The sequence below is a fragment of the Henckelia pumila genome, chromosome 4, assembly GCF_033568475.1.
Source record: "Henckelia pumila isolate YLH828 chromosome 4, ASM3356847v2, whole genome shotgun sequence".
NCBI lineage: Eukaryota > Viridiplantae > Streptophyta > Magnoliopsida > Lamiales > Gesneriaceae > Henckelia > Henckelia pumila.
Genome location: NC_133123.1, coordinates 224,249,268 through 224,321,356, shown reverse-complemented (window position 1 = coordinate 224,321,356; position 72,089 = coordinate 224,249,268). Strand labels below are relative to the sequence as shown.

Below are 72,089 nucleotides of genomic sequence, written 5' to 3'. Positions count from 1 at the left end.
AAACTAGTAAAACTGACGAACCTAAACAACACAAACAACAGCGGTTGTATTTAGCCTAGTCAAGAATTGACCCTACGATTTAATAAGTTCAACAACATAAAATATCAAATGTAGTTGCTTCGCAAATTAGTTAATTCAAACAATTACGGATTTGAATTCTAATTTAGCTATAGTTTGTATAGCAAAATCCTAAGATGGACAATCCTAAAATTTCGGACACAAACATGAAATAAAACAGATCAAATATTGATACTTAATAAGAATTAAACACTGCAAATCGAATCTCATGAATAAATTATATCAAGGTTTCGTATCCCTCAACCAAGTATAAAATTTTAGCTACTACGATTCATCAAAAATTCAATAAAAATTCAAAAGAAGAGAAGAAAACTTGAGAGAGAGATAAAAAATAAAACCTAGCAGCCAAGAGAGAATGTCAAAGTCTGATAACAATCTTCCCAAAACGGAATTAAAAGCCTAATAAACCCTAGAGTATAAAATAACAAAGTTTCCAAAATTATAAAATTATTCCCGAATAATCGCTCGATAGGTAAACATTGGCCGATCGAGCGAGCCAAAATTACAAATCTATTGTCTTGCAAAATACGTGTGCCGCTCGATCGGTAAGATGTTGCGGATCGAGCGGCCACAAATCCAGCATTTCCATGACTCCAAAATTCCGTCCAAGTCCGCCAAAATATATGACCTAACCACAAAAATCGGAGAACAAATCATGCAAACACAGAAAATAAAATACGAACCAAATGCATAAATAAAACACGTAAACTATTGCAAAACAACAACAAAATGACACTAACAAATGCAATAAAAACATAACTATCAAACTCTCTCACACTTACTCCTTACTCGCCCTCGAGTAAGTCATGCAAAACAAAATGAAACAAAGCAAATACATAAGTGACCGGCTAAATCGGTGTGAATAAATTCTACTGGAAAGCGTACCAGGTCAAGTAATAGTAAAGTGGACTGAAAGTCCAAGTATCGATCCCACAGGGACTGTAGTCAATTCTCAAGAATTAATTATTTAGCTTAATCTAGACAAAATCATAAAAGCAATTTGATTTAAATAAAATAAGAAAATAAAATAAAAACTGCTTAAGAAATAAGAATAAAAATAGCTAAATATGAAAATAATTAAAACAAAGACAACCAAGACACACGTAGGTACCGAACAAATCATGTAACATGTAGTCGATTCAGGACTCAGATTTAATCTTAATTCACGGGAATTCTTCTAATTTGTTCAAAGGACTATTTTTAGAACAATCAAACCTATTCAAATATTGACGGATTAATCTTTCGTAATTCTAATCAAATTTGAATGCATTAAATATTTGTGAAAATTTAGTTTACACCCAAACCGCACACTGAAACCAAATTCTATTTCTAGTCGGTTTTACAATATGTTGATTATCAAAGTGATCAAAATCGAAACCTCCTCTGTCGACTTGGAATCAATTAACATGCAAGCAAACAGTTGATCAGACTATTCACAAGACAAATATAAATCTGACAATCAATAAAATAAAATCAACTCTGAAAAATCCCAAAAAAACATCCAAATTTTATACATGAATTTGTTCGGCCCAATCACGTTGTCTTGGTTGAAAATAAACTACTCAATAATTAAAACTAGAATTAAACAAAAATTAAAAGAAAAAGAAAAGAGAAAGTGCAGAAATCTCTTCTCTTCTCCAGCGGCCTTGCTCTGGTTGTGCGTCCAAAAATCCCTGATGAATCCCCCGTTGTGTGGCTTTTATCTCCTATTTATATGTTCTAAAAAGCCCAAGAAAAAAAGCCCGAATAATAAGAGATTTTAATTCTGAAAATTATAATTTTTTTGTGATCTCGACGTGAGCGAGAGACTCTCTGTTCCGAAGATTTCTGCTCCCGTATTTCTCGCTCGAGTGAGCACAATCTCTCGCTCGAGCGAGCATGTTTCTGCCCAAAAAACTAATCACACACAGACTTGATCATCGCATCCTTGCGCTAACATTTAGCGCTAATCTCTTCTCTTCCATGCGCATTTGCGCAACTCCTAGCGCGGTTCCCATCTTGTTTGTGCAGCACCTTGCTTGTTTGCACAACATTGTTGCGCGTTTGCGCAACATGTAGTGCAAACAAATTCGTTTGCACTGCAAACGCGCTTCAATTTCTTCTTTTTCTTTTTTTTTTCTTTTTTCTTTTCTTTTCTCTTTTCCTCTCTTCTCTTTTTTTAAATTTCTTTTTTCCTACAAATAGAACCCGGAGAATGAAATGCACACAAATACAATAAAACACATAATAACACACAAAATAATATGAATGCACACAAAAAAAACATAAAAATATCACGAACTAATGCATACAAAATGCACTTATCAATAAGCAAGAATGAGCATACACAACATAGCCTCAGAGAAAACCACTGTCATCTAAAACAAGTTCATAGCTATTCTCAATCATCAATGATACACCTTCAGTCGAATGTGAACGTGTGTGTGTGTCATGTTATCCCAATTACATGCAACTTCAAAAGACAAAGCTTCAAGACTGTTCACCGACCTAAAACAATTCAGTGTAAGCCTCACAATCCAGAACCCTCCTCTCAACAATCCTTCAAAACAACACAACTTTCTTGAGAATAATTACACACCGTCGGATTTTGCACCCGACATTTTTAAAAGTCCCAATAATTACCCGCATACTTAGCTATAACTAGATAGGATTCGAATTTCAATCCTCTCATCTATAGCCCGGATGGAACTACAATCCCATTAAGTCCGCAAACTTAGCTATGAAATAATGAATAGAATTTCATTCACATTTCAAGTCCGGATGGAATTAAAAGTTATTTATTTTTTCTCAAAAGATTAACCCCATGTAATCCGCATACTTAGCCACAAACAAGATGAATAGAATTTCAAACATCTTGCTCGCAACCCGGATGGAGTTAATTGGTTTCCAAAAATTGATTTTCCTTCTTAAAACAAAAATATTTTAGGTGCGCCCAAGAAAGTATATGCCACAGCAAAGAAATCATCAAAATTCAAGAAATATCATGTTCCACAAACACCTATTGTTGTGCAATGGTCCAACAGATATTCACAATATCTAATACATCGTTACACTTCACCGGTTAAACATGCGTGCTTAAGAATATTCAACAAACAACCTACGGTTCCTCAAATAAGATCAAGAGTGAAAATTTTTCAAAAATTGTGCATTTTTTTTTCAAAGACCTCATCATAGGCTAAAATCTCATCCCCAACTCATGCATTCGAACAACACAAACGACAACAACAATAATCAATAACAAAACAAGATAATGCAGTACAACGAAATGAAACAATATGCATGCAACTCCCCCACACTTAAACAAAGCATTGTCCCCAATGCATCACAACCCAAAACACAACCAAACAACTAAAAAAATGCTATGCAAACAAAAGAAAAACAAAACTTTCCTGATCTAGTGGTCGGTGTTGTCCTCCTCTTCAGCCATCGGAGGAACGACAGGAGCGGTATACTGGAACGGGTAAGGCGGTGGATACGGCAGAGCAGCAGGAATGGTGGAGATATCGACACCCCAGTGCAAAGAAAGACCCCTCATGAGAGAGTCAAGAGCTAGAGTGTTATGAGCCACCGCAGTATTAAATGCATACTGATGATGAGAAAAGGCGGTTAACTCGCGAATAGATTCAGCCTGGGATCAACGATGAGGTGGAGGTGGCCTTGGCTGTGCTGGCGGTAATTGAAAGTGACCGTCCCTTATGAAATGCTTAACACGATATGCCCTCTTGGTTTTTATAAAGGCTGCGTCGATTTGTCGCATAGGTGGCAGCCAGTCTTCATCGCTACGAACGGTTACTCCGGCGCGAATGCACAAAAAAGTGATGATCATGGGAAAGTAGAGACCCACGGTGACATTAGTGATCGACCGATGAATCTCGCTATGAACGACGCACCCCACATTGACTGGCCACCCCATATCAAGTGCGTAAAGAAGGAGAGCGCGCTCAAGATTGACCTCGCTAGAGTGTAAGATCGACATCAGACGCCTAGTCACAAAAGCGTACCAAGAAGCAGGAAGCACAAGTAAAAAACGCTCTTTGAAATTCAAAGAAGAAACTGGGTCACTCCACGCAGCTCCAGGATATGTCAATTGAAGGAGTTACTCATCCAAATCCGGGTCAATTTTAAGGCTTTGATAGAGAGAATCATCAACCTCCGGTATTTCAAACAAAGAATTCAACTCATGGGGCAGAAAAGAAATTAGTTTTACCCTAACAACCGCTTTGCTATCCGTCCTTTCCGCTGCATTGGCATAAAATTCACGGACAATCAAAACTACAACGGGAGGAGGTTGAGCGCAAAATCTTGTCCAACCACGCGCTTGAATAATGCCAAAAATATCACTATCACCAAATTCTAACTCAAAGCCGCGCTCGTGAATGGGGGAATGATTTACCTTGGCGTGATCGTAGCGATCACGTGCCGCTTGATTCACAAAGTGCTCGGCGGTGTTGGATGAAGAATGAGTCGAGCCTTGGCTAGAAGATTCGTCTGTAACTCGAATGTGTTTAGGCCCCATGGAAAGTATGAAGATGACACCGAGAGTAGAAGAGACAATAAGTCGAACACTTGGTGTGCGAACAAAATCCGGTGACTCCTTGAAGAAGCGTGAGATCAACAACCGAAGATGAAGTCCAGTAGAGGTGACTGATAAGATGGATATCCCGAGGAGAATGATCGGCGATGGGAAAATCAGTGAGATGAAAGAATTGGCGGCGTGAGCAAATTCCCGAAGAGAGAGAAGACCGGAAAAGATGATCGGAGATGAAGGTGCCCTGAGATTCGTGGTGTTGCTTCCGATAAATTCCCTGTGAATTAAGAAGAAGTAGATGAGAGAAAATATGGAGGAAGGATTTTGGTGTTTTAGGGATTTAAGAAAATAGAAGAGGGAATGAAAGAAAGAAGGAGAAGTCTGCGATTTTAAACAAGAAAAACGCCTCTCGCTCGATCGGTAGGATGTGACCGATCGAGCGAGACAAAAAAACAACTTACTGTCCGGTGTGAAAAGACGCCCGCTCGATCAGTAAGATGTGACCGATCGAGCGGGACAAAAATGATCATCCTACTACCTGTGCAAAACAGCACTCGCTCGATCGGTAGGATGTGACCGATCGAGCGAGCCAAAAAAAACTTTTCAATTTTTTTTTGGATTTTTCAACTTTCCGAAAAAAAACAAAACAACCAAAATCAAAACAAACCAAAAAATTAAAATCAAACAAAACGAAAGTGAAAGAAACACTGGGTTGCCTCCCAGTCAGCGCTAAATTTGCAGTCAATCTATAGCTCGACTGCATGTCGCGATTTAGTCGAAATTTGGCGGAGCATCTAGAGTGATATCATGCTCGTCCCCTCCGATGTTCTCTTGGACTCCTTCATAGTAGAGTTTAAGTCAGTGACCATTCACCTTGAATGTCTTGGATGTGTCCAAACTTTGAATTTCGACTGCACCATGGGGAAAGACATTAGTAACAATAAACGGATCATTCCAACGTGAATGTAACTTACCTGGAAATAACCGAAGTCGTGAATGATAGAGCAAAACTTTCTGACCGACTTCGAATTCCCGTCTAGAGATCATCTTGTCGTGGAAGGCCTTTATTTTGTCCTTGTAAATCTTGGAGCTGACATAAGCATAATTGCGGATCTCTTCCAATTCTTGCAACTGCAGCTTCCGATGCTCGCCACTCTCATCCATCTGCATGTTGAAATTTTTTTATAGCCAATTAGGCTCGATGCTCCAATTCCACGGGCAGATGACATGGTTTTCCAAAAATCAGTCGATATGGAGACATTCCAATCGGCGTCTTGAACATGGTTCTATACGCCCAAAATGCATCATCCAAATGCAAGCTCCAATCCTTTCTTGTTGGATTCACTATCTTTTCTAGGATGGACTTGATTTCTCTGTTTGATACTTCAGCTTGACCGTTGGATTGTGGATGGTATTCAGTAGAGATCATGTGCATCACATGGTACTTTTTAAGCAAACTAGCCACAGTTCGGTTGCTGAAGTGTGTTTTTCTATCACTGATGATGGCTCTTGGAATCCCAAACCTAGAGAAAATGTTATGCTTGATAAACTCTACAACAACTTTAGAATCGTCAGTACGGGTGGCCTTTGCTTCCACTCATTTCGAGACATAGTCCATAGCAAGTAATATATAAATAAATCCATATGAACTAGGAAAAGGCCCCATGAAGTCGATGCCCCAAACATCAAAGATTTCACAAACTAAAATAGGTTGCTGGGGCATCTCCTTACGTTGGGAGATATTACCTGTCTTTTGGCATTGAGTGCACGACTTACAGAACATGTAAGCGTCTCGAAATAAGGATGGCCAGAAAAATCCGCAATCTAACACTTTTCTTGATGTCCTTTTCGCTCCAAAATCCACATGCATAAGAATGACAAAACGTGAGGATAGGGATTACCTCGCTTGCGGGTACACATCGACGTATAACTTGATCAGCGCAGTGTTTCCACAAGTATGGATCATCCCATACATAATATTTTGCATCGCTCTGTACTTTGTCCCTTTGCACCTTCGAAAATTCAGAAGGAAACCCTTTAGTCACTAAATAATTAACAATATTTGCATGCCAGGGTAATTCGGCGCTTGCTGAAAATAATTGCTCATCGGGAAATTCTTCTCGCAAATTCAGCTCCTCATCAACATGAACTAGGCGACTCAAATGGTTAGAAACTCGATTCTCGGTCCCTCTTTTGTCCTTGATTTCCACATCAAATTCACTCAAAAGTAGTATCCATCTTATCAGCCTTGGTTTTGCCTCCTTCTTCTCCATCAGAAAGCGAAGAGCTGCATGATCAGAATAAACAATGACTTTAACACCAAGTAAATAAAAGCGAAATTTTTCTAATGCAAAAACTACAGCTAAAAGCTCCTTTTCAGTGGTGGAGTAGTTTCGTTGGGCATCGTTCAGGATACGCGAAGCTTAGTATATAGCATGCGATGCTTTCCCAACTTTTTGGCCTAAAACAGCGCCAACTGCATAGACACTGGCATCACACATGATCTTGAATGGCTTGCTCCAATCCGGTGGTTGGATTATTGGTGCAGATGTCAATGATTCTTTGAGTTTGTCAAAAGATGTTTTGCATGGTTCATCAAACTCAAACGGGACATCTTTTTGCAACAGCTTGCACATGGGGGATGCGATCTTGGCGAAGTTCTGAATGTACCTCCTGTAGAAACCTGCATGGCCAAGAAAAGAACGCACTTCCCGCACACATGTGGGATAAGGGAGAGACTGAATAATATCAATTTTAGCCTTATCTACCTATATTCCCTTAGATGAAACGACATGCCCCAATACAACACCTTGCCCAACCATAAAGTGACATTTTTTAGAATTTAAGACCAAGTTGGTTTCGACACACCTCTTAAGGACAAGCGCAAGGTTAGACAGACAGTTTTCGAATGAATCACCATAAACAGTAAAATCATCCATAAAAACTTCTAAGATATGCTCAATGAAATCTGAAAAAATACTAACAATACACCGTTGGAAAGTGGTCGGTTCATTGCAAAGTCCAAAAGGCATCCGTCGATATGCAAAGGTACCAAACGGGCATGTGAATGTTGTCTTTTCCTGATCCTCTGGCGCAATAGCAATCTGAAAATAACCAGAATATCCATCAAGAAAACAATAGTAAGGGTGAAACGCTAACCTTTCAATCATTTGATCAATAAAGGGTAAAGGAAAGTGATCCTTTCGGGTTCCGGCATTCAGCTTCCTATAATCAATACAAACCCTCCACCCATTTTGAATATGGGTGGGAACTATCTCGTCATCCTTATTCTTCACCACAGTAATTCCGGTTTTCTTGGGGACCACTTGGACCGGACTGACCCACTGACTGTCAGAAATTGGGTAGATGACCCCAACTTCAAGTAGTTTCAGAATTTCAGCCTTTACCACCTCCATCATCGGTGGATTCAATTTTCTTTGCGGCTGACATGAGGGATTTGCTCCTTCCTCCATCAAAATTCGGTGCATGTATGTGGAAGGACTAATTCCCTTGATGTCTGCTATAGTCCACCCAATAGCAGTCTTGTGCTCTTGCAGTACTTTGACTAGCTGTTCTTCTTGGTCGGCTTCCAAACTATTGGAGATGATGACTGGTAATGTTTCTCCTTCTCCAAGGAAAACATACTTAAGATGTTTTGGAAGTGTCTTTAGTTTGACCACTGGTGCCTGCAAAACAGATGGAAGGCGCTGAGTATTAGAGATTGGTAAAGATATGTAAGAAACATTACCTGACTGAGGTAGCTCGGGTGAACTATTCAGAATTCCCTCAATCTCCCTCACTTCTTCGCTGAATCCAATTCCATCATCCTGCTGAATGGGTACAACGAGAGCCACCTCTAGATCATCCTTTCCTGCATACTCACAATAATCTTGTGCCAAGTAATCCACAATATCAACAAAAAATACACAATCATCACTGTCAGGAAATTTCATGGCATCATAAATATTAAATTTCACAACCTCGCCATCAAATTCCATAGTGAGTGTGCCACTGTGAACATCAATTTTAGTAATGGAAGTTTTCAAGAATGGTCTGCCTAACAAAATAGGACTATTATGATCACCATTTTCCATGTTTAGTGCATAAAAATCTGCAGAAAATACCAAATCATTCACTTGCACTAACACATCCTCCACTATCCCCCTAGGGTATGCATTAGACCTATCAGCTAATTGAATAACAATTTCAGTTTTGTTCAATGGACCAAGGTTCAAGGATGCATAGATAGAATATGGCATAACATTGATTGATGCTCCTAGATCTAACATGACCTTCTCAAGTCTAACATTCCTTATGGTGCATGGGATAGAAAACATACCTAAATCCTTTCATTTTGTGGGCAATTTTTGTTGGATCACAGCAGATACGTTCTCACCAAGTTCCACTTTTTGACAACCCTTCAGTGTCTGCTTCCTCTTTGCTGTGCACAATTCCATCAAGAACTTCGCGTATCGAGGTACCTGCTTAATAGCGTCTAACAACGGAATATTCACCTCACATCTACGAAAAGTCTCATACAGATCCTTTATCCCTTCATCTTTTCTAGACTCCTTAAGTGCTAAGGGAAAAGGGGCAACATGCTTATATTCAGAAAGTAGAGGAAACTTACCTCTTGCCGCCTCTTCCTTGGATGCTTCTCCATCAGTCGCCTTTGGTTCTTCTTGTGGCTTCTCCTTGGGTGAAGCCTCCACTTCTTTCTCCTTGATCTTCAACTCCTTCCCATTCCTTAGAGTGATTGCACTTGCGTTTTCTCTTGGGTTCAGAATTGTTTGAGATGTTAAAGCATTGGAATATTGTGCTTCTAACTTATTGATGGCGGTGGCGAGCTGTCCCATCTGGGTATTCAAGTTTTGAATACTTGCTCTGGTTTCCTGTTGGAAAGTTACAGTATTAGTGGCAAGCTCCTTAACAATATTTTCAAGAAACTCACCCGGATTAGGAATCTGAGGACGCTGCTGCTGTTGTTGATACGGTGGCCTAAAAGCTTGATTGTGTGGTGGTGCTTGAGGCCCCAATTGATTTGCTTGAGGGTTCCCATATCTCATATTTGGATGATCCTTCCAACCAGGATTGTATGTATTGGATAGGGATCATATTTCCGCTGTGGTGGTCCAGAAAATCCTCCAGTAGCATTGACCTGTTCAATCGATTCTTCTTGAAGTGTGAGACACATATCAGTAGCATGTCCCACTGCAGCACAAATCCCACACGTCTTTGATGTCTGCCCATTCCCTACAGCCATCTGACGCACAAGAGACGTCAATTCAATTAATTGTTGCTCAAGGAAAGAGACATTTACCTCGGTCTTTTTCTTTGGTACATGCTCATTCCTGATGGTGCCAAATTGTTGAGAATTGGCCTTCATACTCTCTATCAAATTCCTCGCTTGTACCGGAGTCTTGCCACAAAAACTCCTCCATTGGCCGCGTCTAGCATACTTCTGTCATGATGTAACAAACCTTCATAGCAAAATTGTATTAATTGATTTTCACTTATCTGGTGTTGCGGACAGCTAGCACAAAGCTTCTTGAACCGCTCCCAATATTCATGCAGTGATTCCCCGGAGTATTGCTTGATTCCATAGATTTCCTTCCGGATGTTCGCAGCTCTAGATGCTGGGAAGTATTTCTCTAGAAAGATCCTTTTCATCTCCATCCACGTTGTGATAGAACCAGATGGCAAGTAATATAGCCAATCCTTAGCAGCACTCTTCAAAGACAAAGGAAAGGCACTCAGCTGAATCTGCTCCTCTGTCACTCCATGGGGCTTCATACTCGTGCAAACCACATGGAATTCCATCAAGTGTTTATTCCTCACCTGCAAGACCATGAAAGAAGGGTAATAAGTGAATTAATCCAGATTTAAGATCAAAAGTAGCATTATTTTCTAGTGTAGGAAAAGTAATGCATAAAGGTTGTTGATTGGGGTCAGGGGTGCCCAATTGTCTAAGATTCAGGTTCGCATTAGCGGCCATCTCTTCTTCTGGAAAAACAGCTCGAGCAGCTGCTTCTTGTTGTTGTCTACGAAGCTCTCTCCTTCGCCTGTGCAAAGTTCTTTCAATCTTCGGGTCGTAGAGAAAGTCTTCTTCAGCAAAATCACCTGAAAGCATGAACAAGAGAGAAGTAGAAACAAAGAAAAGAGAAGAGAGTGAGATTAAACAAAGCAAAACAAAAAGAAATAGAACACAATAAATTAAACACCATCCCCGGCAACGGCGCCAAAATTTGGTAGCGCTTAGTCGTGTCGCGCCCAAATTAACCCAACTCAGATTAAACAATTAAACATGTAGTAGCGAGAGTAGGGATCGTTCTCACGAGGAAAGTGAAATTTATTTGTGTTCTTAAAAATACTGAAAATAAATAAAAAGGGATTTTTGAGATTTGAGATTAACTACTGAAAATTTTAAGCAATTAAAATTAAAATTATCACTATCATGCAAGAATGAAAATTCAACTAGAGAAATCAATAAGAGACGAGACTTGGTATCAGTCGACTACACCCTTGATATTTACTCACTCAATCATCGATTCCCTAAAAATAATTAATCCTATCAAATATTCATCATTGGAAATCAAATTCCTGTTCACCTTAATTTTAGCTAATTAGAAAACATCATTCTAAATTAACCCTTACCAATAAATTAACCCGGATTCCAGCGATCTAGATTTAAATTTACGATAGCATTCAAACTAGTAAAACTGACGAACCTAGACAACACAAACACCAGCGGTTTTATTTAGCCTAGTCAAGAATTGACCCTACGATTTAATAAGTTCAACAGCAGAAAATATCAAATGTAGTTGCTTCGGAAATTAGTTAATTCAAACAATTACGGATTTGAATTCTAATTTAGCTATAGTTTGTATGGCAAAATCCTAAGATGGCCAATCCTAAAATCTCGGACACAAACATGAAATAAAACAGATCAAATATTGATACTTAATAAGAATTAAACACTGCAAATCAAATCTCATGAATAAATTATATCAAGGTTTCATCTCCCTCAACCAAGTATAAAAGTTTAGCTACAACGATTCATCAAAAATTCAATAAAAATTCAAAAGAATAGAAGAAAACTTGAGAGAGAGATGGAAAATAAAACCTAGCCACCAAGAGAGAATGTCAAAGTCTGATAATAATCTCCCCAAAACGGAATTAAAAGCCTAATAAAGCCTAGAATCTAAAATAACAAAGTTTCCAAAATTATAAAATTATTCCCGAAAAACTACGCTCCCTCGATCGGTAAACATTGGCTGATCGAGCGAGCCAAAATTACAAACCTATTGTCTTGAAAAATACGTGTGCCGCTCGATTGGTAAGATGTTGCGGATCGAGTGACCACAAATCCAAAAGCTACTATCTTCAAAATAGAGGCGCCCGCTCGATCGGTAGAATGTTGCAGATCCAGCGGCGCCAAATTCTTCAGAAATTTTCAGCATTTCCATGACTCCAAAATTCCGTCCAAGTCCGCCAAAATATACGACCTGACCACAAAAACCGGAGAACAAATCTTGCAAACACATAAAATGAAATACGAACCAAATGCATAAATAAAACACGTAAACTAATGCAAAACAACAACAAAATGACACTAAAAAATGCAATAAAAACATAACTATCAAGAATTATCAGATTTCTCAGCCACATTCAGTAGGAAAACCAAGAGCAAAGGAAAGAGAAGGGTTTAAGCCATTTTTGACCTTTTAAGCTTCCATATCTTTCGATCCACCCAGTAGAATTTCCGATTGATCGTATATTTGCAATCACAGCTCCGAGTACTACGTTTTGACGTAAGTTTTATGAATTTCTACCATTTTTGAAATTTAAGATGTTGTTACGGATCAAGAAAAGATCGTCGTTTGAACATGTTTTTGATTTTTGAAAGATTTTTCATAATTTTGAATGTTTGGGGGCTGTGTTGAACGTGTATAGATGCTGAAGTGGTGATGATATAATGTTTAAATGATTGTATGAATGATGTTTGCGCTTTCGGAATTACCGACTTTGAACCGTTACGCCGCCGGTTTGCATTTTACTCCGATTTCAGCTATAGACTGAACGTAGCAATGAATATCAGATTGATAATGATATTGAGCATGGTTTACACTTCATTTTAGTTGGGAATGGAAGTTATCAAAGTCTAATTGACGAGTTTGAGTCATTTGAACAATCAAAGTTGAATCAAGAATTTGATCAACTATCAACTTCGACGAGCAAGCGTAGAATGAACAGAATTTTAGATACGTCATCAGATTTGAAGCTATAAAGCTTTAATATGTCAACACTACGATTGAAAGGTATGATTAGACATTATATATATGGGAAGAAAAACTCGAGATCGTTTTGATTATCGAGTTTCCTAAAATCACATACTTATCTATTTAAGTGCTCTTATGTGATTTACTTGTTATTGTTGCTTTGAATGATTATTGAATTGTGTGTTCAAGATGTTATCATTATTTGTATGATTTAATGCATCAAAATTATGTTGCATTCATCTTGACCCCTACCTAAAAAGCATTGAGTGACATGGGTTGTATATTCGCTTCCAGAGCTAGATGACTCACTATAGTTGCACCAAAGTCAGGAAAATTAAGATATTTGATGTCACCTCGATTGGGAGAGTCGGTGGTTAGTTAAAGATTTTATTCTCCGGGATCCCAAGAACCAAGATTTGATTATTATTAGACTTGATAGCCTATTCCTTGAAACATGCATTGCATTTATGCATTAACCTAGAGATTTTTATGGTTTAGAATATGCGTTTATAAATTATATCATGTTATTATATGTCATTCAAGATGTGAATGTGTTTGTATGCTTGGTATGATATGGCCATAGATGAACAGATATGCTATAAGACTTTAAGAATCGATTATGCTTCTATGATTTACATGTTATTACATGTTTTGTGACTTAAGATTATTATGGAATATAGATTCAATATTCTTAAATGATGTATATGCATGTTGTTCATACTGAGATGTATTTATCACCGGAGTTATCCGGCTGTTGCTTTGTTTGTATGTGTGCATTGCATCAGGTTTGGGAATGAGCGAGTCAGATGTGGCTTGGATAGCTCGAGATTGAGAGATTTAGCACGTGGTGACTCGGGTTTAAGAAGTAGATTGTGTTGTTAACCTTGTGATCTTGAAGCATTAGAATGGTTTGAGAACTTAGATCTAGACTTGATCTTGTTATATTGTACTTTGCAAACATGTATCAGATGTTTATACTTTAAGAAGCATGCTCTACTTTGTTTCTTGTATAAAGATCATCTTAGATTTGATTTAAGATGATTAATGTTGGTACACATCAGAAATGCATGGGACAGCTCTATTTAACATGCTAGTAACTTTGAACTTTGTTGTAGTCTTTGGTAATTTTTGTAAATTTTTGCACCGACCCATCTTGGGAGAATGAGCATAACTGTTTACTTAAAATTTTGATTCGAGTGAGGTCAGCGGCATTGGAAATCTAAGACAGAGATCTACAACTTTTATTTTGAGCATGTTTCCAAATTCTATGTGCATATGTTCGGCCAGAGCTGCTCTCACTCGAGCGCATGTAGAGGTCGCTCGAGCGAGGCACTAGTTTTAAAAAAAAAAATTTGTTGTTTAGTTAGTTGCTTACTTGTTCAGATTGGATATTGTAAGCCATGTTGTTTAATTACCATGTTGCTCGAACCAACCCATGCACACTTCATTGCATAGGTTCTTGTAGATTGGGACAAAACCACTGGTGGGTGGCGAGACCCCTGAGGAAGCGGAAAATTGGCTGGAATGGATGGATAATATTTTAAAGCTTTTTCTACTCCGAGGAGCAGAAGATGGAGGCCATGAATTTTTTATTGGAGGGACGTGCGAGAAAATGGTGGAAATCCAAATATGCCCAGCTACTTCTGGAGAAGGTCAGGTACCATGGAGGATTTTCATCAGATTTTTATAAAGTTATATTTTCCTCCAACTCTCTGACAGGGAAAATTCATAGAGCTATTGAACTTGCGACAAGGCTCTAACACCATCAATTAATATCAATAGAAGTTCATCGACTTGTTGAAATTCTTCCCCCACATCAATGTAAGTTGTGAGGCCAAATATTATCGTTTCCTACCTCAACCAAGATATCTTTGATCAGGTCACTATCTGTGATGATCCGACATTTTACGAGACTCTGCTTGTTGGACCCTTAGTTTTGGTGATTACAAACCAAATTGCTATACATTGTAAAATATCTTGAAGACATTCGACAGCTCAAAAGATGTATAGGGACTGCTTGAATACATTCGACTGCTCAAAATATGTTTCGGGACTGCTTGTAGTCATTTGACTGGTCAAAATATTTATCAGGACTCCTTGATGTCATTCAATTGCTCAAATGATTCAAAAGAACTTTCGGGACTGCTTGAAATGATTCGAATTCTCTACAGAATTTTCAACTGCTTTTTATGGCTATTTATTCAAACAGCTCTAAAGAAACCATATAACAGTTCAAGTCAATAAAAGGATAAACAGTCAGACTGTCAACTACATTAAAATCCTAAAAAAATCAACTGCTCAAAAAGGCTAAGATTTACTTCGAAAAAAGTGTCGTTCGAATTCAAAATATTGGACAGGTATTAATGAAGATATGCAGAAGACTAAAAGGCGGTTTAGACAAACATTATGAGGATGGGTAGAAGACTAAAAGACGTTTGAGACAAGCATTTATGAAGGCATCCAGTCGAACTTTGCTCAAACTTTCTTATATATAGAGGATGATTACAAATAAAGATAGAGATTCCAGAACAACAATTTACAAGCTACCTAAAAGATTCTCTTAGCACTTTGCAAGAAATATCTTATCTTCTCACGTAGCCCACTCGTACAAGAATTATATTAGATCTTCTAAGAATAAAAAAAGGGCACATAGAGACAACTCTTAACTACACACCTCAGATTGTTTAATAAGAGTTTCTCATCTAATTGAACCTTAGGATTCATTCAAACAGCTGATTACTTCACTTGTTTTTTTCATTATTAAGACGTGTAGTCTTAATTTGTGTTGAGAACTAGGAGTTTTAATCTAGTCAAGGGATAAGTACAATGATTGGATTGGGTTGTATACAAATAATTTTATAAATCAAAGTCTTATGGTGAATTTCTTCCTTCGTGGAAGAAGGGGAGACGTAGAATCAATTTTCTTTGAACTTTCATATATCCTGTTTTATTTACTGCAACTGCTCATATATATCTTATTATATATGCCTATTTGATATAAAGAAATCTCAAGCATTTGGATTGTTTATCCACACTACTATTGTAGCTCAAATTATTTTTGAGGTTAAAGGAACTAGTCTTAATAGCTAACCCTAGCAAGAATGTACGCGAATAATTTTAAAAATCGTTGAAATATTATAAATGTGTATTCACACCCTCCTTTTACACATAGATTTGATCCTAACAAATGATATCAGATCGGGATTTTCTTTTACCGCTGATATATTCTCATATTATAAATGGAAACTTACTTTAACAAGATCTCTATTGTTTCCGAGGATTAATATGATGATTGAAAAATTTGTATGCAGGCACATATCTTTGCACAAGATGAAAACATGTGGTATGTCATCACAAATGGCCCTAGATAATCACCAAAGTCAACACAGGTGCAACCATAACTAGCGGTGAACCTCAAAATGTGGAGAGGCACTTGTCAGAATGGATTGATGAGGAAAAAAGGTCAATCTTGAAAATGTAGCCAAAGATATCGTTTACAAAAATTTGGACAAGACTATGTTCAACAAGATCAAGACTTGAACAAATGGCAAGAAATCTGGGAAAAGATTACACAATTGTGCGAAGGGAATGATCAAACTAAAGAGAATAAGATCCTCGTGTCAATCCAAAAATTTGACAATGCCAAAATGAAGCCAGGAGAAACTATGGTAGAATTTGATGAACGTTTTAGCAGCATCATCTGTGGACTTGTCACCCTAGGTAAGTCCTATTCTAATCATGAAATTGCTATGAAAGTTATACGTGTTTTTCCCAGGGAATGGGACTTAAAAACTATAGTGATGTGAGAGTCGAAGAACTTAAGCAAGATATAATTGCACGACCTGTTGGTTGATCTAAATGCGTATGAGTTTGAACTGAGCATCCGCACTGAGGAAGAACCATCCACCTTTCAACCAACAAAGGCATTGGCTGCAACTACTGTTGCTTCAATTGTCGAAGAAAGTTCAAGCAAAAAATTGCTGAGCAAATCAGCAATGAAGCCATGTCTCTCTTCATAAGAAAGTTTGGTAAGTTCATGCGTAAAAATCAATTTAAATATACCAAATCTTACAATAAAAAAGACCATACAAGTGATGGTCCTACATGTTTTAGCTACTGAAATCCAGGACACTTTTCTACATATTGCAATAGGCAAAGAAAATATGAGAAAAGACGGCCCAAAGATGAAAGAAAGCATTCTAAAAATAAGGACCAAAAATTGCTTGTCGCTAAGGAAAGCAATAACAAATGGGCTGATTCAAACTCGGAATTAACCGGTTTTAATGAATCTTCTAGTGAAAATAAAGAAGAAAATTTCCAATGCTTGATGGCTAATGCAAAAATGGACAATGAATATCAAAGAGTTGAGGTTGTTAATTTTGGCTCATCTGAATTTACTCGTGAGGATTTAGTCACTTAATTACATGAGATGACAAAAGATTACATGAAGCTTTCACAGTCATTTGAGGAAGTAAAAGCAGAAAAAATTAACCTAAAAAATCATTCAAGTGAATCAAGTTGCTTGAAACAAAAGTGTTGAGTTCAGAAATGAAAGAAGTCTTGATTTTGATGATAATAAAATTTGTGACCAATGCCTTTGTCTAGACAAAAATTTGTAAAAAATTTATTTTGAAATTCAGTTTCGTGGTCACTACGGATCTGTTTGATAGAAAGATTTTTCTCATTCTCAATTCTTTTGACAAAAGTTTTGAAATAATCAAAGACATCATTTTTGTGGGCTAAAAACAATGTTCAAGTGAATCGTGAAAAATCATCCGCAATGACAAAAGCATAAAGATTTCCTCCTAGACTAGCGTTCCTAGAGGAACAACATAGATCGAGGTGGAGAAGTTCAAGGGGCATAGAAATGGATACAAAATTTTTGCTTTTGAAGGATTTTTTTTGTTTATTTTCCAAGTTGACATGCATCACAAATAGAATCTAATTTTAAATTAAACTTTGGCATCCCAACAACTAGATCAAGTTTAAAAAGTTTTTCAATGGTACTAGGACCAACATGGCATAATCGTCTATGCCAAAGAATTTTGTCATCAACATTTAATGATACAAGACTTTTTACATTTGAAAGAGATAAATTATTTAAATTAGAAACCTTGTAAACATTTTCACTTCTATATCCTTTAAAATTTATGGATTTGTCATTATTGAGTGATAGAGTGCAGTGTTGGGAGTGAATTTGACTTCATAACCTATATCGCACAATTGACTTATACTTAATAAGTTATATTTAAGTCTTTTCACAAGAAGTACATCATCAATCAGACAGGAGTTAGAAATACCTATTGATCTGATGCCTTCAATCAATCCTTTGTTGTTGTCTCCAAAGGTGACAATTCCTTTCTCCTTTGGTTTGATTGATTGAAGTAGCTCCTTGTTTCCCATCATGTGTCGAGAACATCCACTATCGAGATACCAAATACTTGAAGGCATGTTTCCTTTTCGTCCCTAAAAGATGAAGATTCAAGTTGATTTTTGGTACCCTTTTGCTCTTTGGGTCCATCATTGTTAGCAAAAGGATTAATCCTGGGCATCCACCTTAGATAAATTTTTTTTGTTATATTGATGTCTTAGGGATCTACACATAGACCTTCTATGACCAGATTTGCAACAATAAGTACATGTAGGAGGTGATCTCATCTTGGCTTTAGCTATAATACTAGCAAAATCAATCGATTTACTTTCATACCCTAAACCACCTTTATCAAAGCTACAACGTTGCTTGCATATGAGATTTTTCAATTTGTTGCTACTAACATTGAACTTATCAAAGGATTTTTCTAAGTGAGCTATATCATTTTTTAATCTTAGGTTCTCAAGCTCCTTAGATTCTAATTCATTTTTCAAACTTTTGTTTTCTTTTGTAAGTGATTTATCCATATCAAATATTTTGGTATAGACACATAATAACTCATCATAAGAGGGTATCTCATCATCGTCATCGGATACGATGTCATCGTCCTTTTCCATGAGACATATGTTGGCTTCCTCATCATCATCGTCACAGTCGCTTCAAGTAGTTATGAGTGCCTTCTTTTTTCCTTTGTCGGCTTTCTTTTGAGTGGAAATTCATTTGCATAATGACTTGTTTGTTGGCATTTGTAGCATGTTTCTTCTTTCCCAACCTTCTTGTCTTTCTTGAATTTGTTGTCTCACATGATTTTTTTGAATTTTCTTGCGAATAGCGTCATATCATCATCATCACTTACTTTGAATTGGCTCGATAAAGCTATCCCCTTAGCTTTGATATTTTCATCTTCCTTCTTGTTCTCCTTTCTAGTGGCTTCTTCTAGTTCCTGGATTTTTAAGGTCCCATGAAGTTCGTTGAGATCATAGGAGGCAGTGTTACCTTTGTTGGACTCGATGATCGCCGTTTTTTTTGCATCCCACTCCTTGGGTAGTGCTCGAAGTTCTCTTCTCCACACTTTCTTGGTTGGATAGTTTTCACCAAGTTGGGCAAGTTCGTTGATGATTTGAGTGAGCCTTCTAAACATGGTGTCGATGTATTCTTTTGTATCCATCTCAAAGGTCTCGTATTTGAGTTGTGGAAGATCAATCTTTGTTTCTTTCACTTGATTTGTTCCTTCGTGGAAATCTCCAATTTGTCCCATATTTCTTTTGTCGAGGAGCACATTGATATCCGGTGGTACTCGTTCATATCTAAGGAACAATACAAAATATTCATAGCTTTAGCATTTTGAGATATCAATCGCATATCCTCTTTTGAAAAATCATCCTTTCTTTTGGAATTTCATTACCATCCACTATTTTCATAGGGATGTAGGGACCTTTCACCATCACTTTTCATAGATCATAATATACGGATTGAATACATAGAGACATTCTATTTTTCCAATACCCGTAATTTATGCCATTGAAAAGAGGAGGACAATTTGTTGATTGTTCTTGAGCATAATCACTCGCTAAATTGGCCATAGAGCCTTTTGAAAAATATTCAAAATGTGGCTCTGATACTACTTGTTAGAACCTAATGGGGGAGAGAGAGATTTAGGTTCTAATGACAACTTTAGCAATTTAAAATGATTTTGCAAAAACGCAAGCGGAAGTCTTAGGGACAATAAAAAAATAAGTGCAGTAATAAATTATAAAGTAAATGATAGTAAATAAATAAAGCAGTAAATAAGAGATGATGTGTTTATGGAAGTTCGACGATAAATCGTCTATGTCTCCCCTTCTTGGTTAAGATCGATTAACCAAGATATCACTATCACTTCGTCTTGGCCTTAATGGCTCCAAGTTATCCGATACTCGTAGTCATGTACATTATACTATTGGATATGTTTGGTACATGTGATGGGATAATTGAATTATTAATAAGTTGAATGATTAGTTGTTGGATAGAGAAGGATATATATAATGTGTGATAAATAATATTGAGTTTGGTGTAATTTTAAAAAGTGGGATAAATTTGTTGTAAAAAATTTGGACAAATATATCCTTGCTTAAAAAAATTTATTTCGTTTCTTCACCCATAAACACTTAATCCCTATTTTTTTTATCTGCAAAAGACTACAAAGAGGGTGTGAGATCTGTGTTTGTTAGAGGAAAACACCAAATTATCACCAGTATTAGAAATGAGAAAAATGGATAATAATTTTCACGTACGAGAACTAAGATTGATGGTCTCTAGAAAATACAGAAGAAATGTACATGAAAACAACCAAACTTAAAAGCAAAGTGTATAATAGAATGATTCGCCCTTCTGAAAACAACAAATTCAGGATTTTATACGATGGCATAAAAGTGAGGCTTGAAGGAAAACCACTTGAATTCACAGCTCCATTTCTTCGGCGATGAAGTTTGTTTCTGTTGTCAAAAACGATTTTCAAGATAAAAAAAAACGAGCTTCTTCCTATTTTTGAAATTTTATTAACTGAGAAGAAAATAAAACATCAACGATTTTCAAGATAGAAACCCAAACAACAACCTTCCTCCAATTTTTGAAAATGATAAAAACCCAAACAACAACCTTCCTCCAATTTTTTGAAATTTTATCAACTGAGAAGAAAATAAAACATAAAATTTATCATTTTGTGACGCCAAATGCCTAACGTCTTTGAGGTTTTGATCATGATTTACCTCATTTCTTCCAACGGCATCTAAGGTGAAGGAGACGGCGTAATTTTTTTGGGTAGAGATTTTGTTAGGCTTTGTTTGGTATGAATGATTGAGTAGGCTTGTGTGGTGTTTTTGGGGCTAAACCTACGTTTGGTACATTTTTTAATAAACCAAGCCAATATCTTGTTGAAAGGACAAGGTGGTACAAAAGTGTGGAAAATAACCCTTGTCAACCCCATGTATTAACAATCCATATATTAATCATTCTAGAAGACAAAAAAAAATATATTAATCATTCTCCTTGTTCCAGAAATACCCTTCATCAGCCCAAACAAAAAAAATCCACCATTTCATTTTCATCTTCCCTTCCCCAACGAAATCCATGGTGTCAACACTACATGCTTCAAAGATCGAGCATACGTTGCCAAATCATTACGATAATCAAAGAAACATCAAAGGGGATAGTTTTTAAAAGATAATTAATTTTTTTTGACAATCGAGAAGATTGTTCATCCTGAAATTGCAAAAAAAAATTAACTGTTTCTCACCTTAATAAGCCTCGAGTTAAAATTCATCGGCTTGAGAGAAGATTGTATGGGACACTTCGGATCTTCCTCCATATCCATGATATTGATTACATTTAATTTGTATATGTGATTTTTTCAAGCACCCAAGTACCGAAGGAGCAGGACTCTGGGTTAGGGATGAAACTGTGGTTTCTCGCTTTTTTAAAATTATTTTTATTTTTATTAATTTTTTAAAAAAAATTATTTATTTTATTTAAAAAAATAAAGGGTATTTTGGTCATAATATCAAACTCTCCTTACTTAATCATATTCATAAAAATCATACCAAACATGTGACGCCTAAAATCCATAAATTAAATTACATGCCTAAATTAGTTTTAATGTTTAAATTCTAAAATTTATAGTAATTTAAAATGATTTAAATCTCCTTAGAATTTATCGGTTTGCTATTAAAATTTTAATTGCTTAAATTGCTTCAATTGGTGACTTCCGGCTTCGGCGCGTGGAAAAGGAAATCACGGCGGGAAAATCTTTTATTTTAAATTTAGGTGACCTAAATTCCTTGAGAGGTGAGGAAAATAAAATAAAAATCTTTATTTTAGATTTTTCCATTCAAGAAATCGCGTAAGCGCATTTTTGCGCGCAATTCTTTAAATTTTCCAAATTAGCATTTTTGGAACCGGACAAGTGAAATTTCATTCTTGGCATTTAAAATTTAGGGTTCTAGACTTAGATATTTAAATTAGAGGGAATTCTTCAAGCTAAAATTTTAAATTCAAAACTAGCACCTTTTTGTGGTCAAAAAGGTATCTTTGATTTGTCCTACTCTCACACACTCACACCTATACATACATACACATAATATATAACACACAAACTTAAACCATATCATTTTTAATCACTCAAGCCGCCTCTCTCTCATATCCTTTCCCCCTTCTCACGCCTCACTCCATTTCCTCCAAGAAAACCATCGGCCCTTCACTCCTCCTTCTTAGTCACCTTCGGCCGCCCCTTCCCAGCCTTGTGCCGCTGCCGTGCCGCCTTGTAGGTCACCTTAGGAGGTGTTTCCAGCAGCTGTTCCTTCTCCATTTCTTTTGGTTGCAATTTTGAGGCAAGAAATTCCTTTCTACTTTTAAAACCCAAGCATAGGTTATACGCTTCTTGAATCTTTCTTGTAATTTCGAATTTTTGGCAGATTTTTAGTGTAAAATGTGTGTGTGATTTCGGTTTTGGCAAGGGGTGAGGCATGGGGTGAACCTTTTTGTATAATGCATTTCCTAGCTTGCATATTGGAGTTTTGGGGTAATTTCTTGCTTCTAAGTGTAAAGTTTCATGTCTTGAACGAAAATTCAGTAGTTCCCTGTTGTGTTCGGCCCATGTGAATATGTATTTGATTGATTTTAAGTTGTACATGGTGTTAGCCAAGTTATTTGGTGGCTTTGCATTGAAATGATATAAATTGCTTTGAGTTTGTGGCGTTTAAATTGAAAATTTGGAGAAATGGATGAGAGGAATGGAGGGGCTGCCCATGGATGTTCATGGGTCATAAACATGTGTTTTGAATGAGGTTTGTATGCATAATAGGGGCTAGTCCTATAGAGTTTTTGTTGAGGTGTTGGGTTGGAGTGTTTGAGGGCGCCGGGTAATCGTATTGGGTGAAACAATTGTAATGAGTTAGTTTCGGGAAAGAGACTAGTTCAAGGGTCCTAGATTGACATTTAGGGATGTTAATAAGTTGCTTGGATGGGTTTTCGAAGGGTTAGAGCATGAGGAGTAAGTTTGAGTGGCCTTAGCTTCAAAGGTGTCAAAACAAAAAAAAATTTTACCGTTGCATCATGTCTTGAGAAATAGTTCTGGTGGGTTCGGTTTTATAGGCCTGGACAAGGGCTATCTCTGATTTTCTTAAATTATAGGATGTTAGGATCGTTTCGGTGTAAATTGGGCCTGTTTCGGATAAAAATCAATTGAGTTATGTACGTTTAGAGTGTTGAGAGCAGATTTTTCCCTTGTTTACGGGCTGTTCGGGTGTCTAAGTTTTTGAATTGGTTTGGACCATTACTAAAATGTAAATCCTGGTCATTAGAGTTTTTTAAGGTGTGTTCGAGGTGCCGGTTCGAATGGAAAGTCTTTTGGATTAATATAGGATGAGTTATGTATTTTTTTTGGCAGACCGCTCGAGTCGGGCCCTTGTGAACGTAGACTTAAGTAAAAAGGAGTAAAACTTAAGCCAAGGGTGATCCCCTACACTCCAATCATCCATAAAGATTTTTGATGTGCCATATTTTGAGTTTGCTTCGTTTACCTTATTCAACGCCATTTATTCGCGCGTGTGATTTCAAATTTACTTAAGATTCTAGTCCCGAAATCTTGTGTTAAAAGGATGTTTGTAAAGGATTAAATGTTGAAATGAGAAATTGTTGAATGAAAGAAAAAGTTAAAGAATGAAGTGAGTTGGTTGTGACTTGTACGTGCAATGTTGGGTCGGGGGATGCCCTGATTCACTTGCCAAATTACGTGTAGTACAAGGTCGAGAGACATCTCGGTTTCCCTACCAAATTGACGTGTAGTACGAGGTCGGGAAATCGAGAGCAATCTCGATTTTCCTACCAAATGGACGTGTAGTACGAGGTCGGGATAAATCTCGATTTCCCTACCAATTAAAGGGCAATGAGGGGTCCGGAGAAATCTTGACTTCCTTGCCGACATTTTGTACTATAGCCATCGATCGATCGAAATCATAGTCACAGTCGAGGATCCAAATTCAATAGTAAAAGTAAAGGATAAATTTTTCATGAATGTGTTTTCCATCGCATGTTGCCATTGTTCTTACTTCGGGCATGTCTTGACTTTATTCCTTTCGCGCGAGATTCATTAGTCTATTGAGCACTATTTTTAGTATTATGCATTATTTTGAACCCTTGCTGACTGTATTATTTAAATCTTGCTGGGCTTTTAGGCTCACTACTATGCTTGGTGCAGGTGAGCATTTGGATGAGGTTGCAGGGCAGGATTTCCAGGGCCTATAGGTGTTCGGAGGCACACCCTGACCGTTGCAGCTCTTTTCTTTCCGCATTTATGTTTATGAAATAATTATACTGTTTTGATTGTTGTTTCCCCTTTTCGTAGCAGGATGTGATATTCCATGCAATTTATTGTTGGCATGTAAACATTAAATACTTTGTTCCTTCGGTTGGCGTCGAATTATAGATACTATTTTGCATGCTTGTGTTTGTTGTTCACCTCGGGTTGAGGTTTATTTAAACTGAGACAGGTGGTTTTATTATTCAAACAAATAGGTAATGCCAAAATTTTTAAAATTTTTTGCATTTTCTTTATTTATTTAGACATTAGTAGTTTGAGTCGTTTCAAAACATAACACACTTTATCATTATTCATAACATATCTTCGTCTATCATTTTTTTAATCATTTATTTATTAATCATTCAACAATTCCATCATTTGAACCAAACGTTTGTTCTAGATATTCGATACAAAAGAGAATCCATAGAGAATTTTATAAAATCCAAATGTAGAATGCAAGTGAGTATGCTCAACAAATGATTTAACCTCCTATTGAATGTTAATCATCTTTAAAATAAAAATAATTCGTACGTATGAAGGTTATGACTTACGAGATGTGTATAATACGAAATTTAATGAGACGTTAACATGGGGCTAATTGCATCCACACCCCCTGTGAAAAGTCTAAAAGACATAAAACCTCATGTGTAAAATTAATAGCATGTTAGACCCTATGTTTTAAAAAAATTAGCATAAAAACCCCTATGAGAGGGTATAAATGTGCCCGAGTTTGTATAACATAGGGGAGAAATGTGCTACATTTTAAAAAACTGAGGGATGCATTAGCCTATTAATATTTCTTAAGGGGTTTTATATCTTTTAAACTTTTCACAGGGGGTGTGGATACAATTAGCCCCGTTAACATGAGAAACAAATTTACTAATTACCCATTTCGAGTAAGTTGTAGTTATTTATTAACAAGCATGATTTTGAAAGTTAATTAAAATATGAGAAGTGTAGGCTCGTTCGATGCTACCTTTAAAGGTAGTGCCTTGAACCACTCAACATTCAACACGTGGCAATGGACCTTGGTTTTTTTTTAAAAAAAAAACAAAAACAAAAATCGTGTCAACCATGGTAAACTAATCGCTTAAACCATTCTGATTTCTCATTTCTCATTTTTTATTCATTTCTCATTTAGATCTCCATCTTAATATGCGTTGTCACCCAAATTTCCTCCACCGACTCTGAGTTCGACTCTTTCTTTTTGCCACTCAAAAATTGTGTTTCAAAATAACTGCATTGATAACAAATAAAGTGCTAAAGTTTTTAATTTCAATAATAATAATTTATTAATTTATAAAAATAATATAATATAATACAAATACGTGTATATATAATATAATAAAATAACTTAATTAATTTTTAATTATTTTTATTTGAAAAATCAATATCTTTTAAAATTACTAAATCAATATATTTTTCAAGTTGAATCAACAATTGAAGTCATGTATGTTTGACTAATTAGATAAATAATTAAATTAATTATGTTTTTTTAAAGAACAAATTATGGATTTTTTTCTTTCAGTTTTTCCATAAAATTAATTTTTTGAGCTCACAATATGCACATATTAATTGATTTGTAAAGAAATTCAAATACCAAAACCAAAAAAAAACCTGGTTTTTCGGTTCAGTTCGGTTAACCGCAAAACCAAAACGAACCGAACCGAAAATCCAAAATCCGAAAACGAACCGAATTTTTGGTTTGGTTTTCGGTTCAAACCGAATTTTTGGTTTCGGATCGAATCGGGCGGTTATCCGAACCGTGAACACCCCTAGTTTCCTGTTTGTAGTGATCATAGTTCTCGTTAGTAAAATGTGATATCTTGGTTGTCCATGTATTTTACAATGTAGGCTAACATTCCAGCATTGAACTATATATTATGTGCTTAGTTTACTTTGGTATTATGTGATATATGTGTTGTGGGAAAGTGTATATTCATGCTAGTGATATGATCTTGCATATTGGCATCAAAATTTCCTATCTTGACACTATGAAATGGCAGAATTTTTTCTATGTTTCTTATGGTGCTCATGTGTGTCTCTCGCTCCAGTTTTGTGCTTCCTATAGATAAGTTTTCAACTTGCATACAAATTTATTCATTTGCTTACCAAGACAGACTGGTATCAAAATACAACCAACATATTAGCCAGATCTAACCTCAAAACCATTAGCTCAGACCTAAACTATGATAAGATCAGCACATATTTGAAAAATGTCCAGTGATATGAATATGATCGTTGGAATGTCATAAAAAATACATAACTTTTCCCAACAACTATATTCTTGTATATAACGTCTGAAGATGGCTGCCAAAAAATGTTGTTGCATAATCACATCAAGTTGAATACAACAAACTCCACATCTGCCAAAAAATGATGCTGCAAATCCTGTAATGCTACATTCCAAGAAACTCAGTTACAAGTCACTTATACAATAGATAAGATACAATAAGACTAATTAGCCCTCGTTTGAAGTTGTCTCTTTGAACCATGGGTCATTAGCCCTCGTTTGACGTTGTATCTCTTGGAAAACTCTACAACCAACCGCACTCAAAACCTGTTTATTGAGGACAAACACATATCATGTCGAAAGTGAGAAAACATATTATAGATGTCAAGACAACTTGAGGATCAGTCTTACTCAAAATAGATGTAGTCTTTTCATACTGAAAATTCATAGAAAGTACTTATAACAGATCAAAAAAATTCTTTTGATATTTCCAACAAAAATGTAATCCAAATTTCATTTAGAAAAATAGTAATTGTACCTCTGGAACAAGTTTCTTACAGTGACCACACCTTCTAACATATTCAGTTGTTAAGAAAGTAAAAACAGCAACTTCATTGCCAAAAAACCTCCATAAAAATGACGAGTTCAGTTAAGGAAGTAAAAACAGCAACTTACACCGATAGCATGATTCAAATAAAACCGATAGCATGATTCATTGGGAAAAAACCTCCATAACAGCAACTTCATCATTTACAGTTTGGCCTCTCAAAAAATAAAAATCCACCAAACCAAAAAAAGAAATAATAAAAACTGATTCAGCACATTATATATATAAAGTAAGACTTCGGAAAACATATTAGAGATGTCCGATCATACTAACTTTATATTTCTGCTTAAATAGTAAAGGCGGCGTATACCTCCACTTTATCGATGTTGTTTTGCACCATCCTTTCAGTTACCTTGATTATTTCCCTGAAAAATACGAGCACATTTGAGCAGAAAATAATTTTTAAAGATTTTCAATTACATTTGAAAAAGTTGCTTACTTGTGATGATTGAGGACCCCCAAACGGATATGGAAAAAAATTCATCAGATCACTTGAATAAAATTTTGTGTTTCCCTGCAGTTAAAATACCCAAAAAAAAAAAACACAATAATTGTGTCCACTAACAGCTTTGACAACACAAATAAGTACGCATAATGCACATATATCTCATGATTACTACCATTTTTTGGGAATATTGAGACAGATGTTGAGTGTACCCAAATGGATATTGAAACTGAGATGATGCTATTGTGATAGTGTCAAACTCGAGTGTTGTGACGACATATAATTAATTTATTGTGTATTGGTTGCATCTTGTGAATTTTCCCCCTTTCTTTTTGATCATTTTGAACCTAACGAGTCAAAGAAAATTAGAAACTTAGTGGCAGGTAAACCGTATCAGGAATATATGATTTATTCTTCTTAAAAACCACAAATATTTTTTTTGTCGAATCTCCAATTAACCGAAAGCATGAACTGATGTCATTAGTCACCAAAATAATTCATACTAATGCATTTTTATCCAGTTAATAACATGATTAAGATTATTTAATTAAATTATGTAACAGATTTCTCACTTAAAAAACCCCTTCACCCTTAACCCACGATCAGTTTTCATCACGCTCCTTGCACTCTAGCAAAAGATCATAAACTTAAAATTCAACTACCCATCCATCAAAACAGCGGAAAACACGCACTACACAAAAAACCCGGATGCCAAAAATCCCAAAAATCTAAAAACATCAGTTTTAACAACAGCTTCAACGACAAAATGAATTCCAGCAAACAAAGAGGAGATCTAACACGAACAAAGCAATCACATAACAATATATCAGTGCCCAAATGCATCTCCAAAAAAAAAAAAAAAACAAACGAAACATATTATGAAAATTACCGTGGAGGAGCCGTCAACCGTCGAACTTGGAGTCTGGGGCGAGAAGGAGGAACCGTTGACCGTCGAACTCGGATTTGTTTATGAAAGAAGGTGAAAACGTGGAGATGAAGGTGAAAGAGATCTCAAATGGTGTGCCTGTAGCCAAGCCGAGATAATATGAATCTTAAACTTAAGAGAAGTTTGGCCGAACAGCAGAGGTGGGGAAATAACATATTGAACGTTGAGTGGTTGAAGTTTTCAACTTTCGAAATTCGAAATGTTCAGACAGCCAGAGGTGTGGAATGAAGCGGGAGGAAATTTTCATTTTTTCAAATGTTCAGGCTTAACCATGGTTAGGCTTCCACCTTCTTTCGAAAAAAAAAATGAAAAAACATTGCAACGTGTCAAACGATCAATGGTCCACATCGACCAAGCCGTTATTTACATTCTAAAAAATATGTTAATAACACTACACATTGTCAGGTTTCCTTTGTGAATTTTCACAAGAAGAATCACGAAGATTAGTATGATGGGAAAAAGGTATCACTATGCTCTTGGCTGTGATTTTGTGATTTGATGTCTATTTAAGCATAATTTAGCATTATCAATTGCGAATTTATAATGGACATGATGTTATTTCGAACACAAGTTCAAGGATGACATGAACCTTTATTTTTCAATTTTCTTTTTCAGATTGTCTCCACCATATTCCAAACTTTAGTAGGTATCTTTCCCATCATATTCATAGTGCTATGGAAAATAAATATATTATGCCTATAATATGTTTGATAAAATGTCTAAAGATAATTATGCATTATTTCTTTTTCATTTTACATTATGGCTTTTTCCTGAGAATACCACAGTTGTAGGATTGATGATGATTTTCATAGAATAATGGACTGCAGTTACCTATATTCACAGATCTTCACGCTAAATTTGAAAGAAAATGGCAAAAATGCTTTAAGTTGTATGTGTTTTCCACCGTATTTATATGTTTTTCAATGCGTAGAACTCAAAATTCATTTATAGAACTCTCCTTCTGAAATTTTTTTTCTATGCAATCACAAGTTACTTTGGTTGGATAAAACATTGTGTTGATTACATAAATTGTTTTGAAATGCTAATTGCTTTATTGAATGTGTATGTAATGGGATAAGAGCGTAAATGTTCAATTTGGTGCTTAATAACTCTATGGTGTTTTTTTATTTTGGTTGAGTCAAAGGGCTCATGTTGTATATGCTAATTTATTTTGTCCAGTGATTATAATAGTCTATAATGTATGATTTCATTCTTATGGTATTATAGTTGTGATGTAAAAAAACTTATTTTGGTATATAAATTGAGTATCTTCAAATAGTGAAAACTTAATTCACATTGTATTATACTTAATGATATTTTTATAATACTAATAGTCATCTATCTGTATTAAAAAAAAATTATATGTTCTTTTGATTTATTAATAAACTCATAATACGAGAATATAACGGATTTGTGGTGGTTACTTTTATTGGTTTGTGTTTGTAGAACACTAAAAAATGGAGACCTCTAAGTACTTATTTTTCATGCAGGTCAATTCTTTTTCTTTGTATTTTGTGTTTTCTTTTAATTCTTTTTTTTTATTGTTTTGCTTTCTTTTATATTACATTTACATTGGTTCTTTGCTGCATCTATTTGTAAGTTTGTTCTAACATTCGAACACATACACTCACCCTCCTATAAGCATGTTATGGTTGGTTAAGGAAGGATTGGAGAGAGAAATTTTTAGGAAAGTGAACTAAGAGACATGAAAAATCATCCATTGCTATCACCGTGTTGTTACAAGTGAGTTTTTTTGTTTGTGTTCGTCACCATGGTTTCCCACAAAAAATATTAACGTTATATGAGACATGTATTTAGTTTTGTCCCGTTACAAAGATCTGTTGGATTTTTTGCTAGCTAAATCATGTTTTTCCCCCTAATTTATGTTTCTAATTATAGTGATGTCTTGGTTCTAGATCTATATATTGGTTTTGTTATGTTGGTTGCTGACTTTGCTTGCACATTTAAAGTAAGTTGTGACTTTTTCATGGTGGTCGGTGGAATGGATGTGGATGTGCTATACATCGATGTTGTCCCACGGTGGAATGGATAAAGAGAGATAGAGAGGACAATAGGCCATGGTTGTGACTATATCATTGGTTCAAGAAAACATATTTCAAAACACTGAGTTTGAAGTTTAAGTATGTATGGTTTGTTGTATATTGGAAGACAGTGCACAAGGTTAAATAGTTTTATAAGTTCATTGAACGTGCCGCATTTGGATGAGATTTTTCGATACATTGGACAATTCTCAACCTTTGATATGTGGATTTATCCGTGCTCATGTTGATCCCGTAATGCTCCTAAAACACTTTGGAAGAAACAGAGTTTGGAATTCGACAAGCCTGATGTAACTACGCATATACTGGGCTTATATTTTAAGCCGTTAAATTCATTGTTTTGATCACGATTAGACCATGCATTACTTAGTTATTTAATAATGGATTGTGATTTATGAGTATTGTTAGATGAACTTTGTGTTTTTGCCAACATGAATTTTTTTTGGGTGCATTCTTAAAAAGTGTTCAATTTTTTGATGTTCTTTTTATCTCCCATTGTTTTGTTTGTGTGCAATTATAGGCCTATTCTTTATATGCTAGAGAAATTCAGCATACTATCGACTGCTTATACCATTGAATTGCAAAATTGTATCTATTTTGAAAAATGTTATTTACTTTATATAAAAGTTGTATTATGGTCAAATGGTTATTTGATTGAATTGACTTGGTTCTTGACTAAATCTGTTAATCATCAAAATTCATATTACGTTGTGGTTATTATTTTACACACGCATTGCGTGTGCATCATTGCTAGTAATAATAAATTGCCATTAAAATTTTACATACAAAAAAATTTATTTTATATTTCAATAACTAAACTTTTATTAATTAAAATTTAACATTCTTAATATCGGGAAAATTATTTATTATTAAATATATAGAATAACAAAAAAAATGATCTTAAAATTTAAAATTATATACTTATCCTCATTATAAAAAAAATATTGATATTTTTTCATATTAACATATAAAATATCGAGATTTTAAAATTTTTATTACCAAAATTTTATAAAATTTTAAGAGAAAATACAAATATCTTAAAATTTAATATACAATTTTTTTATTTTATATTTTACGATATATTCTCCTTATTAAAAATAATTTTATAATATGAATATAATAAATATTAAAATTAAATTTTTTCTAATTTGTTTTTAATTTTGAAAATTTTTAATACAGGTATATTAACTATGATTTTGATAAAATAATATTTTATTTCAAAATAAATTTTTTTAGCAGTTAATATATTTTATAATATATATTATAATTAATTTAAAAGGTTAATTTTTTAAATTTATAATAAAAAATCAATATGATATAGAATTAAACAAATTAATAAATACAAAACATAACTTCTTCAAAAAATAATAATAATATTTTTTTGACAGGGAAAATAATAATAATTCAAATAGAAATAAAAGTCACGATTTGTTTTGTTTGTTTTAAATTTTAGTATATTAACAATTTTATTTTTAAAAAAGGTATATTAAGAAATTTAAGGTTAGAAAACTTATTTTTAAAATTGAAACTACCAATGAATTTACCAAAAAAAAAAAAACAATCAATTCAAGGGATCATTGGTAATATTAATTGCATAAAACTTAAAAATGGAGTGTGTGAATAACACTCCCATTAAATAGGTTTTCTCACTTGCAAGGCTCCACTGTTATAGCTGTAAATAATTTAAGTAATATTTGCATAAAACTTAAAAATGGAGTGTCAAATTCTGCAACTTACAGTGTGTTTGAATGCCTAAAAAATAGAATTTGGAATTGGAATTGGAATTGGAATTGGAATTGGACCAATTTTGTAAGAATTTCACTTAGTTAAATGAAATCCCATCAAATACCAATACCGTTTTGAAATTCCGTTTTGCCAAACACTAAAAAGATATTTTCAATTCCAAATCCAACCAAATCCCATGTAAATCCCTGATTTCAAACACAATGTAAGAGTTTCTTTTGTTTTGGCGTTAGACATTTTTCATGACTTACCTTTTACGTGAGTTGCTGATGATAGTAAATGTATATATATAGGTGAACAAGTTAGTTATATGAATAAATCAAGGGTTGGTTAGTTAATACCAGTTGTTGCCACTTCTGTTGGATGCAAACTCAATTATGGGTTTGTTAAATTTATTATACTTGGGGCCATTATAGTTCATTAAATTAAATTCAGATTTATAATTAAAAAATTTTTGTACTAGGTGACTACACTTAGTGGAACTCTCTCACAGTTTAATTATTCATCATCTTTGTTTTGTTTTTTTTGGGAGATATGATGATATGTCGTCCATATTCATACAAGTTAAGTGATAAAATGTATAACATAAAATTAAATGCTAAATCTACAGCACATTTCAAGTTTAATATTTGTAGATTGACATTTAACACAGAAGAAGTAAGAAAAATGCTATATAATATTCTCTTGCTGAACATGATGGATGTATTATTGGATATATTATTATATTATTCATTGCATATTAAAATTTATCAAACAAATATTATTAAGTTGTGTTTGGCTTGATGAATTTGAATGTGAGGGGATTTCAATTTAAAGCATTATTGATGGACCTGTCCATCCTGCCATCCAAATGGGTCAGCCCAACTTTTTTTTTTTTAAAAAAAAACAAAACAAATTGGGCTTCCCAACTTTTAACCCATCAAAAAAAGAAACAGGTCTCATTCTCAACTCTTTTAACCAAAAAATTCTACATCTCCTTTCAAACCTGTTGGCTAATTTTGGACAGCAACTCGCCGCGCGATATCCCCCAGAGAGATGGAACTCCATTTCTCCGCCGATTCTCCACCTCTTGCCGCCATCGCCGCCGCGAAAATTGCCGGTGTGTCTCACACATCAAATTCTACTCTTGGTCCCGGCTCTACACCAACTCTTGCCCTATCGAACGGGTTATTTCTTCTCTTTCTTATTGCAATTTTTTTAATTCATCTTTGATAATTGCTCGTCCGTAGGATCAGACAATATAGAAGTATATCTATTATTGTTATGATGAATGATTCTTGTTTGATACTCGCTTTTTCATTCAATTTAAGGATTGTGTTGGGACTTGATGATATAGAATTGTGTGTGATAGTGAATTTCCTCGTTTGTTTGTTTATGTTTTAGTGGTTTTGACTTTTGATTGAGTAGTTTTTTTGGGAATTGTGATCTAGGATTTACTGGATTTTGTTCTTGATTCTTCTCGATAACAGGAACAGACATGGATTATCATCCCCGACTGCCACCATGCTTCCCACCTTCAATGGCAACCCCAACAATCAACTCAACAACAACGGAACCAATGCTTCTACGCTCCAACAGGTCTTTCTCTCTGTTTTATCAATTTGTGTCGCTATCTTTGTGTTTTTTTCAATTTTTTGGTTAATTTTTTGCATCAGGTTATGGGAAACCCTGCAAGTTTTTGCCCCAATCCTATGCAAATTCGGCCTCAATTTCAAATTGGGGCGCTCAGTCCACAAATTGTCATGCCAAATTTCACCAACCCAAACGCCTACTTTGCTCCTCCTACCCGGCTTTTCCCCTTCCCACAAGCCCAAGTACAGAATTTCAGTTGTAGCAGTTTGAACCCGATGTTTGCTTATAATGCGGTCAACTCGCCTCAGCTCTTGCACAATGGCCAATTCAATGTGCCCAATTTAGTTCAAAATGTGAACCAACTTTTGCAAATGCAAATCGCGGGTTTCGGTCCTCATAACTTCGCTAATGTTAATGTACCACCAAGTGTGGTGAATGGGAATGGAAACGTGCAACACTCGTTGAATGGGAACATCTCGAAACCAGTGCAACACTCGTTGAATGGGAACATCTCGAAACCAATGCATGGTGATGATAATGTTGCGAAGGATTTTGGTGCCTCTCAACAACATAATCCACATGTGTTTTCTCAGCTTGATGCAAAATTACAGGTTACTTCTTGAGGTTGAGTTTTGGTTGTACTTGTTTGTCATTATTATTCCATGATTTATGCATTTATTTCTTTCCTGTGCTAACTAAGATTCCAGAGGCAGTGATTGTCCTTTTTTCCTCTATATTTTCCATTGTGTTGTTGGTGGTTGAGTTATGTTTTCGTGTGCATAATGTACAGGGTTGAGGATAATTAAATTTCAAACTTGGTAAAAGTAATTGTCACGTGCTTCAAGTAACTTGATACATGAATAATACTACCTAACTGTAGAATTATGGAAGCAATAAAAATTATGTTATTTATCCTTTTTACATGGAAAACCATTATATATTTATATTTTTTCAGTCATTTTTTACATCATCGTTTGCATGCAAACTGGCTACTGTTTCCTAGAGAATGTCGGCATGGAAATCAAATGGGGCTTATGGAATACTCATCTTCTGAGTTTTGGTTGTACTTGTATGTCATCATTCCATAATTTATGCATTTGTGGCAACCTAAATACAAGATTTTGCTCTCCAACCTATTGTGATTTGCACTGTGAAATCATGGCACTATTTGTGATCTGATGCATATTCTTTTCTAATGTGACTGATCTTAATGGAGAATACCGGACAAGCCATAAGTTAGGCGAGTTATTTGAAATTTTTAACCACATTTCTTGTGTTATTCTCAAGTCTTTAAAGAAAATTGTTTTTCTTTGTCCTTGTTTCTTCGGTTTCCTCTGGCCATTTTTTTGCCAGATTTTTAACAGAGTCACCTTTTGTTGATTGCTGATGCATATACTATAATGTTCCTTGAATACGTTGTATTTCTCAACTCTTATATCAACTGTGAGAAATGATGTGCTTAGCAAAGACAAATTTTATATGACCTTAAATGTTTCTGCTGAATGCATGAGACTAGATATTTCACTACAGACTACACTTTCTTTTTATATTTTCAAAACAAAAATCACCGAATTGTTTAATTGCCTCACAATTAACTTTGTTATTTCTGGAATTTTTAGCCATGCATTTTCTTTTTCTCTGAACAACTGAATTATTCGAGGGTAAAGTGATTTGAAGCTTCATTAATTGTTGCAGAGTAATGCAGTTGAATTCCATGGGACCAACAATAACTGGAAAAGATCTAACAAGAAGAAACTTGTCGGTAATTTTAAAGGTGGTGCATCACAGAGAGGGTATGTCTCACATTAACTATTTCCTGAGCTGATCTCTCTGTATTATTGAAAGTTAGTACAAGTTGATTTGCTACTTCACTGATGTCAAAGTCTTACAGATTTGTGAAGCAGCAGTTTCATCACAAGCAATATCCGAAAGGAAATTTCAAATTTCATAATGCAAATCAAGAAAAAGGTAGGATAGTTGTGTGCTATGGACTGTTTTTGTCACTTCAGGGGCATTTTCAATTCAAAAAGTGACACGATCAATGCTTTTTGTCCTTTATTTACTTATTTATTTGAATTTCGGGGCAATTCAAAACATGTCTTTCCCCCTTAAACTCACGAACTTCTCATCAATTTCATAGGAATGCTTTATTACTTTCTGTATCTCATGCACATTTGATATTGGATGTCTATCTAATAGGTATTGCTTATCATGTAGAGCACAAGCAGTGGATTGAATAAATCATTATCATTATCATGTGTATATTGTGAAGCATAAAGCTTTTAACACTAAATTCTCATCACTGCAGTGACAGTTAAAGTCAATGATCAGGAGGTTTCTAATACATAACTATTACATTGATAATATTTTAATCCTAGGAAAGAATTTTATACGCGTTGATACATGTCTGTTGACTCAATTGCAAGAAGATACCAAATCCAAGGAGCTAGAAATGTCTAATATTAAAATTGTAGTATAACTGGGATAATACCATGTTGAATGACCATGGGTTGCATATTAAATTTGAAATCTTCTTACTACCTAACTTAGAATGTCTGCTGCCTCAAGCTCCTGCTTGTGACTGTTGGAGAATTGGGAATATTTGTTGTTAGCCATGCTACTGGGATCCAAGATTTTGCTAACATAGGTTAACAGGTGAGTATGAATTTGAAATGAAATGTAGGTTAGCTAGCTACTAATTTATTGGAATAAAAAAAACAGAGCATCAAAGAAATGGTTAGAGGTGGCATTCATTGAAGATAATATCATAAATGAGCATCTGAGATGGTTTGAGTGCCTCAAACACCAATTCTTGAGGCACCTCAATGTATGGATATAGAAGTAGTAGACTTGAAGAGGAGAAATGACAAATGACAATATTAACATGACATGCTGATATTAAGTATGATTTATGTGATTGGGGAAATACTAAAACTTTAACAAATGAGCATGAACGAGAAAAATTATCCATGCAACCACCATAATTAGCTTTGGATTAATATTTGTACAGTAATCCATAATTGGTTCATAAAATGAGGTTCTATGCTAAAATTTATTTCGACCGCTAATTTTCTAGCATGCTGTTTTTTGCAGACTCAACAATATCAACACATTTTTTATTTACTTCCATATATAAACTTTATGCATTATGCAGATGTAATTTCTTAGAAGTTGGTGTTTCTTCTGGACTTCGACCATACCATTTTGAATGTTTCATGTTTTGCAAGTCTATTTAAATTTGTTTTGGGCTTTTCTTATCTGTGTATATAGGGCCAAAAAATGAAGCAAAAACTATTATGCTTTCTGATATGGGCAAACAAATTCAAGTGGGAAAAGGGAGGTAATTTTTATTTATTCATTTTTGTTGCAATGTTGTGTCATTGAGCAATTAAGTAGTTAATTCCTGCTTGTTTTTTTGTCAACTGTAAGATAGGAGTCAGTAGAATGGGAGAGCATTTAAAAACAAACTAGGGATGGTTTCATGTATTGCTGTGGATCAAGGCCCCCTTTTGGCAGCTAGTTCCTCCCCCCACCCCCACCCCGGCTGCCTTTTACGTGTCATTGTCTTAGATTTCTTTTGCCCTTGTCTTTTATATCAGACCTCTCATGTTGAACTACACAGAACAAGAAATTCAAAAGTGGCGTGAACAACGTAAAAAAAATTACCCATCAAAAGCTAACACGGAGAAGGTTTGCATATGTGATCTTTCTTTGATGCTCCATATTTATTCAAAGAAGGAAACATGTTATTTTAGATGATGTTATCTGCAGAAGTTGAAAAACAATTGTATGCGGCTTGAGGTCTCAGATGCAGTTGCCAAGATACGGCGTCAGGTATCAAACTTGCCTTCATTGAACAAAAACATGATGTTGGGGCACACAGCCCATAGTGACTATCAGGTGTTACATTTGCTTCATCTTGTATGCTTACATGATACTAAAAGCTAGTGGTGTTGCTGGTTTGTGTTGAATAGATATTGGAAGTGGAGAAGTCTAGTGAAGGTAGTGAGTTTTTGTTAGGCTGGTGTACAGGTCAAACATTATTTGAGTTACACCGTCACCAAAAAGTATAGGCATTGGCACAGGTACAAGTGTGTAAATAGAAGAGTCAAAGTTACGTCATTGTCACAAAGCCGCAAGTTGTAGCAAGTGTTGGTAGTGGGCCGGTTGTGGAGCAACATCATACTTACTGTCTTGTCTTGCTACCTATATGGCTATATGAAGAGGATTATAAATTGATGTCTGGATTGTAGTTACACCGTTACAACAAATGGTAGCTTTTGTTACAATGGCATACATTTGGTTCAACAGCATTGGTTGATTGGGGGATCAATCTTACTGGTACCACAAATTTTAACTACTTGGGCATTGTTTGATGTTACGGATTGACACGATAATTAATATATACCCATCCTTTGTTTGGTGTGATTTTTGGATGACATTTTTAAATTCAGGCCCCATGAGAAAGCCTTGGCTGAGTTGTGATGTGAAATGTACATCTACAGTAAATGTGAGAAGTGGTTCAAATGACTTTTCTGCCATACACGGAACAATAAATATTTTATCCTCAAAGATTAATTAACTACATCTTTCACTTTTCTTATCATTATGATATACATCACTTACCCTGCCACGCAAACCAAACGTTACCTTATCATTCAAATCCATGTTTATTCTATTCTATAATTTTGGAGTGTCCATAGTTGTAAAAAGCGTGCAACTTGGCTGCGTCTTCTCTTATTGTTTTCTTCAGTTTGATCTTTTGATTCTTTTCCTTCCATGATAACAAGTGTTAAAATTTCTCGCAGGAACTGAAGGAGATATTGGATAAGCAAGCTGAATTAGGTTGTGAAGTTGCAGAAATACCATCATGTTATTTATCAGATTCTGAACGACAGACTGATGGCAGGGTTAAAGGCCAAAACATTTTAGGGAAGAGGGAGAGATTTCAAAAGAAGTTCGATAAACGAGGTAAATTCCAACAAAAGGACCAGGTCTCTGCAAGACATAGACCTGAGGATGGCTCTGCAGATTTGCATGATCGAAATGATTGCATCGCCACGAAGCAAAGATTGGCAAGTGGCAGCACCCATTCGGATCGTAAAAAAGATCCATCACTGTTGCAGAAACTGCTATATTCGGACATTAAAAGAGAGAGAACATATTTATTGCAAACTTTTCGGTTCGTGGTAATGAATTCATTCTTCGAGGATTGGCCTAGTAAACCTGTGAGATTTCCTGTGGTTATTATCAAAGACTCCGGTGATGAAAGCGGAAGATTCGAAAAGAAATGTCAGGTCGCGGAAGACGATGTTTCTACTTCAGCTGGCAGTGATCTGGTGATAAGAAGTGAAGGTCAAAGTCTTCAAGAAGAGGGAGAAATAACTGACTGAAGATCATGTTCTGCTGTTTGTACACAAATTTTGTTAAATCTATTTATATGTATGACTTTATGATACATTACTTGGTGATTTTGTTGCGTATGTGGCTATATAAGTTTAAGAAAACTAGTTCCTGTGTCATGTCTTATATACGACGAATAATTACATTTACTTGCATTGAACAAGATATTGTACTGGCATGGCCCAAATTGAGTCCAACGGCTTGACCCATTTCGTCTTTACATAGATTTCATTGAATATACTAATCGAAGTTATAGAGTAATTTTCAGAAGCTCAACCATTTTTTGTTCATTTCGTTTTCGTTTTTTTTTAATTTTTCGTATCATTAAAACATGGTATCGGATTTTAATTGTCGGGAACGAGTTAGGCAACATTGGTTGGGCAACTAAAAATTTCTAAGAAGTTATATACGTTCAAACTATTATAATAGATAAAGGTCACGGGTGTCGTAAATGACGGTGGCAGCAGGGCGATCATTGTTTCGATTATATTGCATGTAAAAAGCACTAATTAATTGTATATAATCAAGGCAATGTAATTATAAATAATCATAATTATTTATATGGTATTAGCGTCACTGATATGTGATGTGTGCATACATTTTATGTTATTGTTACTACGGACATGATGAATTGTAAATTCAAAAGTTTAGATTAAGATAAAAGATATTTAGTAATTAAATTTATTTTGAAAGCAACTAAGATATGATACTTAAAGATAAATTACAATAAATTAGTTAATCTATATTCTTTAACATCATTAATGTTGTATGGACATGGATATAATTGCAATTTTCATTTAATCTTCACCAAAGTAATCAAAATTCGTTAGTATGAGCCATGAGGTACATCTTTTTAATTATATGTCATTCGCACGCAATAAGTGGATACCTATAAACTTTTGCGTTAATTCATTTTTGTGTTACTTTCGGTGTTGATGATTAAATAATCAAAAGTTTAGATGTGTGCGCACATATAAATTTTTCGTATAAATTTTTCTAGGACAGTCTCAAGGGTCAATTTTTTAAGATAAATCTATTATTTGATTCGATCCATGAAAAATATTAACTTTTATTGAGATATGAGTCGGATCGAACCATCTCACAAATTTATATTGATGACACCATCTCATAGGAAAGCTAAATCGAAATTTTTTTCGTGTTAATTTCAAGATAATATGATGAATTACATATTCAAAAATTTGGACAAATATAAAATAATATTTTTTTTACAAGAGTATTTTTTATTTTATAACTTAAAAAGTACAGAAGGATATTGTAATTATAGAAATATATAACGAATAATTTAATATGATGGATAGGATAGTTGAGCACGATCCGAGGGGGGCGGGGGAGCAAGTAGCAGGAAATTCGTGGTAAGGGATAGGAGATGCTGAATATGTCTGTGTTGGTATCAGTTGCACATCATGGTTAAGAAGTTTCTAATGTAGCTGAGTGAAAGAAATGGATATCTCTCGCACAAAAGAAGTTGCAGAGATCTGTATAGTTTGTATTGAAATTGTTAATAATTATAATGACAAAGATCATTTAAATTAATGTTGTAGATGTTAGGCAAGAGGTAATGCATAGACAATGCAGGTTCGGATACTCTGCATAAACTCGGTGATGGATTGAGTGTCTTTAACTCGATTATTGAGTTGGCCTGTAAGGCCAAGAATGCCCGATTCAAGTGAAATTGGTTCCCTTGTTAATTCAAATGTGACAGGAGAAAATGCCAGAACCCAAAAATCTCAAGTCTTGTTTTCATTCACAGAACTGAACTAACAAGGGACGGTTACTCGGTTAGCGAATACAGGGTTCACTGGATAAGTTGTGCAGCAGGTTTCTTGACTGTTTTAGGCTTCAGAAGTGGCACACTTTGATTATTGTTCTTTCTTGCCATATTACATGTGCATTTAGAAAAGTTGCATTGTAGCGAACATCATGCTTGATAAACAATTTGAATAATGATATCGTTGAATGAACAAAGATCCAATATTATATGTAAGATCACAAAATCAATCTGTATGCATGTTACAGAAGTAAAAAACACAGATAAATGTAAATAATGGATCCATCATCTGTATAGTTCTTAACCCCCGAGTGTATAATAAGGAAACCCAAAGCTCATAGAGTTGTAATACAAAACTCCACTCCACATCCCTAAATCCCCTCATCAACATGGGCATATCCATGGAGCAAGTGATCAAAAATTGTCACCAAAAAATAAATAACAATATATATGCATGTTTCGTCTTCGTGAAATCAAGCTAAAAGCTATGAAGAAACCCAGAGCTCATTTTCCTGGTATTCAATGTATCTAAGAAGTTCAATATTCACTGCGAAACGCAACCAAAATGCAGGCAATTAAGTAACTTGAGCCAAGTTTGTGTTTTTAAACGTCCCACCCACCAATAGATAGGGGAATATTTGACATGTAACTTTCATCATCAAGACAACCTGCTTGCTTCAAGATCTCCAATAAGGTATCCTTAGTTGCTGTATCAGCCTCTTGCTCGGAAATGTTGATAATCGAGGATATGTTTGTGGGTTTTGGCTTCCAGCTCTTCGAGCCTAAAGCTGAAGTTGAATTCTTTAAGCAAGATAACGCCTCGGGAGCCCTCCCATTGTTGATGTGGTCTTCTGCAAGAATCTCAAAAGTCATTGAATTTGGTTTTCCCACATGAATCATTTGGTCGAAAAAGGTTTTGGCCTTTCCAGAAAGCCCATTCCTAACATACGAACCCAACAGAAGATTCCCAACTCTAGGGTCATAGACTGACTTGACTGAAAACCATTCATCATATATTTTCTCAGCACCTTCAATGTCGTCCAATCTGACCAGAGCGGAGATCATGGTATGGTACCCCAAATTCAGAATCTTGAGAAAGTTAGCCTTGTAAATGTTCCATATGCGGTACACGTCCTCATTGCTACCGGCGTTAGCATACAAACTAATGAGATAATGATATGGCATACGTTCCCGGCCTGTAATCCTAGTTTCAATCATCCTCAAACAATTTTTAGCTTTCGCAAATTGTTCTAACTTAATATACACTGTTGCCATTGTGCTGAAGGTGGTCCAACTCGGACTTGTGGTGGTATCCAGTCGCATCTTTTCAAAAACTTGTTCCATTTTAATGGCAGATCCTTGAGACCCACGAGACGATAACCATATATTGTAGGAATAAGAATCTAACCCTATATGATTATCCTTCATTTCGAGAACCAGTGACTCGACCTTTTCATGATCTCCAAGGTTCATATAAAGGGTCATCATGACATTGAATGGAAGTGTGTAACTAGCATAACCTCTATTTCTCATTTTGTTCATTAGAGATTCGGCTTTTTCCCTCATTCTAGCTTGTGCATACACGTTCAAAAGAGCACCATATACTCTTTTGTCTTTCAAGGCATCTGGCAAGTTCAGGAAATATTGTTCAGCGCTTGAAGCACCATGCACTTTAGCGATTAAATCCAGCTGCATAGCAGTTTCACTGCTGCCTATTCTATACTTCTCTGCTCTGTCATTCATCCACTCAAGCACCTGCAAAGCAAACTAAATTTAACTCACGATAATAAGGGAACCAACAATGTGGAGGGAATTTCACACAGAGCGGCAAAGCTACGTACTCGGAAATGACTAAAGGGGAGATATCTATATTTCCATGTTTATATAGAACACAAAAATATAAGAATCTATGCACCTCTCCCTCTGGCCCCACCACGGGATTCCAGAACAGCCAAACCATCCCAGTCTGAATCCAGCTGAAGGTACCAAGAACATATATTGAAATGAACGATTTGAAATTTCACCCACACTTCAACAGAACCAAGAAAAGAACAAAAGGGGTGAATATCTACATCTATACCTACCTAAAAATGAAGCAGCAGAAAAATTAGTAGAAGAGTGGCAAGCAATGGAAATCATGGGTACTTACTGAAGACGTGATATTGATTCTATGCAGGTACGTGTGAAAACTCTCTTGCAATTCAAATGTGTTCAAGTGTTTTTTCTTATACTGTCATGTGATGTAATTTATCATTCTCATACTGAGAAGTGAACTATTGATTGTAAATATGATGCTTTTTTATATCCGCAATTTATCCGTAGCAAATGATATGAAGGAGATTAATGGATCAGACAACTTAAATGATATCCACTGCAGCATATATAGGTAAAACAATGAAAAGAATTGCACGGTTTATTCAGTAATAAGGAATTAGGCGACCAATGTTAGAGGTAAGAGTAGATACTAAATTGATATACACCACTAGCAGCAGAGACATGAAACAATGTAGAGGATATACAGCTGAGTCAATTCAAAATAGAAAATACAGCCTAACAAATTTTTCTCAACTGAGTTACAATTATTTTCAACAAAAATTTCTAGCAAGAGCACCAAAATTTAGTTTTGAATTGCCTATACCCTAATTGCTTTCCAAATCCAAAATACTTCCAAGTCTAAAGTATAGATCTATTATTTTATAAGCTCAAGAATCCAGGGCACTATAGTCTTGACATCAATTTTTTTTAAGTAAACAAATTACTTTATATATTTCAAATAACTAGAAAAATGTACGTGCGTTGCACGTAACAACAATTTTATTTGATTGAGACCGAAGTTATCAAATTTCGAATGTTTAGCTTTATTAAAATCAAGTGTTATACTTTTTACGGGCAAGTTCAAACTTCAGTTACCATGATTCAATATCTAATTAGCTACTGAAGTGGTCATATGACCTATTTAACTTTCTTTTTTGTTATATTTGTCGGTTTCTGATCGACGGTTTTTTGTAGTGATATTATATGTTTATGCATTGAGTTTGATTATTTTTTAGCTAACAATTATAAAACAATAACATATGTTATATATTTATTGAAAAACGTAAAATATATATATATTTGTTACAAACTGTAGGATCAAGAGATTTGTGTTTTACTAAAAGCTATAGTTAATGGTAATTGTGTAACGCAAATCTTTTAGATCGTATCGCAGTTCAAAAAAATACATGTTTCAATTGTTTAACCCAAAGAGACAATTATTGCACCCAAACAATCACCTTATCAAGAATTGTGCTTTCAATCAATATGAATCGAAACTACGAGCTTGACTTTGATATTAGTTATATGACCGAACACGTCTCGCTTTACCAAAATTTATAGTTGATGGTAACAATATGACTCAAAATTTTAAACAATACAAAATCTCAAGCGTCATGTTTCGATTAATGCTCTTAGAGACTATTATTGCACCCCAACATAAACAATTTATGTTAAATGCTAATTTTATTTATATTCATTTTTATGAAAAAACAGTAATTTCTTTCTGAGAAATGATTTTTTGATTCATTAACTTGTCCAAATTTGAGTTTTAGTCCATTCAGTTGTCAAATTTGGTTATGGTGCACTAACATTTAATTTTCAATTAATAACTTTTTTTTAATTTAAGACATTAATTAAATATTAACAATTAATATATCTTGAATAAATAAATGAACAAAAATTAATTACTCTCGACTAATCTAGAAAATGAAATGAAAAACCTAAAAAAACATTGAAAATGACAAAAATATTTAATTAATAGTATGTAAGATAAAGACGAAAAAATTAGAGAATTCACAATTAGAACTCATATATTTATAAGAGTAATAGATAATAGAATAGATAAATCGTAATATTTTTTTAATCTGGCAAATACAAAGGTGATTTTAGTTCGATGACCTAAATAAATTAGAAAACAGAAAAGGGGTCTATAGGTTGCGTTTGGATCATGGATTTTAAATCCATAGATTTCGATTATAGTTTTATTGTTTACAATAAAATAACAGATCAAATGTTAAATCCACATCTTTTTCATTTGCACATTAGTAATACAAAGTATAATGGATTTCAAATAACACCGTTATTGTGTTAACTTGAAATCCATCCTAATTAACATGAAATACAGTATTATATAAACATGTAAGAGGTGAATTTGAAATTTATGGTTCTAATTCTCTAAACAACCAAAATAAATTTGAAATCCATCGATCCAATCGCAACCTTAAAGGAGTAAAAAATCCCATAAAAAAAACATTAATTGGGAATTTGGGGGATATGATTTAGTCAAAATGCAGAATATATCAAGCTGCTTGTGGAGGTAAATCAACATTTTAACTAATATGGAATGTTCTCTTTGCAGAATAACCAATATATTGAAGTATCACTAAGTTCTAAAAATATCAAAGAAGAAGAACATAAATTTGTGTTTAAACTAGGCAAAAATGTTAAAATGTTTAATTGACTTTTTATCTATTATCAACTAATCATAAGGAAGATTTTTCCAAAAAAAAAATCTAATCATAAGGAAGACCATTCCAAATGTCCAAGAAGCCAAAGCTGTCAAGGATGAAAAGAGCATCCAACAACCACCAAGACCATGATGCAACAAAATTAAACGTTCAATAGAATCATCAAAAAAAAATTGTAGTCTTGTAGATCATTGATGACCAACAAAGCACAACCGTCAAGATTGAAAACGATGAAAATATAATCGAATTCACCTGGACAAACACAACAAATAACAGCTAAGAAGGATGTAAAAACTGTATTGAGTGGTGAAGATAAAGACAAAAAGGATTTGGCACAATCGATTCAGCCATGTTTCTGTTACTAACATTCATATTCAAAATCTTCTACACAAAAGTCATGTTCAATTCTTGTGCTATGCAACAAACTGCTCTCACGACTAGTAGCCTTATAAACACTATAGAACTTTCTAAAGGGCACCTCATGCAAATACCATACGATAAGGTTTTAGCCTAGTCTTGTTCGATTCCAAAAAATTGGAAACTTTGACGCAAATGGAATTTTTTTTTATTATGATGCAGTTACTAAATTTTAATCTGAGATGTATGGAATGAAAATTTTTTTGCTGATTCAACACGTCGCCAATAAAAAAAACGCATGCTACATAATTTGTGTGCTAAAGCAAGTTTTCCTTCCTCAAAATGTTAACTTCCACTGATTTAGTAACTCAATTGTTTTCCCTCTTGCATTTTCAAAATTAAGAAATAAATATCTATATTCTTGAATATATGAGTGCCACTTCCATATGGAACTATATTCATCGGTTCATTCCCTTTCTATTTTGAAGATTTGTTTTATGATTAACTGCACAAGTTGAAACCTAAGAGCCACAAAACCAATTCTCTGTTGAAAGTGGAATATCCATATAAACTACAGATCCTCTTAAAAGCTGTTCAGGCTACAAAACTATGGACATATCAGGAAAGCAATTTTATCATCTATAGAGTGATGCTCAAGCCCTTTGTATCTGCAACTCATTCAGTTACCAGATCAAATATATTTGGTACCAGAGTCCAGACGCACAGCACGGCAAAAGATACAAAAATGTACAGCTGTAAGACAACTTTCATTGGTTTTTCAAAGAGTCACAAAATAGCCAGCACTCAACTAAATAATGCCTAACCTAAGGTTCTGCTATCTCTAACACCAAGCCCTCATGATTAAGATTTATACATTCAAAACTTCTAACAGAAAGCCAAAATACCATAACAACCAAGTGTCAAATTATCATTAAACATCAGCATCCACTTCAACGCCAATATGACACTCACAGTAACTTCACAAATTGCAAGGAAAAGAAAGGGTCATCTTTAATATGTTAGAAACTCAAACATTGAAAACAAGGAAAGAACAAAACTTTCAGAAAGAACCAAGTTCCAGGGATAATTTAACTTGCTATGATCCCACATTAACTCCTACCATTGGTTTCTCTAATTGAGAACCACTTCTAAGAAGGGGTTGTTTGGATAAATATTGATCATGTAGCCTATGTTTATATAGCAAACTAGATTAAGATGATCCAAAGTTGACAGATTTTTGCGTCAGCTTCTCAAGATGGGGCATTATTATGATCGTTCGTCCGCTCCGCAAGATATTGTGTTGGCTTGAGAAATAATTATGGAATTGCTAATAAATTCTCCCACCTTGAACACTCATTTTTTAGGCTTAGACTCTAGCTTATGCTTATGGCCTACAAGAATTGTAGAATAACCAAGTACTCGCACCGGAGAACCACGGAAATATGCTAATGACCTGGTCAAATGGCATCACCTCTCCAAATTTGGGAGATGGCCCGGGTTCTATGCCCACTAACCCCCACCCCTTTATCAAAAAAAAAAAAAAAAAACCACGGAATTATAAAACAACCAAATACTGCAAAATTAAAACTCTCAAAGTTCAATAACATCGTCTTAAACCATGGGATTTTCTATTTCCTTCCAATTCACACAGTATCTTACCTCGAGGGCAGATTTGTATCGCCTGAACTTCCTGAGCTCCTTCACAACTCTATGAAGCTCCCATTTTTGGAGACTTCTACCCCTATCTGCTGCTTGATTCAACACCGAAGCAGAGCCCAACCTCTGATCCTCCAACATTGATATTTTCTTGTACACATCATTCCACTTCAACCCAGAACTCCTCTCACTTCCAACTCTTCCATAACTTTGAACCCGTGACACGGAAGAACGTGCGAAAAAGACAAGATTTTTATCCCTTGCAATGGTTTTCTGAAGAAGCCCGGATGAAAATGAGATCGAATAAGAGGTCTTTGAGGATAAGGAAACATGATCTTTACCTGGGTGGTGAAAATACACGGTGGGTTTTGGATTGGTGGGTTGAAGCAGCATTGCGTTGCTGGGAATTGTAGGGAAGATTTAGAACCATGACCTTCACCTTATACCACTTTTAAAAAATAATCTTTATTTGTTATATTACCAAAATATCCTTACTAAATAAATTATTAAAACATCTTTATTCACAAATCCAACCATTAAAAATTTAAAACCAAATTTCACTTCTGTAAACCCCTTGTCTTGGCTCACTCGTAAACCCTTCTTCCTTATAGTCTCCAGAAACCATTTTCTCTCGTGTGACCATTTTCTTCCTCCCACAATCATATTTTTCGAGAGCTCATCTTCTTCACCACACACGATTGCTACTTACGATGTCGAACGAAAGAGTTCTTGTAAGTTTATTTACCTATTTTGCAAAAATGTTGTGAAATTTGTTTGCAATAGTTTCTGGGTTTTGATGTTTTGTATGATTTGAAAATATAGGTGATTTTTCATAGATCAATTTGAAATATCTATGATATGCCTTAACTTAGCAACGACTAATTTGGCATAATTGAGATGCAAATAAGTTTGAATATTGTGAATTTAGGGCTTCCAGGGGATGGAAGGGGCCGTTTAAATTTGAAATTTTGAACTCTTTTGTTTTCGAAATTATTAATAATGAACAGATCGAAAATTGAAGAAATGTTTGAAGAAAGTTTATTTGGTCAAGTCCGACAATTATCAGCTCTTTTATATGGGGTTATAGAGGTTTTGGATTATAGAGACCATTAGATGGTTTTTGGAGACCTTTAAATGGTTTATGATATTTTTTGCATTAGTTTATTTACATGTTTTGATTTAAGATTAGATAGTTCCTGGAGACCGTCTATGAAGACCATTTTTATGTAGATCATTTTTATAATGTGTCTTTCCTCTTGGCCATGAAATTTCTGGATTTTTTTTATTTATTCAACTCTTTCATTTTTTTTATTGTAAACGAAGAAAAAAAAAAGAAAAAAGAGGTGTCTTGGGGATCATTTTTTATGTGCACCGTGTTTTTGCTAAGGAGATCATTTGATGGTTTTTAGAGACCGTTAGATGGTCTACGGAGACCATTTTTATAATGTGTAAAGACCATTTTTTGCTTATATTTTGATTATGAATAGGGTGAGGCGGTTATTGTTTTTTTTGTTTTTTGTTTTTCTATAATGCAATCTTAAAATTGATATCATTTTGATATTATTTTGTCTTACGAACACATGTAAACTTAGATACTCAACTATCTCCCAGAAAAGAGGCTTTCAAGTGCAAACTAACAGAGTCCAAGCACGTTACAAAGAAATATCAGAGATAATAATGAATAGTCTAAACCCAAAAAAGTTGTTGATTTTAGAAAGTACTTTATTTTATCTATTTGGAACGGGTTTTGGACATTGAGTAGAAAATAGACATATAATATATTTTGGGATAATTCCCATTTTAGTCCTTCATTTTAGATCGATTTCCCGATTGAATCTCTGTTTTTTATTGAATCAATTTAGTCCTCCGTTTTTTGCCGTTTTTCCACAATGATCCTTCCGTCCGATTAAATGATAAAACTAATGGGATTTACCTGATTAGCAGGTTCAAGCTTTGGTTCTCACCTCTTCAACCGGTCAATTCATCTTTACCAATTTCATTCTCCCCAAAGCTTTAAACCTAATATACTCCCTTGTGTCAAAAAATATATATACTCCTTTGGTTCTCTAGTATTGAGGTGGCCATCAGCTGCGATGGTGTCTTTCCACCGGCGGCCAACTACGATGGTGCCCCTATTCCGACGGCTTAGGGTTCGAGATTCAAATTCTTTGAAACTCTCTCTTTGCACTTGGATTGATTTAGAGTTGTTCTTGCATGGGATCGAGGCTCTCCGCTCACTTTTTGCTCGAATATACACTTGTTTCCTCCTGGTTTTGGCTCTTAATTTCTGCTGCTCGGTGGTTTCGAAATTTCTTTTTGTTTTTTCGAGTGGCTGGAAATGTGAGCTTTCTGCGCAATATGGGATCTCTTCGGTTGAACAGATGGTGCGAGTTGATTCTTTTATTTCTTCTGGGAAGAAAATCTGTCAATTTTTACGAGCCTTTGATTCAAACCGTCAAGTTTTTTTTCCTTCTGGGAAGCGAGAAAGAAATTGTTTTCTTGATGGCCCATTTGAAGAGGCGGAAAGAGTGGGCTTCCTTCAAGAAGGCTAGCAAGTTCTCAATTCAAATAACAATGATTCAATATATCACCATTGTCGTAGATTTGGCCAAACAATTTCGCAATTTTCAAATTTCCCAACTATTTTATTACGTTGGCCCTTAATCCATGTCAAAATTCTAGGCAAAAAAGGTGAGTGAGAGCAACATAAAACCTAGCTACTACGAACATGATCAACCAGAAGTAATATCAGTACTTTTCAAAAAAAAAAAAAAGAAGCAATATGAGTAAATAGTAATTCTGGAAAAAATAGTAAAAAAACACAAAAAAGTAACCCAAAAAGACTGAAGAAAAATTAACCCAAGAAAAATGTGAGAAGTAAATCTTGAATGGGCTAAGTAGGTAAATACCGTTAGTTTTAACATTTAATTAGACGAAAGGACCAATTTTGGAAATACCGTGAAAATCGAAGGATTAAATTGGGTCAATGAAAAAAAGGACCAAATCGGGAAGACAACCTAAAATGAGAGACTAAATTGAGAATTATCTCATATATTTTTGTTATGTTAGAACTTTGTTGATCTTGTTGAATTGAAGTGTTGATTTTGAATATTGTTGTGGATCATATGGTGGCTTGCATTGGAAATATATGCATGTTTAGGTGTTGAATGTCTAGTGGTCTAATTGAAGGTCACTAATGGTATTTGCTAAGGTTGCATGGTCTCCGGTCATTAATGGTCTTATTGAAGGTCGTCTAATGGTCTTTTCATGGTTTCTGGTCACTAATGGTCTTATTGAAGATCGTCTAATGGTCTTTGCATGGTATCCAGTCACTAATGGTCTTATTGAAGGTCGTTTAATGGTCTTTGCTAAGGTTGCATGGTCCCGATCATCTGTAATGATCATTATGCAATGGTTTTTGTTAAGTTGCATGGTCTCCGTCATCTGTAATGATCGTTATGCAATGGTCTTCTGTAAAGTGGCACGGTCTCGTAAATGTATTTGGTAAAGTGGCATGGTCTTTTAGTACGGTAAAGTGACATGGTCTCTTAGCACGGTTTTTCAAAGGTCTTATGTAAACCATGATATATATTGTGTTGCAATGTAACATATTGTAGCTATATGTCATAAACATGTGATATATTTTATTAGACTAAATCTTTTTATTATGATATATATTGAGATGCGTCATAAATATATATAATCATATATATATATATATATATATATATATCATAATTTAGATAGGTATACAATGACATATTGTGATGTACAACAAATCGTAACATATATATCATAAATCCATATATCATACCTTACATATGTATATTTATGTATATTATGACATATTGGGATGCACAACATCATATAACATATAAATATAACATTTACATACATGAAATATGGTATAATATATAGAGATATAGATATACCACGATATATTGTGTTGTAATGTAACATATTTTAGTTATATGTCATAAACATGCGATATATTTTGTTAGAATAAATATTTTTATGTATGATATAATATATATTGTGATGCACAACAAATCGTAACATACATATCATAAATCCATATATCATAACATATGTAAATTTATGTATATTATGACATATTGTGATGCACAACATCATAACATATAAATATATCATTTACATACATGAAATATGATATGATATATAGAGATATAGATATATCACGATATACTGTGTTGTAATATAACATATTGTAGCTATATGTCATAAACATGTGATATATTTTGTTAACTAAATCTTTTTATGTATGATATAATATATATATATATATATATTGAGATGCGTCATATATATATATATATATATCATAATTTACATAGGTATACTATTACATATTGTGATGTACAACAAATCGTAACATACATATCATAAATCTATATATCATAACTTACATATGTAAATTTATGTATATTATGACATATTATGATGCACAACATCATAACATATAAATATTTCATTTACATACATGAAATATGGTATAATATATAGAGATATAGATATACCACGATATATTGTGTTGTAATGTAACATATTGTAGCTATATGTCATAAACATGTGATATATTTTGTTAGACTAAATATTTTTATGTATGATATATATATATATATATATATATATATATATTGAGATGTGTCATAAATATATATATCATAATTTACATAGGTATATGACCGGCTAAATCGGTATGATTAAAATCAACTGCAAGCATACCAGGTCAAGTTATAATATAGTGGACAAAGGTCCAGATGTCAAACCCACAGAGACCGTATAAATATGATTAACAAAATATATTTATTCCTACTTAATCTAGACCAATGAATAAAAGTGATTCAGATTTTAAACTAATAATTAAAAATTGCAATTAAAATAAAATTAACTAAAGCGCAGCAGGAAAATTTGGATTTAACTCTAATTTGGGAAAAACTCGATCAAGGACTCACGTAGGTACCAGACAATTCATATAACAAGCAGTCGATCTAAGACATCAGACTTAATCTTAATTCACGGGAATTTTCCTAATTTGTTCAAAGTACTACTTCTAGAACAATCAAACCTATTCAAATATTGACGGATTAATCTTTCGTAATTCTAATCAAATTTGAATGCATGACGAACTGTGAAAATTCAGTATACACCCAAACCGCATAATGAAACTGAATTCTATTTCTAGTCAGTTTTACATTATGTTGAATATCGAAGTGATCAAAATCGAAACATCCTCTGTTGAATTGGAATCAATTAACATGCAAGCAAATAACTTTCCAGGAAATTCACAAGACAAATATAAATTCGATAACCAATAAAATCAAATCAAGTATGAAATTATCAAATAAACAAATCAAGTTTTCTACATAAATTGTCTGGCCCAATCACGTGGTCTTGATCGAAGATAGAAAACTACTCAAAGTTCAACATAATTCAAGAACAAAAGTTTTTACTCCAAAACATCAATTGAAAATCAAAAATAAAAAGAAAAGAATAAGAATAGAATCGAAGGTGATGATAGCCGCCTCCTTGCCTTCAAAGATCTTGTGTAACCCTTAATCTGATGATTATAATGATATTTATATGCCCAAGGGTCTTCAAAAGATGGTATCCTTCCCGAGTAAGACTTTCCTTTTTAAAAAAACTCTGTGCGTGTTTCTCGCTCGAGCGAGACACTATCTGTCCCGGAAGTGAATTTCATCGCCTCGCTCTCTTGAGCGAGCAGTCTTCTGTCTCGCAACATTTGTGGCATATCTAGCTCGCTCGAGCAAGCCCAAGTCTCACTCGAGCGAGACCTGTTTTGTTCAAAATTTGTATTTTTCCCCAAGTTTTCCTACAAAATAGACCAGGAAGAGTATTATGCAACTAAATGAATAAAACATGCTAAAGCTAAATAAAACAATAAGAAAAACATATGAATGCATGAAAAACCAACATGAAAATATGCATAAAAAACATAGTTATCAACTCCCCCATACTTAACTCTTGCTCGCCCTCGAGTAAGACATGCAACAACATAATGCAAAGACACAAGTATGACTGAAACATGTTCAAGATAGCCTCAGACGAGTTCTACTTCAAATTCCTAAAAACTAAAACAACTTTCGATTGTCCACAATACACTGTCAGTTGAACGAAAATGTGTGTGTGCGCCATGTTATTCCAGTTTCGTACAACTTCAAAAGAATCCATCCTAAGAATGTTTAGCGACCTATGACAATTCAATGCAAGTATCACAATCTAGTACTCTGTCATCTCAACAATGAAAGAGTGGGTGTCCGGTGAGCCAACTTGTGGCTAAGGGCTTTGATGACTCTTTGTATAAACAATCTTTTGTTTAATATAATTTACACTTTTATAAAGGCGTTTACTTTATCTTTTATCATATTATTATGTTGTGACATACTATAAGATGTTTAGATGAAGACCTTGAATATACTATAGTGTATGTAAGATGTGGTGGCACATGGGGATGGCTATCATGAAACACATCTTATAGTCACTGTATATTCTAAACAGTTCCTAGTCGATTGAGTCGTCCATTAATAAGGATAAGGATCGCTCGAGATTGAGACTAGCATTTGCGATGCCGAGTACCACGTTTCATTGGTATGGAACATAGAGATGTTCAAAGCATGCAAATGGATATTCATACGATGAATGATCGAACTACCCTATCCGGACTTTCCAAGTGGTTATCACTTATCGAGTGGATAAAGTCCGCGGTTTTGGTTGTACACCATTAGTCCTTACTACTTGAAACATCATTGAGACTCTATATTCTAGTACTGTACTTTGACTCGTTTACCGACTCTATTGGGGTCATCAGGTGTCGGGATTGGGTGCAGTTACGACACATATAGGAGTCGATGCTTTGTTGTCAAGGATTCACCACATACTTGCAAGTGTGGATATCCTATGCAATCTGAGGAGATATTAGTGTGACGAATCTCTGGCCAGAGTACATGATGTGTTTTAAGAAATGGTTTCTTAGTAGCACATGCGATGTCACTATTTGATCTTCAAGATGCATTGCATAGTTATCGAATCTCGAACGACTCTCGATTTACCAATGGTTGTTGATTCGATCGGGATATATGGATGAAGGGACCGTACTGTACGCTAACCAAAATCTATTGGTTCTTGCAGGCACTATCAGTGATACCTAGGGAATCATGGGGAGATGTTGCTAGGCGCTCTTACCATGATTCGATGGACAAGTCGGAAATTTTTGTTCCGAGTCACAAGGAGTTGTGAGCCCACGGCTAGCTGTATCCCTGAACCATTGAGGGTCACACAGAGTAATGGATTTTTAATCCCCGTTGAGATAGTTAAATTTAAAGAGTTAAATTTAATGAATAAAGAAGTGGGACTTCTTATATCAGAGTAGAGGAGTAAGATTTCCTAAAATGACATAGTGATGGGCATTTTTGGAAATCACTGAATTCGGATTCAGAAAAATTTATCTTGACTTTAAAAGATGCAGAAATGGTTTCTGTGCACATTGGTGAAATTGGTTTATCAATCTGAGTCACGATGAATTTTATATTAATTTCTGAACATGCGGGCTTTGCTTGTCAGGCTTGAACTTATGACTAATGGGCCCTAAGCTGTTAGCAGCCCACATTATAAATAAGTTATTGCAGTACAAAAATTACACAACAGAGGCTCACAATTTTCGAAAAACCCTAGCTGTGTTTTTAAAAAGTGGCCGCCCCCTTTCTCCCCTCTCTGCTCGAAAATTCCAGCCTGTGAATTTTGAATTTGCAGTCTGGTTTAACGGATCAAATTCGTTAATTCTCTTCGTAGAAACTTCTGATAGATTTTCTAGTGCAATCTATCAGAGGGATTAAATTTCCGTTCGTGGACCTGATTGAAGAATTGTTCGTCCATCAGTTCCTGGGATATACAACAAGAGCAGAGTAATCTGTTGGTGTCCATAATCTCGATTCGAGATTGGAGGTAAAAATTTATAATTGTTATTTAATTTTTACACACACAATTTAATCGTAAAGTTTTGATACCCATGATATGGAAACGTTCCATATAAAATTTTAAAACTTCCGCTGCACCGGGTATCAATTCTGATTGATCTGATCACCGTTTTCCAACAGTGGTATCAGAGCCAGGTTGCTCAGATCAAGCGATTAAATTAATCGATTGTACAAAAATTTTTAAGCCTCGGTTTTTGAAACAAAATAATTTTTTTTTTAAAATAAAATTTTTTTCGGGCAAAACACGGGCAGCGAGGGTCGCTGCCCAGGGCAGCGCCATGGGCGGCGACGTGATCGCTGCCCAGGGCAGCGATCGTCGCTGCCCTAGGGGCAGCGACGGGCAGCCCGGCCCGAGCCCCTTTGGGGCGCGGGCAGCCCGGGAAAATTAATTTTTATTTTTAAATTAAAATTTTAATATGTTAAAATTCTATTTTTGGTCCGATCGAAAATTGTTTTGATTGGTCCACGAGGCGTCGGATCGAATTGTTCGAGTTCGAAAATTTTAAAATTGATTTTTGGATAAATTTGAATTTTTGGAAAATTTATATATTTTATCCGTTAAATCAGATTTTATGAAATTAATTATTTTTGGTACGATTGATGATAAGATATGATCTTATGAAAATATTGAGTAAAATATGATTTTATGTATAAAATTGGATTTTATATGTAAAATATGATTTTATTTGATAAAAAGATAAAATATGATTTTGTATGTAAAATAAGATTTTATATATGGAATATGATTTTATTCTTTTAATTTAAATTGCCATTGCATGTTATCCAATAAATTAATTTTGAATTAAATATTATTGGATAAGGATGATCGATTGCCATGACCAATTTTGTAGGTGTATGTTAGGAATTTACATTTGTTTGTATTGTTGTTGGATTTATTAATGGGCCTGGTTTATGGCCCAATATGAATTGTCATATGTAATAAAAGTGGGCCTGGTTTATGGCCCGTTCCCACCCCTTAAAATGTATCCCCTTTGTCATAGTTATTTATTGTAAATACATTAGACTTAGTGGGAGATGAAGATTTGAAGACGGAGGTGGGCCCAGCAGACAATAAAGACTGAAGAAATGTAAATTGGAAGCTCAATGTAATAGGATTGCATTGCATACCTGCATATTACCTAGGATTGGACTTAGACTCGTGATTGGCAACCACGGGTCGATTAGAAATGGAATCGATCATCCTATATAATATATGATATTATCGTAGTATGCATGTTTTAGACTAAATTGTATGAATCCCGCAAGCATACAAATTTTTAAATGATGAGACAAATTTTCAAAATTAAAATCCCTCATTTTAAATATGATTTAAAATTGATATCAAGATAAATAAAGGAAATTTAAATATTGTTTAAATGTTCCTACCTTCTATCAACGATCAATGTATGAGATGCTACCCGCGGATACGGTCCGGCTCATATTATTGGGGGGGCCCGTTCGTCGGAAAGCTGTACATTGGATCGACACATGTTGTAAGTTGGGTGGAACTCCCATGGGATCGGCTCATATTATTGGGGGATCCACATGGCGACCGTACATCACAACTTAATATTGATGGGTCATCTTGACATGTCACAATAAACGGCGTCATATTATTGGGCCCTTATTGGACATGAGGTAAAAACGTGGAGGTTGCTTTGGAAGCAATTGGGCTCTACCTTTTGAAAATTATGGTTGGCTGATATTATTCGGGACCATAGTTTGTCAATTGGACTCCATGTTCCCACTAAGGAAAACAGTTTCCCGTTTTCACTAGAGGGTAGTGAAATCGTTAAAATAGTGGGAGTGAGATTCATAAAATAAATTTCGCCTATTTTATGTCTTAGTAAATTAATTAAACAATCACTGATAATTGTCTGTTTCTTTTCAGTATTTCATAAAGATGAATTCGCGCAATCCACTATTCTCTATTCTCGAACAAAATAAACTGACTGGCGCAAACTATACGGAATGGTTCCGTAAGTTGAAGATTGTCTTGACCTCGAAGAAGATGCTCTACGTGTTAGAAAAATCTCCTCCGAAAGAAGCACCAGCTGATATAAGTCCGAAAGAGTTGGCCAAACTTGATAAATGGTGGGACCATGATATCAAGGCCAAATGCTATATGCAAGCCTCGATGTCTGATGAACTCCAGAGGCGATTTGAGGACACCGTGAATGCTGCTGACATTCACGTACAACTCAAGGAACTTTTTGGGGCTCAAACGAGAGCTGAAAGGTTCGCTACTGTAAAAGAGCTAATGACGTGTCGCATGCGTGAAGGGACTTCGGTCCATGATCATGGGGTACGAGTGATTTGGCTCATACAGAAGTTGGTAACGCTTGATTTGGTGTTGGAGCATGAACTCAACGTGGACTTATTACTTCTCTCTCTTCCTTCTTCGTTTGACGGATTTGTGGTGAATTTCAATATGAACAAGATAGAGGCCTCCCTTGAAGAGATGGTCAATATGCTTGTAACATATGAAGCCACTTTAAAGAAGGATAAACCAGTTCTCTTGGTGGGCTCCTCTTCTTCAGCTAAGAAGGGGCCAAGTACAAAGGGTAAGAAACGTTCTGCCCCACCCAAGAAAACCGGACCCGAGAAGAAGAACAAGACAAAGGCTTCAAACATGGAAAAGTCCAAGGATGTTTGCCATCACTGCAAGAAACCCGGTCATTGGAAACGTAACTGCAAGGAATATCTAGAGCAGTTGCGAACTGCGAAGGGTATGTTCTATATTGAAATAAATGTTTCACTTAATACTACTTCTTGGGTATTGGATACCGGATGTGGATCTCACATTTGCAATGATTTGCAGGTGATGACAAGAAGTCGCAAGCTTAGAATGGGTGAGACCCAGCTGAGACTCGGAAATGGTTTTAGAGTTGAAGCTAAAGCTGTGGGAGATGTTTATTTAATTTTGCAGAACGATTTTAAGTTACTTTTGAGAGATGTTTTATTTGTTCCAGATTTGATTAAAAACATTATTTCTGTTTCTATGCTTGATAGAGATGGTTTTTCTTGCAATTTTGTGAATGAGATTTGCAATATTTACAAGAATGAATGTTTGATTGGAAATGGACAACTTGAAAACGATCTATATAACTTAAAATTAAAAGACGTTCCAATAAATTATGTTGATAAACCAGTAACAACAAACAAAAGGAAAATCGATAGTCAAAACCCGGCAAACCTTTGGCATGCTAGGCTAGGTCATATTTTCTCAAGGAGGATGAACAAGCTAGTGGGAGAGGGCATGTTTGATATGTCTGATATTAACTCTCTACCTACTTGTGAGTCCTGCCTGAAAGGAAAAATGACTAAATCTCCTTTTAAGGGGAAACCTGAGCGTAGTCAAATTCTGTTGGATTTGATCCATACAGATGTTTGTGGTCCATTTAGAATTGGTACTCAATTTGGACACACCTACTTCATTACCTTTACAGATGATTATTCAAGGTATGGTTATTTATATTTAATGAAATATAAGTCTGAAGCATTTGAAAAGTTCAAAGAATTCAAGGCTGAAGTAGAAAACAAGCTAGGTAAAAGTATTAAAGCACTTCGATCGGATCGAGGTGGAGAATACTTAAGTACCGAGTTTTTGGACTATCTGAAAGAGAATGGGATTCTCTCTCAGTGGACTCCTCCTATGACACCTCAGCTGAATGGTGTATCGGAGCGTCGTAATCGAACTTTGTTGGACATGGTTCGATCCATGATGAGCTTCACTGAGCTTCCACCTTCGTTTTGGGGCTACGCGCTTGAAACGGCGGTGTTGTTGTTGAACAACGTCCACACCAAAGCAGTGGAAAAAACACCATATGAGTTATGGAATGGCAAAGCTCCTAAGTATTCGTACTTGAGGATTTGGGGATGTCCTGCTTACGTGAAGCAGACAGTGGGAGATAAGTTGGATAGTCGATCCACCTTATGTTATTTTGTAGGGTATCCGAAGAATTCAATCGGATATTATTTCTATCATCCTGCTGAAACAAAGGTGTTTGTTTCAAGGAATGCCACCTTCTTGGAGAAGGAGTTCTTATTGGATAAGAAAGGCGAAATGATGGAACTCGAAGAAATTCGAGAAACCCCCCGAAATACAAAATAATGATCCTACACCTCAGGAACCAATGATGGACACGCCTATACCTAGAAGATCCGAGAGGACTTCTAGACCTCCTATTCGATATGGTCTTCTTCTTGAAGGGGATCAAGATGAACCCGATGTTGGATGTGATCCAAGAAACTTCAAGGAAGCAATTTTTGATGCGGATTCAAATTTATGGCTTGAAGCTATGCAGTCGGAAATAGATTCGATGCATAAAAACCAAGTTTGGTCTTTAGTAGATCCTCCCGATGGAATTGTTCCAATAGGGTGTAAATGGATCTACAAGAGAAAGCTTGGGCCTGATGGTAAGGTATTGACCTACAAGGCACGATTGGTGGAGAGAGGTTATACTCAAAGACAAGGAGTTGACTATGATGAAACCTTTTCACCAGTTGCAATGTTCAAGTCCATAAGAATCCTTATTGCCATAGCTGCTTGGTATGACTATGAGATATGGCAAATGGATGTGAAGACTGCATTTCTTAATGGAAACATTAAGGAAGAGATCTATATGACGCAGCCTGAGGGATACACATCCATGGGAAGTGAGCATAAGGTATGCAAGCTTCAGAGATCAATCTATGGTCTCAAACAAGCATCAAGAAGTTGGAACCAGAAATTTGATGAAACAATAAAAGATTTTGGTTTCATCAAGAACCCGGAGGAACCGTGCGTGTACAAGAAAGTAGTTAAGGATGCTGTGACATTCTTAGTACTTTATGTTGATGACATCCTACTCATTGGGAATGACGTAGGGATGTTGCAGTCGACAAAGATATGGTTATCAGGTAGATTCTCGATGAAGGATTTGGGTGAGGCATCCTATATTCTAGGGATACAGATCTATAGAGATAGATCTAAGAGAATGATAGGACTCACTCAAGAAACCTACATCGACATCATATTGAAAAGATTTTCAATGGATGGGTCCAAGAGAGGACATCTACCTATGTGTCATGAAGTTTCTCTATCCAAGTCTATGTGTCCCAAGACTGATGAAGAGATAGAGAAAATGACACATATACCATATGCGTCAGCCATTGGTAGTATCATGTATGGGATGATATCTACCAGACCGGATGTAGCATTTGCTCTGAGTGTCACGAGCAGATATCAAGCTAATCCCGGTCAAATGCATTGGAAAGCCGTGAAGGACATTCTTAAGTACTTACGAAGGACTAAGAATATGTTCATGGTATATGGAGGAAGAGAACTGAAATTGGAAGGCTATACCGACTCTAGCTTCCAAAGTGACGTGGATGACTCGAAGTCAACCTCTGGATTTGTGTTCATGCTCAATGGTGGTGCTGTCTCTTGGAAGAGTTCCAAGCAGGACACCACAGCGGATTCCACCACTGAGGCAGAATACATTGCAGCATCAGCTGCTGCTAAAGAGGCCGTTTGGATGAGGAATTTCGTCCAAGAGTTGGGCATCATTCCTGAAGTTGTTGGTCCAGTCCCGGTGTACTGTGACAACATGGGTGCCGTTGCTCAGGCAAAGGAAACAAGGTCTCATCAAAGATCCAAACACGTACTGAGGAAATGCCACATCATCCGGGAGATCGTGGAAAGAGGAGACATTACTGTCGAGAGAGTGGCCTCTGCAGACAATATCGCTGATCCACTTACTAAGCCCTTGCCAGGACCATTATTTGACAAACATCACGAAGCAATGGGACTACGTAGTATGACTAGTTGGCTATAGGGCAAGTGGGAGATTGAAAGAGTGGGTGCCCGGTGAGCCAACTTGTGGCTAAGGGCTTTGATGACTCTTTGTATAAACAATCTTTTGTTTAATATAATTTATACTTTTATAAAGGCGTTTACTTTATCTTTTATCATATTATTATGTTGTGACATACTATAAGATGTTTAGATGAAGACCTTGAATATACTATAGTGTATGTAAGATGTGGTGGCACATGGGGATGGCTATCATGAAACACATCTTATAGTCACTGTATATTCTAAACAGTTCCTAGTCGATTGAGCCGTCCGTTAATAAGGATAAGGATCGCTCGAGATTGAGACTAGCATTTGCGATGCCGAGTACCACGTTTCATTGGTATGGAACATAGAGATGTTCAAAGCATGCAAATGGATATTCATACGATGAATGATCGAACTACCCTATCCGGACTTTCCAAGTGGTTATCACTTATCGAGTGGATAAAGTCCGCGGTTTTGGTTGTACACCATTATTCCTTACTACTTGAAACATCATTGAGACTCTATATGCTAGTACTGTACTTTGACTCGTTTACCGACTCTATTGGGGTCATCAGGTGTCGGGATTGGGTGCAGTTACGACACATATAGGAGTCGATGCTTTGTTGTCAAGGATTCACCACATACTTGCGAGTGTGGATATCCTATGCAATCTGAGGAGATATTAGTGTGACAAATCTCTGGCCAGAGTACATGATGTGTTTTAAGAAATGGTTTCTTAGTAGCACATGCGATGTCACTATTTGATCTTCAAGATGCATTGCATAGTTATCGAATCTCGAACGACTCTCAATTTACCAATGGTTGTTGATTCGATCGGGATATATGGATGAAGGGACCGTACTGTACGCTAACCAAAATCTATTGGTTCTTGCAGGCACTATCAGTGATACCTAGGGAATCATGGGGCGATGTTGCTAGGCGCTCTTACCATGATTCGATGGGCAAGTCGGAAATTGTTGTTCCGAGTCACAAGGAGTTGTGAGCCCACGGCTAGCTGTATCCCTGAACCATTGAGGGTCACACAGAGTAATGGATTTTTAATCCCCGTTGAGATAGTTAAATTTAAAGAGTTAAATTTAATGAATAAAGAAGTGGGACTTCTTATATCAGAGTAGAGGAGTAAGATTTCCTAAAATGACATAGTGATGGGCATTTTTGGAAATCACTGAATTCGGATTCAGAAAAATTTATCTTTACTTTAAAATATGCAGAAATGGTTTCTGTGCACATTGGTGAAATTGGTTTATCAATCTGAGTCACGATGAATTTTATATTAATTTTTGAACATGCGGGCTTTGCTTGTCAGACTTGAACTTATGACTAATGGGCCCTAAGCTGTTAGCAGCCCACATTATAAATAAGTTATTGCAGTACAGAAATTACACAACAGAGGCTCACAATTTTCGAAAAACCCTAGCTGTGTTTTTAAAAAGTGGCCGCCCCCTTTCTCCCCTCTCTGCTCGAAAATTCCAGCCTGTGAATTTTGAATTTGCAGTCTGGTTTAACGGATCAAATTTGTTAATTCTCTTCGTAGAAACTTCTGATAGATTTTCTAGTGCAATCTATCAGAGGGATTAAATTTCCGTTCGTGGACCTGATTGAAGAATTGTTCGTCCATCAGTTTCTGGGATATACAACAAGAGCAGAGTAATCTGTTGGTGTCCATAATCTCGATTCGAGATTGGAGGTAAAAATTTATAATTGTTATTTAATTTTTACACACACAATTTAATCGTAAAGTTTTGATACCCATGATATGGAAACGTTCCATATAAAATTTTAAAACTTCCGCTGCACCGGGTATCAATTCTGATTGATCTGATCACCGTTTTCCAACAAACAATCCCAAACAAAAATATGCACTTTCTTGAGATTTAAAACATACCTCTTGATTTTGCAATTAATTTTCTTCTGCCCCAATAATTACCCGCAAACTTAGCTATGGAAAATTGATTAGGATTTCAATCATTTTCCACGCCCGGATGGAGCTACAATTCCATTTAACCCGCAAACTTAGCTATGGAGCAATGATTAGGATTTCAATCATTGTCCAAACCCGGATGGAAACACTAATTTTTTAAAAAATTCAACCTTTTAGTAACCCCATGGAATACGCAAACTTAGTCAAAAATAAGGGATTAGGATTTCAATCCCTCACTCATAACCCAGATGGAGTTAACTTACGCTTACAACTTAAGTAAAAATTTTAAAGGTACGCCCAAAATCATGCATGCAATGTCCAACAACTATCAAGAATCCAAAACACTATCATGATCAACAAGCATCATTTTCTGTGCAATGGTCAAACAAACATGAACTTCATCAATTACATCGCTACACTACACCAGTATAACATGCGTGCTTAATATGATTCACGAGTCAACCAACAACTTTTCATGTTCAATCAAAAGCAAAAAATTTCCAAAAAACAATTTTTCTTTTCAACTCAATCATCATTGGCTAACATGCTTCATTCAACTCGCATTGACAACACCACCAACCTAATGATATGCATGATATGCATGACTACGAACTAGAAGCAAAGCACTAAACCAATGAATGCAAAACACAATGAAAAACAAAATGACAAACAAAAAAACACACACCAAAACACTCCCCCATACTTAGGCTAAGCATTGCCCCCAATGCTTCAGAGACACACAAACATAAAACCAACACAGAACGACAAACAAAAGCAATGCAAAACAAAAACAGAATTCACAAAACCGAAAGAAACTCCCCTGGTCTACGATGGTGCGTGAGCATCGGGATCCTCCTCATAATACTTCGGAGGCAACATGTGTCGTTCAGTGGGTGCGAACTGGAAAGGTGGCACTTGATAGGAAGGTGCTGGGGCGGCATATTGGAAGCAGAAAGGAGGCGGATATGGTACAGCAGCTGGTATGGACAAAGTGTCGAGCCTCAAATGAGTGGTAAGACCACTGAGTAGAGCATACATCCTGTTAAAATTGGCAGTAGCAGCAGCCAAAAATTCATTCTGAACATGAGCAAAAGCAGTAAGCTCATGAATGGCCTCAGGATATGGACGACTTCGGGGCTGCGGTGGTGGTGGTGCAGGAGCGGAACTAGAAGCCGCTCGACCACCCACAGGAAAGTCTTTCCTCCTCTTCTCATTTTTCTTCTGAACCAATGCCGCATCAACGGGCTGTCGCGGCTGCAGCCATTCTTCATCGGCTCGAACTTGGACCCCAGCCTGAATCCATAACTCTGAAATGATGCTGGGAAATAAAAGGCCCAAGGAAGAGGACGAGTAGATAGAGCGTCGGATTTCACTGTGAATAATTCGGCCGACATTGAGCGGCCACCCCAAACTCAAAGCATATAGAAGAATAGCACGGGCCATGTTAACACTGCTCGTGTGCGAGATAGGCATCAAATGCTTGGCAGTGAAGGCAAACCAAGTCGAAGCTTCAACCAACAAAAATCTCTCAGGAAAATGCAAATATGTGTTTGGGTCATGCCACGCCGCCCCGTCAAAGCACAATTGTTCCAAAATCTCGTTATAATCGGGGTCGACCTTCAAACTCTGATATAACATATCATCAACAGCCGGAGTTTGAAGAAGGGCATTCAAAGTATTTTCATCAAACGAAACAAGTTTACCCCGAACATATGCTTTACCATCCTCTCTCTCAGCAGAATTTGCATAAAACTCTCGGACTAAAGGCACAACGGTCGCCTTAGGTTGGTGACAAAAAACATCCCAATGTCTATAACCAATGTCAATCGCTACACCACTGTCCCTATGCATTAATTCGACACCCCTCTCAGGAATAAGGGTGCGATTCAGTTTAGCTCAGTCGTACCTTTCCTTTGCAGCGGCATTGACAAATTTTCCGGCGATGCTCGAGGAAGACGAAGACGCCGGAGATCGCTGGGATGAATATGCACCATCCAACCTTGCTCGTTTAGGCCCCATGGAATTGAAATTGGAAAAGGTAATTTTGGCAAAACTCAGTTGATGGCGTCAAATGGACTTCGGAATGAATGAGCGGACAAGTGAGGGAATCCGACAAGTTTGTTTCGTGGTGAAGATTGCTTGGCAGCTGGAGTGAGCTTGGGTGATGACGGGCAGGCTGGTGAACTGCTGGCGGTAGACTAGGCCTGGAGAATAACGGAGGCAAGATTGCAACCTGGACAAAAAATAGCAGGCTCGGTGGGGGTCCGACAAGTGAGTCACGGCGGCGCAAGATGATGGTGCGGAGAGAGTGTATGTGGCTGGAGATTGGGGAATAAAAAGTAAGACGACGCTGGATGCTGCTCCGTTAACCTTTTGGCCTGCAAATTCGTGAGAGAATCGAATTATGAGCACAATTTGGAGATTTGGGGGTTTAGGGTTCGAGAGATTGAAGAAGAAAATAAGAGGGATAAGGAAAGGGGCTCCCGTTTTATTACGATTAAAACACACTCGCTCGAGCGAGTCCAAAAATTTTTTGGGTCCAGGTCACTTCGCGCTCGAGCGAGCACAGGGGCTCGCTCAAGCGAGATTACTTTTCTAAAAAAAATTAAAACAGAGGGGTGCTCGCTCGAGCTCATATGGCGTCCGCTCGAGCGAGCACCGAAATTCCCAAAAACAAAGAAAACAGAGAACCTCTCGCTCGAGTAGTTTTTCGAAAATTTTCGAGGAAAACAAATAAAACTTCAAAAATTAACTTGAACGCAATAAAAATTACCAAAACAAAAAGAACATGGAAAAGAACACTGAGTTGCCTCCCAGGCAGCGCTAAATTTATAGTCTATAGCCCGACTGTACCTCTCTTTTTAATTTGTCGGGTCTTGCAAGTCGACGGTGGTCTGTGTTTGATCCACGATACCACCTCGATAAAATTTTACCCTTTTCCCGTTAACTTTGAATGCTCCTGTGGCAGGTCTATTAATTTCCACCATACCATACGGCATCACTTGCTTGATAGTGAACGGTCCTGACCATCTCGAACGTAGCTTTCCTGGCATGAGCTTCAAACATGAGTTATATAATAAAACAGTTTGGCCTACTGATAAGTGCATTTTGTGTGCATTAGTTCGGGATATTTTTAAGTTAATTTTATGTGCATTCGTACTATTTTGTGTGTTATTATGTGTTTTATTGCATTTGTATGTATTTCACTCCTCGGGTTAATTTTGTAGAAAAATGAATTTTTGAAGAGTGAATTACGGAGAAGCTTTGTTAAAAAACTCAAATTTAATTTTTGATAGATCTAAATCCAATCTTCACCGTTCAGAATGAAGTTCAAGATGTTTTAAAGCTGTTGTACAAATTTCAGGTCGATCCGATCGCTCAGAGCAGGTTGAAAGTTGCGCTGTTGGTGAATTTTTTGCGCGTTTGCACTTGAAATCTGCACAAGAAGAAGCGATGTTGGATATTGGATGAAGCGCTATCGCGCAATGGAAAGGGAGAACAGCGCAAGAGCAAAGAAATCAAGGAACAAATCTAACAAGAAGCGCAAACACGCTAGAGATTGGCACAAGGAGAAGCGCTATCGCGCTACAAGAAGCGCAAACGCACAAGCTTAAAAAATCAAAGAATGCGCGCGGGCGAGGGTGGCTGTGCGCGCTAGCGCGGCACAAATTTCTAGCAACGTTGATGAAGGAACGCGCGCGAGCGGAACTGTTTGGCGCACGCGCGCGTGTCGTGAAGAATAAAAATTCCGAGAAATTCCTTGTTTCATAAGGAATTAATTTTTTGGGAATCAAAACAATATAAATAAGAGTTTTTATTATTTTAGAAGGGTTCCTGAGTTCCAATTCGAGTTCCAGAGACGCAGAGAGGCGGCTACGGCACAGGCTTGAGAGATTTTCTTTCTCTTTTATTTTATTTTTCTTTTATCAATTCATTATAAAAACATTGTTTAAATTATGAATTTGATTAGTGAGTAGTTTTCTCTTTCGATCAAGGCCACGTGATTGGGCCAGACAATTTATGTAAAAACTTGATTTGTTTATTTGAGATTTTCAGACTTTATTTGAATTTATTGTTTATCAAATTCATATTTGTTTTGTGAATTTCTTGGCCAGTTATTTTCTTGCATGCTAATTGATTCCAATTCGACAGAGGAGGTTTCGATTTTGATCACTTCGATTTTCAACATAGTGTAAAACTGACTAGGAATAGAATTCGGTTTCATTATGCGGTTGTTTGGGTGTAAACTGAATTTTCACAGTTATTCATGCATTCAAATTTGATTAGAATTACGAAAGATTAATTCGTCAAATTTGAATAGGTTTAATTGTTCTAGAAATAGTCCTTTGAACAAATTAAGAAAATTTCCGTGAATTAAGATTAAGTCTGATGCCTTAGATTTATTGCCTGTTACATGAATTGTCTGGTACGTATGTGTATCCTTGATCGAATTTTTCCCATATTTGAATTAAGCCAAATTTTCAAGCTGTGTTTTAATTTATTTGATTTTAATTGCAATTTTATTTATTAGTTAAAAATCTGAATCATCTTTATTCATTAGTCTAGATTAAGTAGAAATAAATATATTTTGGTAATCATATATTTACAGTCTCTGTGGGTTCGACATCTGGACCTTTGTCCACTTTATTCTAATTTGACCTGGTTCGCTTGCCAGTAAAATTTATTCATACCGATTTAGCCAGTCAAGTTTTTGGCGCCGTTGCCGGGGACTGTTTTGATATCAGAATTTTTATTTCGCTTGAGATTAGACTGTTTGTTTTATTTTATTAAAAATTCTGAATTTTATTCTGTTCTTTGTGATTTTCAGGTACTAGCTTGTTGTGCATGCATAACATTCGATCTAAGGAGTTTCTACCACTTGATTTGGAGATCGAACGCACGCTCAGCAAGATCCGAAAAGCAAGGAAGAATCTTAATCTAGTACTTTAAACAGAGTCTGAATCAGAAGAAGACATGTCGGACAACCGTACTGTTTGGGATATTATCCGTCCGCCAAATGAAGGCTATAGATCTATCATAGTTCGCCCCGCTGTTGAGGCGAATAATTTTGAGCTGAAACCCTCTACTATTCAGCTGATCCAATTGCAAGAAAGATTTGGGGGTACATCTGTGGAAGACCCCTACGCTCATCTGGAGCGATTTCTTTCGATCTGCGACACGTTCAAAGTTAATGGAGTAACATCTGATGCAGTGCGACTGCGGTTATTCCCATTCTCTATTCAAGGCGAAGCTGTTGAGTAGCTAGATGATTTGCCTGCGGGTTCCATCACTACATGGAACCAACTTGTTCAGACTTTTCTGAACAAGTATTTCCCTCCTACTAAGATGGCAAAGTTGTTCTAAGATATTATATCTTTCAAGCAAAAGGAGGGAGAATCTCTACATGCGTCATGGACCAGATTTAAAAAGATGTTGAGGATGTGTCCTCAGCATAATCTCACACAAAGCCAGCAAACCCAGACGTTCTATAATGGAGCAGATCCTTCAGTGCGTTCTATGCTAGATGCTGCTGCTAATGGATGCTTATTCAAGAAGACACCAGCTGAAGCTTGGGAAATCACTGGCAACATGGCAGAGAGAAACATTGGGTGGCCGGATGTGAAGAAAGAGAAGAAGGCCAATGTTCTAGAAGTTGATGCTTTGATGGCCCTGAATGCTATGATTGACGCTCTGACACATCAAGTGGCTCTTATGAAAGCAGCACCAGTAAATCATGCACAAGGTAATCTGCAAGAAGAGCAGCAGTTGTTTGAAGTTGAAGCGGCTAATTTTGCAGGAAATCAAGGAAGACAGCCATACAACTCCTACAACAATTATAATCGGAACTGGCAGCCCAAGCAAGAGGAGAAAAAGCCGAGTTTTGAGAAGATCATGATGAAATACGTTGCAGGAACTGAGGCTCGCTTACAGAATCAGGAAGCTATGCTGCAAAAGTTGGAAATTCAGATGGGTCAGATCACAACCCAATTGTCAACTCGTCCTGTTGGAACTTTGCCGAGCAACACTGAACTCAATCCCAAGGGCGTGAATGCTATTATGGTAGTGATGAGATCACAATCTGAATAGTTTGAGAAGCAACCGGAAGAAGAGAAGGTCATGGAAGGGGCAAAAACTTTAGAGAAGAAGGAGGAGGTACAGGCTGAAAATTCCTCCACGGCAGTTAAGAATGGTAAGACTTCGAAATTTGAAGTTAATGAGAATGTTGATATATCTACTTTACTTTTCCCCCCATAGAGCTAAGCAACTGTTGTTTGAATCTCAATTTAAAAAGTTTCTTGAAATCTTCAAGAAACTGCATATTAACATACCTTTTGCAGATGCTTTAGCTCAGATGCCGAATTATGCAAGATTTCTGAAGGACTTGCTGAAAAACAAGAAGAAATTGAATGATGTAACGCAAGTCACACTGAATGAGGAGTGCTCGGCAGTGCTGAAAAATAAGCTTCCATCAAAATCTCAAGATCCAGGGAGTTTTTCTATACCCTATCAAATTGGAAGTTTATCTTTTGCTAATGTTTATGTGATCTTGGGTCGAACATTAATTTAATGCCTTATTCTCTTGCTCGAAAATTAGGTGTAAAAAACATTGAACCAACAATTATTTCTCTTAAATTTGCTGATGGATCTATTAAGTACCCGAGAGGAGTAGTAGAGAATGTCATAGTTAATATAGAACATTTTATTTATCCTGTTGATTTTGTTATTCTTGACATGGATGAGGACTGTGAAGTTCCACTTATTCTAGGGCGTCCTTTTCTTGCTGCTAGTAGGGCGTTAATTGATGTTGAAAAAGGAGAGTTGGTGTTGAGATTAAATAATGAGCAAGTTGTGTTTAATATGCTTAAGTCGGCTACTGAGAGCCCAATTTTAAAACCTTGCTCTGTGATTTATTTGGTTGATATGATTCATGATGTTGGTGAATGTCTGCAGGTACAGCTCTCTGCAGGAATTAGTCCTATGCACAATTTCTTAAATGGTATGGCATGCAAGTGCAAGACTGACCTGAGTTTTTCACAGACGGTGGATAAACCACCTTGAATTTCGCCACTCAAGAGAGGAGTATAGTCGAGCTATAGACTATAAATTTAGCGCTGGCTGGGAGGCAACCCAGTGTTTTTGCTTTTGTTTTTTATTTTGTTTTTTTGTTGTTATCTTTATCTTTATTTGATTTTTGTTTCTTTCCCATGACAGTTGGTCATGCCTGCCAATATATCTAGACTGCTCATACCGTCCAAAAGGATACTGTCAAGAAGGAAGAGGATGAATCGAAAACCAGGAGAGTGTTATTTTTTTTTTCATTGTGTTTTTGTTTGTCTTGCATTCTGTTTATTGTTCTGGAGCATTGAGGGCAATGCTTTGGATAAGTATGAGGGGGGGGGGGGGGAGGGTAGACTAGTATTGCATTGTCTATGTGTTTGTGTTGCATCTGTCATGTTTCGTATTTGTTTTCATATTGTTTGTTTTTGTTTGTTTGTATTGTCTTCCATGAGTTGGATGAGTCATAATAGCCAATGATGATGAAGTTTATTTGAAAAAAATGGTTTTTTGAAAAATTTTGCTCTTGACTGGACATGAGAAACTGTAGGTTGAACCGTGAATATTTTTAAGCACTAATGTTAGACCATTGAATTGTAGCGAAAGATTTGATGAAGTTTCTGTCTATTTGACCATTGCACGGCAATAGGTGGTTTGTGGATCTTGATTGTGTTCTATGAATTTTGATGAGGCTCTGGTTTACACTTATGATCTTGGGCGCACCTAGAAAATTTTTTTTATACAATTCCATCCGGGCCTTGAAAGGATTAAAATCTTATAAAAGATTAAATTTAAGGCTAAGTATGCGGATTAAATGGGATTGATGCTCCATCCGGGCTATAGACGAGGGGATTAGAAAGAAAAAATAGAATGATTTTTCGTATCCTAGCCAGTTATAGCTAAGTCAGCGGGTAATTATTGGGGCTAAAGAAATACCGGGTGCAAAATCCGGAGGTGTGTAATTCATTATCTCAAGGGAGGTGGGTATGTCTAGAGGTTGTTGTAAGGAATGGACACTTGAAAAGTGAAACTTGCACTAAATTATCATAGGTCGCTAAGCAGATTTGAGACGAATTCGGCCTAAGTTGCATGAAACTGGAATGACATTTCACACACACACGTTCACGTTAAATCAAAAGTGTATTATGAAAAGTTGAGAGCATGTCTGTGTTTTTGGTTTTGTGATTGAACTTCTCGGAGGCTTTGCACATTTATGAATCGTCCTTACTTATATTTTTGTTTGTATTTTGTTTTTGCATGTCTTGCTCGAGGCGAGCAAGGTTTAAGTATGGGGTGTTGATAAGTGCATTTTGTGTGCATTAGTTCGGAATATTTTTATGTTAATTTTG

At 35.8% G+C, this 72,089-nt stretch overlaps 2 protein-coding genes and 2 long non-coding RNA genes across 9 annotated transcripts; 2 read left to right on the top strand and 2 right to left on the bottom strand.

Moving 5' to 3' along the window:
* Nucleotides 1-22,423: 22,423 nt before the first annotated feature.
* On the top strand, nucleotides 22,424-24,719 carry LOC140894523 (uncharacterized). The gene is made up of 2 exons (XR_012153851.1): nucleotides 22,424-22,620; nucleotides 24,489-24,719. It is a non-coding gene; the product is annotated as an uncharacterized lncRNA (long non-coding RNA).
* A 2,160-nt stretch (nucleotides 24,720-26,879) lies between these two features.
* On the bottom strand, nucleotides 26,880-29,049 carry LOC140866440 (uncharacterized). 5 transcript variants are annotated; one of them, XR_012144889.1, is made up of 3 exons: nucleotides 27,870-29,049; nucleotides 27,499-27,795; nucleotides 26,880-27,150 (listed from the first exon to the last, which is right to left on the bottom strand). It is a non-coding gene; the product is annotated as an uncharacterized lncRNA (long non-coding RNA). The 5 variants fall into 5 exon arrangements; XR_012144890.1 differs by having other exon boundaries at nucleotides 27,499-27,782; XR_012144888.1 differs by having other exon boundaries at nucleotides 27,499-27,944; nucleotides 28,051-29,049.
* Nucleotides 29,050-33,603: 4,554 nt separating this feature from the next.
* On the top strand, nucleotides 33,604-39,718 carry LOC140865064 (uncharacterized). The gene is made up of 9 exons (XM_073269568.1): nucleotides 33,604-33,790; nucleotides 34,094-34,202; nucleotides 34,280-34,807; nucleotides 35,892-35,989; nucleotides 36,088-36,164; nucleotides 37,467-37,536; nucleotides 37,796-37,886; nucleotides 37,968-38,030; nucleotides 39,005-39,718. Exons 1-9 carry the CDS (start codon nucleotides 33,660-33,662, stop codon nucleotides 39,587-39,589), a joined length of 1,752 nt encoding a protein of 583 aa, XP_073125669.1. The 5' UTR covers nucleotides 33,604-33,659; the 3' UTR covers nucleotides 39,590-39,718.
* A 2,013-nt stretch (nucleotides 39,719-41,731) lies between these two features.
* LOC140863566 (pentatricopeptide repeat-containing protein At1g02150-like) lies at nucleotides 41,732-48,310 on the bottom strand. Of its 2 annotated transcripts, XM_073267090.1 has the most exons (3): nucleotides 47,907-48,046; nucleotides 43,304-43,364; nucleotides 41,732-43,143 (listed from the first exon to the last, which is right to left on the bottom strand). In XM_073267090.1, exons 2-3 carry the CDS (start codon nucleotides 43,346-43,348, stop codon nucleotides 41,992-41,994), a joined length of 1,197 nt encoding a protein of 398 aa, XP_073123191.1. In that variant the 5' UTR covers nucleotides 43,349-43,364; nucleotides 47,907-48,046; the 3' UTR covers nucleotides 41,732-41,991. The 2 variants fall into 2 exon arrangements, with proteins under 2 accessions (XP_073123191.1, XP_073123190.1); XM_073267089.1 differs by lacking the exon at nucleotides 43,304-43,364 and having other exon boundaries at nucleotides 47,907-48,310.
* Between the last annotated feature and the right edge of the window lie 23,779 nt (nucleotides 48,311-72,089).

Bases quoted from the DNA above. Each gene is read 5' to 3' on its own strand.
- LOC140865064 (XM_073269568.1), top strand. From the start codon at position 33,660: ATGGAACTCCATTTCTCCGCCGATTCTCCACCTCTTGCCGCCATCGCC. The intron at 34,203-34,279 runs GTCTTTCTCTCT...TTTTTGCATCAG, and splicing joins ATGCTTCTACGCTCCAACAG to GTTATGGGAAACCCTGCAAG. The intron at 35,990-36,087 runs GTATGTCTCACA...AAAGTCTTACAG, and splicing joins GGTGGTGCATCACAGAGAGG to ATTTGTGAAGCAGCAGTTTC.
- LOC140863566 (XM_073267089.1), bottom strand. From the start codon at position 48,296: ATGCTGCTTCAACCCACCAATCCAAAACCCACCGTGTATTTTCACCAC. The intron at 43,144-47,906 runs GTAAGATACTGT...TTTGCTTTGCAG, and splicing joins GATACAAATCTGCCCTCGAG to GTGCTTGAGTGGATGAATGA.